Genomic DNA, 72,089 nt, shown 5'->3' with positions numbered 1-72,089 from the left:
AAAAATAAGCAATGCTAAATGCTGCAGGGAAAATAAGTGATATTAAAAACTTAGACATGTCCTTGAGGATAATTTCCATAGTCTGTCTATGGTTTTCATATATCATGTTTTCTTTTTGCTTCCTGTCTGTGCCTTTCAGTCTTCCATTGAATTAATCAAACTTTTGTTCTATTTTTTCCTCCTTTCCTTGTTTGACATTGTGGCAAAGAGAGCTGTTGTGCTGGCATTGTGCTGCAGTAACTGTTCTCTTCCATAGTAATATATCCTCCGATGTTTAGATAAGTGAACAGTCACCCAAAGACCACAGTGCAAGTCTATGTTACTGAGCCATTGGACTAAAGTCTTGCCAAGGAGACTGAAGCTAAAGCATCTTGTGTAGGCTTCCTTCAAAGGCAACTGAAGTGCCCTGTGCCCCACCTCTTTATTTTTCCTTCCCTAATTCTTGCTGGATGGACTATAGTGTACATTTGGAAGTGGACCCAATACCTGAGGCCATAGGGTGAATTGAAAATCTTGGATATGGAGGACAAGAGAGAATGAAATTAGTTCCCTGGGGAAGGAGTAGAACAGATCCATCAAAGAGCTCTGAACTGTCTAACTGTAGACATTCATATGAGAAAAAGAAACATCATCCTTGCTTAAACCATTGCTATTTTGAGTTTCTTTTACTCTCAGCCAAAACTAATCATGGTAACACATTTTAAAGAACATATGAACATTATCTCTCAAAGCAAGCCACCTCACTGTGATTTTACTTCCTTCTATCACTCCCACCCCATACTCTACGTCTAGCTACTAGATCAGTAGAAAAACATGTATTCTTTTAAATGTTTATTTGTACAAAAATGAGCTAATTTATTTGCTTAACATTATGTGTGTGTTTAGTCTATTTTCTTTCTTTGGGTTCTATCTATTCATCTTTAAGGAAGTACATTTTCTAGAGACTTTCAGGGAGAGTCTGGTGGAGTTAAATGTGTTAAGTATTTTACTGACTGTTTTATTCATCATTCAACTTGTGGGGTACAAAACAATTTGGAGGTGGAATTTACACAATCATGTTTTCCTTTAAAATTTTTTTTAGAGGGGCTCCTGGGTGGCTCAGTTGGTTGGGCGTCCGACTTCGGCTCAGTTCATGATCTCACGGTCCGTGAGTTTGAGCTCCGTGTCCGGCTCTGTGCTGACACCTCAGAGCCTGGAGCCTGTTTCGGATTCTGTGTCTCCCTCTCTCTCTGCCCCTCCCCTGCTCATGCTCTGTCTCTCTCTGTCTCAAAAATAAATAAATGTTAAAAAAATTAAAAAAAATAAAATAAAATTTTTTTAGAATCTGCTCATTGTTTTCTTAATATTGATGAAACTAATTGTGAAGTCAGTCTGATTCTTATTGCTCTGTAGGTAACTTACGTCTTCACTCTGCTATAGGATTTTCTGTCTTGAAACAAATTATCACAATGTTTCAAAATGGGCCGTTTTTTTTCTTGTAATCTGAGGATCCTTTCCTTGTTAACATTGTAGGACACTCCCAGCTTTCATGTCTTCCATACCTGCATTGTTATCTTTATATTTATTCTCTACTCCAAAATTCTGCCGGAGAGAGGTTAGCACCTCTGTATCTCGTCTTACCACTTTTCTTCTCCAATTTACTTTGCATTTTATCCCAGGATGCTACATGCTGAGGAAATTCCTCCCTCTAATTTTCCACATCATTAATTTTTGTTCAGCTATATGCATTCTACTATTTAACCCACGTATTAATTTTTTTAATTCAGTAATTATATTTTTCATTTCCAAGATCTCCAATAAATTCTTCTATTAACTGCCAATTGTTTACGTTGTAGATGCGGCACCCTAACTTAAATCTCTGAATGAATTCATCGCACATGCTTTCAATATCCATTTTTCTTTGGGCCTGAAAATTTGTTGCCTCTGATGGTCCTGGCACACACCTCAATGATTTGGTAGGTATTCGCTCAGAGCTCATTTTTGCAGTTGAGAATACCCACAAGAATGTGTGCTGTCATTCCTTGTGATTTCCACTTGGTGAACAGGAATAAATACTTCTGGTTTGTGTGTTCAGGTCTTTGAGAGTAAGAAATGGATAAGATGTCTGATAGGATTCAATCTCAAAAGCTATTCTTTGGTCTTAATATCTCACAACATTTTCAACCATGCAGGGGCACAGTTTTTTCCACAAAATTGGAAAAAAAAACACTTCTACTATTTATGGACTATTTATACTCCAAGTGCAAACAGCCCTTCTCTCAATCAAACATATCTTTTTATATATTTATAAACCACTCCTGTTGGGTAACTTTCAGAACGCTTTCACTGAGACCTCACAGAAACTCATAGACTGGATTGTGTGGAGAGTGATTAACTTTTGAAGAAGGGATGGTTAAATTTCATGACAAATTGATTTATTTTCTTATGACAATTTAGCTACTGGATGAAGTGTAATGTCTTGTCGAACACTCCACATAAAACAAAAAACAAAACAAAACAAAAACAGGCAAACTTAAAAATGTGCTAACCACCTAACTAATATTCCCCAAATGAAATCAAACTTCTACAACATTAGTACTTTAACACCCTATAAAATTTCCTCTCACATTGCAAGTTCGAGGAAATTTCAAAACACGGATGAACTAAAGATTATTCGCTAACATCAACAGCTGTTCTTAGGGAAGAACATGGATACATATATATTTTTATCAGTATACACACTGGCCTTCATGTCTCTGACATGTTTTGATGAGCAGGTAGAATTAATGCCACATACTTCTACAGTAATATTACAGTTTGTAAATAGTCCTTCCTTCCTCATTGCACATACACAGACTTGACATTTTATCTATTTATGATTTTCTGTGTTTCATCTTGCATTCTTTGTCTCCTTTTCCAGTGAGATGAAAATAATGAAGAATGAATGATGAATGAATGACATGAATAATTTCATTTTTAAATGTTTATGTATAAATTCACAGAAAGCAAAATGTACACCATATATATACACACACATATATATATATACATATATATACACACACACATATATATATACACACATATATATATATATACACACACACACATATATACACACACATATACACACACACACACACATACACACACACACACACACACACACACACAGGCTTTGATGAGTTTTGACAAGTATATAAGTCAAAGTAACCAGCACCACCTCTCCTTTACCCCAGATAGTTCTCTCATGCATCTTTTATTGTCAATGGGCTGCACCCCAATAGTCACTACTCTGATACCTACCACCTGAGTGAGTTTTATCTGCCATAGCCTTATGTAAATGGGATCACAGAGAGTGTATTTTTCTGTGCCTGGTAGTTTTGCTAAGAATACTGATTTGAGATTAATTCACATTTTTCATATAATAGTAGTTGATTCTCATTTATTGCTTAATGATATAACACAATTTTTTACTCATTCATGTATTGATGGACATTTGTTTTGCTTTGTTTTGTTTTGTTTTTTTCCCAATTTTGGGTATTACAGATATAGCCACTATGAATTTCACATAGAAGTTTTTGTGCAGATACGTGTTCCTTTCTCTTGGGTAAATATACTGGAGAATTACTGATCAAATAAGTGTATGTAACTGTATAAGAAATTGCCAAACTGCTTTCCAAAATGACTATTTTACTTGATTCTCCCTCCAGCTTAATAACATTAAACATCACTTCATGTGTTTGTGGTCCATCAGGATCTCTCCTTTCCTACATTATCTACTCAAATATTTTGCCCATGTTTATATATTATTTGTTTTACATTTTTATTATTTAATTGTAAGAATTCTTTATAGATTCTGGATTGAAATCCTTGGTCAGATATATATCTTGTGATATTTTCCCCATGTACGTGGCTTATCTCTTCATAATTCTAATGCTGCCTTTTTAAGGTATATATTTTTTTTTTAATTTTTTTTCAACGTTTATTTATTTTTGGGACAGAGAGAGACAGAGCATGAACGGGGGAGGGGCAGAGAGAGAGGGAGACACAGAGTCGGAAACAGGCTCCAGGCTCTGAGCCATCAGCCCAGAGCCCGACGCGGGGCTCGAACTCACGGACCGCGAGATCGTGACCTGGCTGAAGTCGGACGCTTAACCGACTGCGCCACCCAGGCGCCCCAAGGTATATTTTTAATAATGTCTAATTCATATTGCGTTGTTATTCTTTGCCTACTCCAAGTCTCAAAGGTTTAATCTTTTATTTTCTTCTAATTTTTTAAAATAGTTTTAACTTTTACATTCTGATCTACGATCCATTCCAAATTAATTTTTCTCTGCAGTGTAAGGAAGAGTTCATGTTTACTTTGTTTTTGATATGCATTTTCAAATGTTCCAAAATCATATGCTATAAAATCTACTATCCATTACTCATTTTCTCTATTATTCATCTACCTGTATGTGATCTCCACCTTGTTTTGACTGCTGGAGCTATACAGTTAGCTTTGAAATCAGATTAGTGCAAGTTCCCCACCCCCCCTTTTTCTTTTCAGATTGTTTTGGCTGCCAAATCACTTATTTCTGTTAGCGACTTTTCTGTAGATTCTTAGTATTATTGTCTTTTGTTTATAAAAACAATTTTACTTTCTTTTTCCTAACCTTTATGACTTTATGCTTTTTTGCTAGCCTTAGTTGTTGGTTAGGATGTCTACTACAAGACTGACTAAAAGTCAAGACATTAGACATCTCTGCCTGGCTTTGGATCTTTGGAGAATAATGGTCAATATTTCACTCTTAAATATAACGTTAGCTGTAGGTTTTTCATAGATGGCCTTTATCAGATCAACTAAGATCATTTCATTATTAATGTAATGAGACCTTGTATCATGAATTAGTGTAAACTTTGTTAAACACATTTTTCTATGCCCACTGAGATTATATCATTTTTTCCTGTTAACATATTCAATTACATTGATTTTTGAATAGGAAATAAGTCCTGTCTTGCTGAGATAAACCGCTTTGGTCATTTTAATAAATATTTTTATGTGATACATATACTTTCTCTATATATTTCTCTATATAACCTATATACTTCTCTCTGTGTGATTTCTCTCTATATGTTTTTAATACATATAATTTCTGGATTCAAGTCACTAAAATTTTGCAACTTTTTACATCAAGATTAATAAGAAAGTTTAGTCTGTGCTAGAAAAATTCATCTGTAATTAGCTGTGTTCTTTTTTTGTAATAGCCTTGTCAAGTTTTAGTATCAAAGATATGTTAGCCTCATAAATAATTTAAAAAGTGTTTTTTTTTTCTTTTCTATTCTGAAAAAAAATTATGTTAGACTGGCATTTTTTTCTCCATTAAAATTTGATAGAGTCAACTAGCAAACTTAACTTTGCATGGGATATTTTAGTGGGAAGATTTTTGATAATACATTCAGTTTTTCTAATAAGTATATGGCTATTCAAATATTCTAATTATCCCATATAAGGTTTGGCAAGTTGCACCTTTTAAGAAAGTAGTCTATTTTATATAAATAGCTATACATAATATTTTAATAATATAATATATTACATAAATAGCTATACATAATATATATATTATGTATACATAATATATAAATATATAAATGTATAAATAGCTATACATAATATATAATATAATAATAATATATTATAAAATTGCTTTACATAATATTTTATATAAATAGCTATACATAATATTTCCTTATTATGTTGCCAATATCTAAATACTTTCTCATGGTGTCCTTTCTATAATCCCTGATTTTGATAATATGTGTTAATCTATTTTATTGGTTAACATGGCTACAGATTTTTCATTTTTCTTAATCATTTTAAAGACCCACTTTTTACTTGTTTACATTATTATTTTTTTCAAATGACTTGATTTCTTCTTTTTTTAAATAAAGACTTTCATTTACTTCTGTTGGGCTTGTCATCCTTTTTTTAACTTCTTTAGGTGTAACCTCAAAACATTAACTTTTAAACAGTTCCTCTTTTCTAATATTATTATTTTATTTTTTATTTTATTTTATTTTTTTAATGTATTTATTTTTGAGACAGCGAGCATGAATGGGGGAAGGGCAGAGAGAGAGGGAGACACAGAATCGGAAACAGGCTCCAGGCTCTGAGCTGTCAGCACAGAGACCGACACGGGGCTCGAACTCACGGACCGTGAGATCATGACCTGAGCTGAAGTCGGACGCTTAACCGATGGAGCCACCCAGGCGGCCCTAATATAATTATTTAAAGACATACTCTGTTTTAGATACCTTCCACAAATTCGGGTATGTTGTGTGTTCATTGTCATGTGATTAAAACATTTTCATTTTATCTTTGCAGTTTCTACTCACACCCACAGTTTATTTAGAAATGTTTTTCTTAAAGTCAAAATATTTGGTTATTTTGACATAACTTTTGTTTCTATTTTAATTCCACTGTAGACAGAAAATGTATTCTGTATGGCTTAAATCCTTTTAAATTATTGAGATTGTTTTATGGCCTAGCACATAGTAAATACATACAGTTAGGGTTTGCCATATTTCTCTAACTCAATGGGACTTGAATTCCACAATGCATTGAAGTGAGCAGGAGCTGAGATGTCTGTTCTACTCTCTCAGCTTTGTAGTGGTTCTTTCCCTCTCTGATTCTTTGAGAACTTGCTCACCCACACACAATTCTTGGATCAGCCACAAATTTGGGAGTTTTTGTTTAAGGTTATGGAGACTGTCTTTCTGTGGTTCCCTCATTGCTGGATTATCTCTATTCAATTCTCACCAAATCAGTGCTCCTAAATGCCATTCTCTGACTCATTACACCAAAAAAAGACTCCAAATTTCTGCTTCATTTCTAGCTACTTTGTACCACAGAAACTTGGGGTGCCGTCAGAGCAAAGGTTTTGTAATCATAAATCGCCCCATGTGATACTCTCCTTTCAAGCATCTAATTACATTCTGCCTGCTTGTAATCTGTGTTCATTCTACTTAAAGCCTCTGAAAGGCTTTCAGTTTATTGTTTATAATTTGTTTGGAGTTCACAATGATTATTTGAGGTAAGATTAGTGTGGTAAATACCACTTGGCCTTTATGGAAGCCAAAACTTCCAAACTGAAAGTATCTTCTACTTGTCTAAATAATAAGGATTACAAGTTTTGAGCAATGATAACCTTCATTTTCATTCACTACAAAATGTTTTTAGGGGTGCCTGGGTGACTCAGTAGGTTAAGCATCCAACTCTTGACCTCAGCTCAGGTCTTGATCTCAGGGTTGTGAGTTCAAGCCCTGTGTTGGGCTCCATGCTGGGCATGGAGCCAACTTTAAAAAAAAAATGTTTTTAAACCTACTTGAAGATTATTTGGCCTTTACAATTCTTATAGGTTTTCCTTTATATCACTTCTCAAATGTCCTAGGTGAAATAGAAAGTCCTCTGAAATGTGTGTGTGTATGTGTGTGTGTGTGTGTGTGTGTGTGTGTGTGTGTGTGTTAATCTTTGTGATTCTCTTATTTGGTAAGTGCATTAAACCCATGTAGAAATATTAGTGTAACTGGGGAAAATCTTATCAAGCAAATACTATGAGTTAGATATCCCATGGATACGTAAGGAGTGGAAATCTGTTTGAAATCTCTATGCAGTTCTTCTGGTAGATGACAGAAAATGACAGTGTTTTGAGAAACCAACTTGCAGGTCAGGAATAATATTTTGCATTGGAAAATAACAAAATCTCACTCCTGGAACGTTAATGACACTTTCTTAGGTAAGAAATATCCAAAACAATGTCCTTAAATCAACAGTTAAAGCTTTTTTTTTTTAAAGCATAGCAAGACTACTTTCAAAATTGAAAGACTACATATATGGCAGATACTTTATTAAGTTACAGCATCCAGTTAGAGATTTAGCAAACTTGATTTATTTTTTTCAAGGTGGGGCCATCTGGTAGAATAATAAAATAATTTATTTCATGACATCCACAGAAATAAGTCTAGATTTTAGGGTTTAATTAATAAATTTAAGCTTACATGATTTCATTTTCTGTAGGTTTACCTTTTGCTGTTTTGATTATGAGGATGAACTGTTTTCTGCATGATGCAATAAAATATAGAATTCAGATGAATACTCTTTCAAAAGTATAATAAGATGTCTAAGTAATAACTAGAACATAGCAATAAAGGTCAAACATTTACTATCAAAAATGAAACTTTTACTCAAAATCTCTGTTCTTGATAATTCCTAGTCCAGGTGGGAGGTCTACGTTAATTAAAATTTTGATGTTTCATATCTCTGAATGATCACTACAATTAAAAATGCAGATAGGAAATAAAGATAGGAATAAAAATTTGAAAATGAGATGTCATCTAGACCACTAAGCAATCACAAAGACAGTTAATAATCAGTTTTCTGGAGATCAGAAACCAGTATGGTTCATGGGAAATTAAGAAACTTTTTGTTTTACATTGTCAATATGCTTGAATTTATATCCTGAAATCTAGAGCACAAACCATCCACTACTTTGTTCTAAAAGAACAATCTGACAAATTTATATTTAAAAAGTGAGACAAAAATAACTTTTGTTTTTCATTGCAACATTTAGCAATTCGGCCATAGTTCAGATCCTTACTAACACAGTATTAACTAAAAGTGGATTTACTATGAAACTAATATAGTATAAGCTTCAGTTTTTACAGGATGGGCTATTACAATGTGTTCACATGTTCATCTAATTTGCAAAACTTTCAAATGTAAGTTAATTTATTTGCAATAGATTAACACTATCGTCTTTTTCTACTTTGACCTCTCTCTTTATCAGTCATCCTCTTAGATTGGTGTTAGGCTACAGGACACTTCAGCATCAGGCTTAAAGTGATGTTGAGTAGGGGATAAATTTGATTTTAGATTACGGTGAGTATTTCCTCATACAAAAGTGAAGATAATAATGCTTTTCATTGCTACAGTATCACTCATTGGAAGAAATAATTTATATATAAATACATATATAGTATATATATATTATAATTATAATAGTATATATTTTATATTATATATTTACTATATATATAATATATATTAACATTGCATGATTGATGATTGCTATATATTCCTTTACAAACAACCAGTGAAATAAGATTATAAAATTACAAGTATTACTACAAAGAATTATATTTCTAAAACAATAATATACTATTTATTGACATGTATTCATGTATTAATTATAAAATGATGGCATTGATTTGCCTCAGCTTCAGAATGTTTTAAGGAACCAAAATGGCCAAGAAAAATCAAACCATGGACCACCTAATATTCCTTAATATAAAGCATTATCATCCTTGATATTACTGTGGTCTTCTTACCCCTCCAAATTAGCAACATGATTTATGCACTCTTTTAGATTATATTAGTTGCTACTTCCAAACTCAAAATGGAGGCTGAAGTAGTTGAAAAATAATACCAAGTACTAAAAATACTGTTTGAAAACCTGAGATTCTTTTTTTTCAAAATGGGTCAGCAAACACAATTCACCTTTTAGTACAAATGAGTGTTGGAACTGTTCCCACTTGAGTGACATTAGCATTATCTTTGACTGTGATGATAATTAGATCTGTGTTCTATCCTGAGGTCCTACATCTGGTAAATTATTTTCTTGACTGAGTTAGATTCCAGTGTCAGCAAGGACAACAGAAGGCATTCCATGCCTCAGGGAATCTCATCTGGCCACTTCTCTTTGACCTGTGAACTCCTACACAGTAGTGTCTTGTACTTGCACCAAGCTGCCCAACTGTGCTTTAGATCCATTTGTGACCTTTACTAAGTCATTGAATATGAATAAGAAGTTAACAGGGGCTCTCATATTTATAGATATGTAACCGGTTCATTGCATAAGTGACTGAGATCATTTATACAAACGTTCGTTAAACTATATTTGAGAATATCTCACTGCTTGAGATTGAGAAGGGATAAATTTAAATATTATTATTAAGAGTAAATAAAATGACAAAGATTTATCTAACTCTATATTCATATAATAGACTATTTACAGAAAATATAAGGTTTTCTATGGCTCCTCTATACCTCCAGAAGTTTGCCAATATTATAGTGAGATCCAGGGGAATTGATTATTTATCCATGATCTTGGCAACATCCTTGGGAAGGACAAATAATCAGCTCCTCTGGATCTTATTGTAATATTGACAAATGTTTGTTTTATTTTTTAATTGAAAATGAGTGGAGGATATCTTTCTATTACCTATCTATCTATCTATCCTCTATCTATTGAATATAATACAAACCATGGTTTCCAGAATTCCTCATTGGCTTTCAACACAATAATTTGTTCATAGATATGCCATGACCAGTAATATCTGAACAAAGGATTCACTTAATACAAGAGGCTGCCACTGAATGGTCCCATGATAGAGTATGAAATGGAAAATCCAACTGCTAAGTATAATGGACATTGGATTGGTTCTCTTAAAAATATTATTCAGGGGCACCTGGGTTGCTCGGTCGATTAACCATGGGATTCTGGCTCAGGTCACCATCTCACAGCTCATCGATTCAAGCCCTGTATTGGGCTCTGTGCTGACAGCTCAGAGCCTAGAGCCTGCTTCGGATTCTGTGTCTCCCTCTCTCTCTGCCCCTTCCCTGCTCACACTCTCTCTCTGTCTCTCTCTGTCAAAAATAAATAATTTTTTTTAATTTTTGCAATTTTTTTTTAAATTTTGCAAATCCTTTGCAAAAACAGACACTTTATTTGGATAGCCAACATTTCTTTCTCATGTTCAGTACCTCCTCCAGAATTAATCCACATTTTGGAGTCAGAAACAAGTTGTAGTATTTATAACACATAAAAGTCATGTCTAACTAATAGATTTGTTGAGTCATGAAGCATTTTGGGCCATTTCTATGATGAAAAGCCCGAATGAAATGTTAATTAGAAAGAGATAAAATACTTCTTTTGCTAAGACCCCCAAATACAAAGTTAGGTAAAAAATATATGACTAAAACAAAAAGAATATATTAGAAAATATAAAAATAAAACATATTGTTTTAAAAAGATACCTGTCTATGTGATTCTTCCTGCTACATTATAGAAAGCCCTCACTAGCAATGCTGTGATTAATTCAATTCACAAAATATTTTTGAACATTTTCTATCAGCAGGTAGTCTGCTAAGTAAATTTGAAGTATGATTATAAAGTAATTACTATAAATTATATCAAAAAAATCTTTAGTCAGACCCTTAACCATTTGAAGCATGGGGGCAAGTTCAGGTTAGTCATCTTGGAGACAAAGATTTTTTTAAAAAATGGGGCTAGGCGCCTGGGTGGCTCAGTCAGTTAAGCGTACGACTTCAGCTCAGGTCACGATCTCGCGGTCCATGAGTTCGAGCCCCGTGTCGGGCTCTGGGCTGATGGCTCAGAGCCTGGAGCCTGCTTCCAATTCTGTGTCTCCCTCTCTCTCTGCCCTCCCCACGTTCATGCTCTGTCTCTCTCTGTCTCAAAAATAAATAAACGTTAAAAAAATTAAAAAATGGGGCTAACAAAGGATAAAAAAAAAAGATAACAGACATCAGAATAGAAGTAAAGGCTACAATTTTGTATGTATTTTTTTCTAGTTGATAATTTTGAAACCAAAGAAAGTGCAGAGTGGCTGCTGGAAAACTTGTTTATTATTGGCCAAGCAATGTTGAAAACACATGTTTCAAATATTGCACATGTGGTTCCATAATAAAGGAACTAACCCAATTTCTGACAATTAAGAAAATTCTAATTGTATTATTCCTCCACAGAAATAATCAGGTATGATGGGAAAACAAAAATGAGAGGATGAAATAGTCTAATACAATTTAAAATGGTTTCTGTACTTTGTGGTCCATGGACAATGGATTGAAGATTTCCTGGAGGTGTTACCTTTTCTCCGCATGAACTTTGGGAATTAAGGGTGGGGGGGCTGATGAACAAAATCTTACAGATATTATTTAATGAATAATAATTTATGCTTTGTTGCATCATTTTTTTAGCAACTGAAAAATTACTTTTACCATAACAGTAGCATTAACATTAGGTAACATCCAGAAAGGATCTCATAACCATTGAAGTTCTTATTCCTCTAGATTAAATCAACAAGCAGAGTCTAAATAGTTTTGTTTCTTAGAACATTAGAAGATAAAATAATAAATATGGATGAAACATTTTTGGAAACATGACAAAACAAAGGGTTTGGTTGATTCATGTTTTAGTTGTAATCAGCAGTTGATTGGGGCAGGTTGCAAACTAGCTAAGTGGACAGATGAATTCTATCTACCTTCTACTAAGTCCTTTGTTGTCCTTGTACTTTTCATGGGCAATCACAAGCAATTTCTCCTTGAATGGTATTGTTCAAACCAGATAATAATCTCTCTAGTCTACTCCATCTGGATATCATCTTTTATTCTCTTAGAAATAGACAACACCATTTTTATTAAAATCTTCACTAAGTTTCACCAAAACAAGTCTGTCATGATATAATGCCTATGATATAGTAGAATCTAAGTTTGTCCTAATAGTACAGAAGAAATATGGGCCTTATATGCCAACTGGATGGAGACCAAGGCACCTGACAACCACTAAACATGTGTATTAAATTGACCTAAAAAAAGAGTCCAGGTCATGAGTAACTTTTGATTGGTCAATAATAGCCCTATGCAACAGTGGTAACTCCACAGCTTATATAATTATACTAATTTTGTCTTTGGGGCCCAAAGCATGACCCAAGATTGGAGCAAACTTGGAATAACAAGCTGTTTAACCAAGATGTATGATGGGACCTACAAAAGAAAACACTATATTGGGCACATAACCTATACGGTTCCTCTAGTCCACCACTACGGTATGCAATGATCAACTTCTCTGGATTAATCTTTCTTTTATAGACATATAATAAGATCCTGCTCTATATACAGAAATTTATAAAATGTCTCCTGACTTAAGGCCATAAGTTTCCAGTGAATATAGATCTACAACAACTAGGATTCTCATATAATTGCATTACTCTCTTCTCCAAGCCAATATCACAAATTCATGGAGCCTGAGGCCCCCTCATATCTGCTAGGAATAAAATATAGCCCTACCAGCTACTTATATCACATAATTATTGCTGTCCTTTTTTAACACCCAGTGCTCATCCCAAGCAGTGCCCTCCTCAATGCCCATCACCCACTTTCCCCTCTCCACCACCTGATTGCTGTCCTTTTATAACATAAGCAAGATAGGAAAAAATCTCATAAAAGTCAATAACCCTGGCAAAACTATTGACAAAGGGACAGGATATATCCTGCCCGATGACTCTCCATATGATCTCCCTACATTGAAGATCTCCCATATGTTCGAATATCCATTAGTTGATTTACTTTAATTTAGTGTACTTGTCATTTACATTATAAAGTAGTATCTAATTTTCTCCTAAAAAATAGATAATTCAAGTAGACATTCTGAAAGATAAATGAAATTTGCATTATGAGATGCTGAAAATCTAAAGCTATGTGAGAGGTAAATTACAAGCCTTAAACCTCCTTGCTATAGAAGAAAATTCTCTCAGTACAGTTAACCATAGCTTGTCATATATTTGCCCTGGAATGACCATGCTACCCTGCAGCAGAGAATGAGAACCATTATATCAAAAGAGAGGGATTATAGCAGCTGTTCTGTGACCTCCGGGATAATCAGATAAGCTGCTCCCATTTCACTCTAGGGGACAAAGGGATGAAGTGTCCTAGAATTAAACTGAAAAGAATCTTAATATCAGGCCTATCATCTAGGACGGAAGACCCACTTTGTCATATATGGTCTTCTTCGGGGGGGGGGGGCAAGGGACAAGTAACATAAAGTCACATTATTGAAATTTGTATTAAAATAAAAACAAAGGAGAAAAAGTTCAAGATGCATAGTTTAGTTTTGAATCCAAGATGCTGTTGATTATAAGAGCATTACAATTGTTGATTATAAGAGATTACAATGAGATTACCAAGATAACAAAGCAAAACCTTAAAGGTGCCTCTTAAAGGCAATGAACTATGGAAGCCAGAATGGCTGTGGCTTGCTAGAAATCTGTGGTCCGTTATAACATTCAATTAAAACTTGTGTTCATCAGGTCCCTTCTGCATTCATGAAAACAGAAGAGTGAACTGATGTTTTTTTCCTACATTAGACAAGAGAATCATGAATATAATGAAAATAGGGACCCACTCACCTGACATCATAGGTCTGACTTTTCTGAAGGAATCTGTTACCGTAATCCAGTTTGGACATCTTGCATAAATAGCAACTGACTCATATAGAAAGCATGACACTTGAACTATTTAAGAAACAATATACTATTCAATAAATGATACTTATTCAATCACAAATATTTGGAGAAAAAAAGTAGCTCTTTATACGTACAAATTAGTTAGATATTTACTATTGACATAAACGGGAATGAACATTATAAAACAAAAAATTATGACTTTTTATATTTTCTTATGGGATAAAGTATAGCACAAACTCATTTTACTGTGTTTTCTGTATTTTTCATTTTATGTTGGATAAAAACAAATGTTTCAAGAAAAGTAGCAAAATTAGTCACACTTCAGACGTCTATAGCCCCAATACAAGAGAATAATTTTTTCTTTAATCAAATAAAGAGAAGACTGTAGGAGTATATAAGAAGTTTTTTGACTTTCTACCTCTGTATAAAAAAAGATGCTTCATAGTATTTATACATCTGCAGGGGTGGTGTCTCTGAGTGAATTCCTAAGCAAAAACTAATGAGTGTTGAATTATCTGTCAGATGGAGAGAATCATACTGATTATTTCATATAACCAAAACTATCAGACTGAAGTTTTTAAAGCTGAAAATAATATAATTATATAGTTCTCTACTGAAGACTATTCAAAACTTATTTTACATTTCAATCAATTATATAGTTTAGGGAAATCTTTCACTGCTGTTTCACAACATTTTTTAACTTAAAAAATTGTATTATGTAAAAAAATGTGAAGAATGACCCACATGAATGGGTCTCTGGATTACAGTCTGTTGCTTTCTAGAGTGGTCAGGATCTCGATACATTTGCTACTTATTTTGTCTAAAAATATATGTTTCTAATTACATACTGTGGTCACTCCAATACTTGAACCATTTTCATTTTTATAATAAAAAAAGAACTTTTACAATTAAATACTTTCTAATAAAATTATAAAAGCAATTGTTTTATTGATTCATTTTTAATCTAAATAAAATATAAGATACCTAAAATATAAAAACTATATTCAAAATGATATTTAATTTTTCATATTTTCTTCTCTTGTATATTTTTCCTGAGATGAGTTATTATTTTGACTCTAGAAAGGACAAGAGAAGTCTTTGTCACCAGGATATGTCTTCTCTAAACTTAGCAGCAACCTACCTGCATTGTTGCCAAAACCATTACATATCTCAATCAAGCGTACTTCTTCTTAAAAATCATATCATTACCTGTTATTCTAGATATTAAAGTTTCTTGGAGATTTTTTTTTTTTTTTTTGGAGAAACATCACTGTCTAGACTCTACACTACCAAAGTCTGGACCTCAGCACAAACTGTATCCTGAGTCTCTGGCCAGCCATTAAAATCCATGAAATTTAAATAAAGTATATAATGTAAGCAAAGGCTTCAATAATTAAATGGAACTATGTTACAGTATGTTTTGAAAATGACAACTTATTTTACTGTTTGCCTATAGATTTAGAAATACCTGACTTCCAGTTTTAGTAAAATATAAGCAAAATGGCTGTTGAGAGCTAATACTTCTGGGTGCTTACTATGTAAATGATGGTCTTCAAAACTCCTTACCTGCCCTCCCCCCAAACACTAGGAGATGGATACCAGTATTATGCCTGTTTAATGTAACAGAAATGAAGAATGCCTCCAAGAGAGCACAGCTGATTAATTACCAGAGCCAAGGCAGTATGGCTGCACTGTAGACACCATGCTCTTAGGCAGGGTACTAGAGCTGATTTTTCAAGGAAGACAGCAAAATAATTTATGTGAAGTCCTGGAAAACTGGGCTTGTATATTCTTTTTTCTCCAGTTGTAATGATATAAAATATACAACATTAACTAGTATTTGCTAATATAGTTGTGTCACTTATGTTACTTAGTGTCACAAAATCAGATATTTATTAAAATGTGTAATGAATCTAGCTAAATGCCTTTTCAATACAAGTGCTTACCAGAGAAACATTTTGGTTGTTCAGTTCACAGGTTCCCTTCAGAATTAGACAATGTGTATTTCCCCAGATAAGAAAAGCTTTGTAATTCTCCACTTCAGTAATTTTCTCCTGAGCTGCAACTATGTCCAGTCTAAGAATAGAGTGGTTAAGCCAAATTAGTCATTCTAAGTGTGACTTTTTGTTACTAGATTCTGAAAGGTGTGTAGAATCAACTGAAAAGAGAGTAATTAGGAGAATTACCAAATTCTTCATCTGCTGTGTTCCTAATGGATTCATACATCTTCCTTCTCCAATTTTCCCTTCAACTCTTACTTTATTTTTCTATACATCAATATATAAGAACTCCCTCTCTTTAAATTGCTTGGGATATTTGCACACAGGTAAGTAATGTCCATACAGTGTTGTTTACTTTCTTGAAATTTCATCACATACTGCAGAAATGCTTCTGGCAAGGCATATTATTTCTGAAATTATTTAGAAGAAAATTGATGTGATGAATCAAATATAATAAGTGGCTTCACACTTTGTGTGATATAATTATTTCAAATTAGAAGAATTATAAGTTGGGTACATTGGTTTTCAGTTGAGCAAGAATATTCTTTTATTCTTCAATCAAGCAAGTAATATACTATAATTAAATAATGTAATAACATAAATGTTTCAATTTCCAAATAGAGAGGAAGAGAATGTAAAATTTGCCTGAAAGCTAAATGGGCATTCATATTCCAAGAAACTGTCACATACTACCCACTGTCTGAGTGGTAGGAAATAGTGTCTTGTCTCTTTCCTTCTGAGGAGTAGTTTGGATGCAAAGAACACCACCATTTTGCACATATTTCCCATCTTTCCATCTTGATTCTTTGGCTGTTTCCTGCAGGAAACCAGGGATTATATCAGTGAGGTCATCCTATTAAATCACATTAAATAGAACAGTGGTTTTACCATTAATAATGATTACTGATATGTTTGATTCCATGGACTTCATGTTCAATAAAACAATGTGTCTCCAGTTAAACTAAATGTAACAAGTGGTCATTAGCATAATTTAAAAAAATAAAAATAAAAATATATACTGTGTAATCAGAGCACCTGATATTGTCATACAGAATGCATAGGTCTGTTTCTTCTGACAAGACTGCTATCTCCTTATAAGCAGGGACCATGTTCTTGGCCACTATATATGCTCAATAAACACTTGACAAATTAATGAATTGTTATTAATAACTTTGCTCTCCTATCATTGTGTATTCTTTCTCCCAAGTCCTTTTTTCTGGACAGAATATGTATTTTTAAAGGAGGGCTCTTACTGAGTAAAAAGACAGTGCCCACAGCAGATAGAACAGTTCCTACCAATGTGCTAGTTAAACTGAACAAGTTACTAGACTAAGTCTCCCTTTTATACCTAAAAGATGGAGAAAAAAAATACTTATTAAATAGGATTACAGGGGCGCCTGGGTGGCGCAGTCGGTTAAGCGTCCGACTTCAGCCAGGTCACGATCTCGCGGTCCGCGAGTTCGAGCCCCGCATCGGGCTCTGGGCTGATGGCTCAGAGCCTGGAGCCTGTTTCCGATTCTGTGTCTCCCTCTCTCTCTGCCCCTCCCCCGTTCATGCTCTGTCTCTCTCTGTCCCAAAAATAAATAAACGTTGAAAAAAAAAAAAAAATTTTAAATAGGATTACAAATACCATTAAAATAAATAGCACTGGCAAATAGTGTGACATAATAGACATCCAGTGAATGTTAACAGTCTTCTGAAGTTTTCTTGTTTTTCCTTCATTTTAAAAAAATTGCTTAAGAGATTATTTTTCATAATACCCTGGTCACTGATAACACTCCAGACATTCTAAAAGTAAGCTCAATGTTTATAAAGTACACATGGCCTTTGTCTAGTATTATGGACAGAGTATGTGTGCTCCCAAAATTCCCACATGGAAATCCTAGCCCCAATTTGATGATATTTCGAGATGGGGCCTTGAAAGATGGTTACATCCTGAGGAGGGTGCCCTCATGAATGGGGATGAGTGTGCATATAAGAGAACCCAGAAAGTTCCCTCCCCTCTGTCATTTGGAGAGACTGAGAATAAGGCCATTTATGAACTGGGAAATGAGCCCTCACCAGACACAGAAACTGCCGGCACCTTGATCTTTGACTGCCCCGTCTCTAGAACTGTAAGAAATGTTTGTCATTAAGCCACCCAGGCCATAGCATTTTGAGTGTGTGTGTGTGTGTGTGTGTGTGTGTGTGTGTGTGTAGCAGCCCAAATATATTGATAATGTAGCTTCTGTCATGCCTTCCCAACAGCATTGTCTTTTGTTTTCAAGATAATAAGGACTTTATTTATTTTTTATTTAAATTCCAGTTAGTTAACATACTGTGTAATATCAGTTTCAGGTGTAGAATTCAGTGATTCATCACTTACATACAACATCTAGCAAACACCACTGTCTTCTTAGGAACTGTTCTTACTAAGAAACTCTAGATTGCTTTAATATTAAACACTTCCCCTTACTAGGCTTATTTATGTATACTAAATATTCCTATTACACATGCACCACGGATGTGCTGTATTCTGTAGTAAACAAACCTTATACGTGTAACAATGTATAATTTCATACTGTTTTTAACCCATTTGGTTAGGAAAGCTCACTTATAACTAAATCCAACTTTGGGGAATCTGAAGTGAATGAATGGGAATGTTGGCATGATTAGAAACTCTGGGGAAATGCTAGAAGACTTCCCTCTATTACACTGTTTTCTACATTCACAACTACTGAAAAACAAGAGTAGCTCCTGTTGGATTTCTGGGAGCTTTTGATCCCATTTTTTTGCAAAGTGATGATGATATGAAACGTTAGCAGTCCCTAAAGCTTAATCATATATTTGTGGACTTTTTTTAAATTTGGAAATAATCTCTGAAATGTCTAACTAAACCTATATCCAAAGTTACTCTGATGAATAACTTCAATTAGCTTCTGAAATAAAAATTTGTGTACTTTTATAGTGAAGCAAGTTGAGAAAACGTTATTTGGAGGGGCTTATGAGGCAATAACGTGCATCAAAAATAGCTAACAGTGTCAGCAAAAACAGTTATTTTACATTTACAGTAAAACTAGTTTTCTATATATAATATAGATGTCTTATGTTGCTACTGGGTTTTTTTTATTTTTTAAATATCAATGAAATGAATTATGAATTAGATATTCTTTCTTCCTATCTATCTATCTATCTATCTATCTATCAACAGAATAGGAGAGGCCCTGTCTAATCAGAAGTTGATACAGTGACTAAAATGCTTCATCCAACTGACAAGTGGAGCATAAAGTTAATAGAGAAGCAGTAGAAAGAACTGCTTACTTTACTCCCTCAGTCTGCTGAAGATGTGAAAGATCTTTGTCCCCAACTTCGAATTAAGCCAATCAATCCTTTCCATAGCAATGCTGGCTAATATTGGGAGTGGCGTATCTTCAATATATTCCATGTCTCTTCCAAGTAGTCTATGCATTAACAGTCCTGTACCTACACTACAGTGCAAGGTCTTCCTCTTTTATTCCATACCCTTGCCCTCTGTATTTCCACTCACTTGGTTAATGTTTCCTTAGCTATTTAAATAGTATACAGCTGTGAACCCACAAAGCCACAAGAGGAGCTAAAAATACACTTTAACTCAGAGAATGGAAATACATGGAAAAGGAAATAGCAATAATGGTATGTCACAAAATATTTGGATTTGATACTATTCACAGAGCAGAGAGAATTATTTGTCCAGTTTAAATGGAGCAATAGTTACTCTGGCTTTTTAATTGATGAATTCAAATTTTAACTGGTAAAGTAAAAAAAAAATACATATATATATATATACACACACACACACACACACACACACACACACATATATAGGCTGAAAGTCAATCCTCTCATTTCAATTAAAGATAGTTGTACACATTTTAAATGAATAAAAGTTTAATGTAAAACATTTGGAGAATCCTCTGTTAAGCAAAAAGTTGTATTAACTTAGGGAAAATTCAAAATTCCTAAAACAGTGCAAAACGCTCTCAAGTTTTTCACCACAATGTGTATTACAATACTACTAACTTTATTCTCTATGCTGTACTTTTCATCCTGTGAAGACATTCTTAATGTAGCTTTTCTAGTATAGTCGAATACATCTTTATCAAAAACAATCTCACAGTTTAGAGTCCCAATCAAGAATCTCGTTATCATGAATGCCAGAGAGCTTTAAACAAAAATGTGTCTCTTTTCAGAGGGTAGAGGACACTCCAAGACATTGCCTCAATGGCAAACAATTCCACCACCTATGGAAAAAAAATCTGAAAATGAGAAGAAGTAGCTGACTTGGAAATATTTATCTATGTTTCTAAAAACAACATAAAGAATTTTCTCTGTGAAAGTTATGTCTTTATTTGAGTGAGGGATTTTTACATAGACCCACACTCAAATTCCCAAAGTGACATTTACTACTTCCAAGACATTGAGTTGTATGACTTAATCACTATGAAATTCTTCACCATAAAATGGATAAAATAATACCTTCCTTAAAAATCAGTTGTAGGATAAAATAAGACAGTGAATTAAGTCTTTATCATAGGGTCTATCACATACTACAGTCAATGAGAGGCAGTCTACTATAATGAAAGGTCTAAAAGGAGGGGATTTTTGTTGTTGTTGTTGTTGTTGTTGTTGCTGTTGTTGTTTTTTTCCAGGAGGAGGGTTAAGGAAGAAATGATCTTCTACATAAATGTAGTTGTATTTCCTTTCCAATGATTTGAGCAGTATCTCATGTAGAAACCAGCTTAACAAACACTTTTCTTAATCAGAGAAAATACAGGAGAGAAAAAGAGAAAAAATGGGAGAGAGAAAGAACACAGAGACCAAAATAAAATTCAGTAAGCTATTAATGATAAATGGCCAACAAAAGATCTTGGCTTAAAAATAAGTTTGTGGATATTTTCCTGGAAAGACAATTTGTCTGCCAAATAATTATGAATTCATTCTCCCCTTGGATTACAAAATTTGTTAATTTTCTGCTTAAAAGAATCAGAATATTAATATGAAATGCATGCTTTGAGGATTAACTATCAAAGTCGCTACTAATTATTGAAATTAATCAATGGCTAAGGGACTATGAAGATTTCTGTTGCCAGAAAACATTAGCTTTAAAAGCATAAACTGCTAAGAAGTTTATGATGACAGTTATTTATTAAGGAGTATTTGTAGCATTGTGTAAGTTCATTTTTACTTTGATTCAAAGAGCAAAGCATTTTAACATAAAAGTTATTTCATTACCATGAACTATTGGGCCTCTGAACAATTTTTAAAACCTATTGACCTTCTGGTTATTATATATATGTTCTATGCTAATTCCATTAATATTCAAAGTAATACCTAGGCTGTCCAGTCTCTAATATTCATTGACTAGATGGTACTACTAGATATTAAGCTCATTTCTTGTCTTAGCTAAGAAAAAATTATTCCTTATTCCTGGAACAACACTTGGTTGATGATTCTTGTTTCTGTGCATAAGGAAGTTACCCATTAAAATTTGTTTCTTTATTGAAAATGTACTACAGTGCTAAACGCACAGTAAAATTCTGACTATGTAACAAAATTCATGATATAAATTTGAAACTATTAGAAGAAATTAGCTAATGTACACATGGTAATTACCTGTTTGGTTGAATTATGAGTAATAATCTTTTCTCTACTATCTAAATTATTATAGCTCTTTTTTTTTTAAAAGAGAGTGTGTATGTGACAGTGGGGGAGGGGGCAGAGGGAGAGAGAGAGACAGACAGATAGACGGAGAGAGAGAAAAAAATCCCAACATGGAACCTGATGCAGGGCTTGAGCCACCCAGGTGCCCCTAAATTATTATATTTCTAACTAAGGTCTGACATTATATTTTCTTCTGAGGATGTGATACATGAACAGCTTTGTGAAGGTGAACTTTGCAAATGAAACACCATGTCTTAAACCATGTGAGCCTATTCTCTAGACGTCAACTGTTTGGACTGGACAGGTCATCACTGGCCAATAATTTTAGTCCAGTTAACAAAGTCTCCTCAACGTCTACCTCTGAGTAGTGTCCATATTTTATATTTTATGCTGCCAATCAAAGAAATAATACACTGTGCTGGGAAGAGCTGGTTAAGGTCAAGAACTAAATTTAGAATCATCCGTATATCTTTAGGAATACTACATTTGTGATTTATAGTATATTGATGTTTTTAAGCTTTGATTTTCTGATTCCAAAATGTTAATAACAGTGATATTAACCTCACAATGTTGCTATGGTAAGTAAATAAGACCATGTAAGTTGATATGTTTCATATGAAATTAGCATTCATTACATACCATACATTTTCTTAATAAATATAATAATGCTAAAAAAGGAAACAGACACTGAGGAACAACATTTTGAGGTAGCAGGAGCAATGAGTAAGCCAAGATTTGGGCTGGAGGAAGTTGTTTCTGGAACAGAAACAGTGGAAGAGATGTGATTTGGGTGAGCTCCATAATGGTGAACTTAGAGAATCAAGAGCGACTTATCTTCTGGAAAAATGAAAACAAATTCACCATTTTGTCTGATGTACACTATGGCCTGATCTACATTCTATAGCCAAAAGAATTTGCTGTGTGTCTTTTAAAATGTATCTATTTTTCTAGTACTTTCTATGTATCCATGCAATAAATGCCCATTATGGAAGTCAATCAGTCACATCGCCTTCAAAACATAGCCCTCTGTCTCTTTAATAGTCATTTAGATATCGCTTCCTTTTGAACATTCTTACTTATATTTTATTTCAATATTTTTCAAAGTCTTATTCTAGGTAATTCTGTACCAAGGCAACTGAAATATTACTTTGAAATGAAGATTCCTGGGGTCATACCTCTGTATTAAAAAACAAACAAGGGGCACCTGGGCAGCTCAGTCAGTTAAGCTTCCAACTTTGGCTCAGGTCAGCTCAGGTCATGATCTCACAGTTCGTGAGTTCGAGCCCCGCGTCGGGCTCTGGGCTGATGGCTCGGAGCCTGGAGCCTGCTTCTGATCCTGTGTCTCCCTCTCTCTCGGCCCCTCCCCAGCTCATACTCTGTCTGTCTGTCTCAAAAATAAATAATAAACATTAAAAACACTTTAAAACAAAACACCGCCACAACAAACCTCAGGGATTGAATCTCAAAATCTGAGGCTCTACTTTCCTATCCACAAAAAACTAAATACTAAATTATATTAGATTTATAGTTTTTATTTCCTTCAACACTTAACCAGTAATTTTCAAATATCCATTTGGGGTTATTTGAACCAATTTCTATGAAATCTGCATTTGACTAATCATCCTAGGTAAAACTGAGGGAGCTTTCTATAGATCACAAATGGAAGTAATTCTTTAACATAATCGTTTTGTATATTAACCATCTGATAATATCCTAGCTTGAACTAGGATGTAAAAGCTTACTATGATTACAATTTTCACATGTTTTTTCCAACTAAAATGTAATCTCCTGGAATGCTCGGTCTATGACTTACACCTTTTTTGTACAATCTGTAGAGACCAATAAGGTACTCTTCTATACTAAGCATTGTATGAAAGTAGCCATTGATAAAATTTCTAAGATTGCTAGCCCTCCTAGAGAGTAGGAAAATACTCTGTCCCTATGACAAATTCCTGAACACTCAGCAAGTATAGTGAAACTTCTCTATGCTAAATATCCTATCTAAAATCTGCAGCAAGAATAAAAAAATTAAAAAATTAAAAATAAAACCTGCAGCAAGAGATATATAAGCATTTGTATACGTGCCCTACACATGTGGACATAATAACCAGCATGGAAAGAGACAGATATAAGACAAAAGTTATGTCAGTTGAAAGAGGAAAGGAGGAAAGGAGGAAGATGGTTTCTAGTAAGTAATCCATGGATGACCTTGATGATGTTATCGTGCATAATAAATAACATAGATATTTGCTATTCATAGACGGTGGTTTCAAGTACCCTCTCACCTGCCTCAGAGGCCTTATTCTGTTCCACTCATTTAGTGATTTATTAATGCACATCCACACATATAACAAATATCCAACCCACATATATAAAATGCAGTCTGAACATACTGAAAAGAATTTTTAGCAAATTGGAAAGTTTCCTATTTTATCACGAGTATTTAAGGTTTGTCAAGAAAAAAAATTACTCACTTGACCTTATTTCCCTGGTATTTACTTTGTTTCATTTATTTAAAACAAAATCCCTCAACCTGTTCATTCTGTTCATATGTAATACATTTTATATGTTTATTTGACTGAAATTAAAATACCACTTTTTATTGGAATGACAACTGAGTGACAAGTGTTAAGTGTCTTCAGGGGAAAATTGTTTAACAAAAACATATTTTGAAATTTCCTATTGAATCAATCATTATTTCTAACACTAAAATTTTCATAGAAATGAAAGATGGATGAGATGGTGATAAAGGCAAATAGTTTTTATGATATTACGGGGTTTTGCCTGGTTTTGTACCATGTTTGACAAACAGCGACATCTGTCTAAAATCTGTCAATATGATGGATGGGAAGCATAAATCACATTATCTTATGTCAACACTCCCCTCAGAACAATATTTTAACATAAATTCAATGCTATGTCATGAATATGACCCTTGGGAATAGAGAGAACATATAACATTCAGCTGGATCCTATTTACATAGTTATTTTCAACCTCCTTTGACTTAGGGAACTTAAACTTTCAAACAAAATCTCAAAGACATAAAATATATTCCATACAGTTTGAGAACTGCTAATATGCTCTCAAAGAGAAATTTTAAGCCTATATGCTAATATTAAGTGCTATATCGATAATGACATTTCTAGTAAAATTGTGTTCTGAAGGTAATGAAATTAAAGCATTCAATGGATAAATTTAGAGTTTTGGCTACAATTTATTTTGAATGCATTTATAAAAGTTCACGAAATTGTCATACCTCCTTGACCCCAATTTTAGAACTAATGATTTCTGGTAATTTATAAAGTATTCCAAAACATCACAAACCTCCTGACCCTGGAAGCATCACTTCACATGATCCAATATCTTCTCTCTTTTTTTTTTTTTGTTTTTAAAATTTTCTTTTTAACGTTTATTTATTTTTGACACAGAGAGAGACAGAGCATGAACGGGGGAGGGTCAGAGAGAGGGAGACACAGAATTGAAACAGGCTCCAGGCTCTGAGCTGTCAGCACAGAGCCCGACGCGGGGCTCGAACTCACAGACCGCGAGATCATGACCTGAGCCGAAGTCAGCCGCTTAACCGACTGAGCCACCCAGGCACCCCTCCAATATCTTCTCTTATTTTGAACTCTTAAAGAGAAATTTACCAAGGTGTGTAATTATATTAATTGTGCCCTAGATGTGTTTGGGAAAAACATTTTCTCATTCTTCACTAGAACAGTCTTTTCTAAATGGGTGAGACAACCAGATTTTTATTTGTTTATACAATGTTTTTAAAGATTTAAACATTGACAATTAAACCTTAATAAAGTTATCCAGAATTTTGATTGAATTTTTTGCTTTGTCATTCTGTGCTACGATGAGATGGTCCTCTCCTATCCATGTGCTTAAAAGAGTCAGTCCTAGACTACTTTTGTGTTAGAGGTAACACAGCCCCTTCATGCTCCTACTGAACTCAAGTTTTTCACTACATTGAATAAATCAATTGAATTGTCTTTCCCCCCACAAGTAACCATCTTATCTAATGAAGTTTCTTTCTATTGCTTTTTTAAGTCTCTTCCGGTTATCCTGAAGCAGAGATTAGCATGGCATGCGTCTCTAATTGTTGTTCTGTCTAAAGGAAATTACACTCAATTGTCATGACACAAAATTAAGGAATATTATGGTAGTTTCAACCACAATATGATGAGTGGAACTACCACAAATATATGCGCCAAAGCATTACTATTGTTATTTTTTGTCCTTTTATTTTGTTTGTTCATTACTAAATCTTCAGACTTAAATTGCATTTGCCAGAAAGAAAAAACAAAAGTCCACTTCATTTAGCACAGAAGAGTTTTAATGTCATTCTGCCTAATCATTCATGCAAAGAAGAAAACTTTGTTGTCAGTGGCTGTGATCACAGCAAATAATTTAGACCCTCAAACTCTGTTTTACCTCACGATACTTGTCTATTTAACCTTGATAATCATTCAAAATTTATACTTAAATTGGCTCCTTCTGAAGAAAATAATAATTTGATTAAATTCAATAATATGGTAAGTTATCTACAACAAAAATGAAGTTTTGATTCACTTAATTTAACCTTTATTTTACTTTTTTGCTTCTCTAATAGATATTTAATATTTGTGGTCACGATTTTCATCTCTAAAATCACAACACAGGGAAGATCATAACGATTAGGTAAAAATTAATTGTATGTCTTATATATCATTATATAGATGATAAGTCTATCAGTCCTCACAGCTTTGCCTAAGAATGGTGAGTGACTCCGACAAACTACCAGACCAATCTGAAATTCCCAGGACAAGACATACATTAGGTCAGGCAGGACTAGCCTCTATGATGGATCGTCTATTACTCCAAGATGAATGCAACTATGGTTTCAAGTGAGTCTAGATGTTCCCTTGATGTCCTTATTGAAATTCCCAATAAGGCTACAGTCACTTACTGAACCATAAAGGTGGCAATAACCTTGTATATAAAAAAATAAGATATTGGAGACATAATAATATAAAAGGGACAATCTGTATATCTTTGTTGAAATGATTTCTTCTCATTTCTTCCCAAGATAAGTAAAAATCAATAAACAAATTTGGATATAATTTATAGAAATATAAAACCAACACGTTCTTTTAAAATAGTATCCTTGAGTCTTTTTTCTAATAAAACATTTATTGCTTTATAATTGACATACAATACTATATTAGTTTCAGATATACAAGATATTGCTTTGATATTTTTATACATTAAGAAATGATCAGCTCCATAGGTCTAGTTACCATCTGTCAGAAATGTGACAATATTATTGACTGTATTGCTTATGCTATCTATGTATTACATTCCCATGACTTTAGTTTGTAACTAGTATATAACTCTTAACCCCCTCATAAATATAGAGTATAGGAAATATAAGTGAACAGGGAAATACTATTTAGTAATAACTATGAATAGCATCAAATAGCCCATTTTTTACTATGTAGAAAGCAATTCAAAAGGAAAGGTAAATTATTTTTAAATGAAGGAAATGTAAATGCTATATATCCTTGACCTCTACCCCCAATTCCTCATTGTGCCCTACCCGCTCCATGTCTGAAGAACATGCATTACAGGAAAGTTACAAGAGGAATTATATCATTATTTATGTGGAAATGAAGTCAGAAAAAATAGAAATCCAACAAAATGTTTACAAAGTAACTCATTTGTGTTAAGGGTGATATTAGAGGAAGCTATATTTTGAGCTACTTGATAGGGTGAATAGGTTTGTCCAATGTGTTCTTCCCCTCCCTAGGCATAATTTCTGGGTGACTTATTATCATAAGTAACTACCTGTCTTAACGACCACTGAATAAGCAGTGTAAGGAGCTCATTCAGTAGCTAGAAGGTTGAGCCAAAATAATGACATATTCTAAATGAATTCCAATACATCTTTTGATTTCAACTGTTAGTAAAGTACAACAGCAATATGTTTCTCATCTATCTAGATGGTTTCAAACAATGTCTCTAGGTTGAATTAATGCAGAATTAGAAAGGAAGTCATTCCTTTTCTTTTATTTCTTGGTGACCAAGGGGGGAAAAACAGTTAATATTTGACTTTATTGCCAATATTCTAATGTTCTAATCTGTTGGTAGTATTCATTGTATTTCATGGTGTGTTAGTGACAGTATGTCTAGCATAAACCCTCAGGTTGTAATATATAATTTGATTCATTGCCATCAGCTGCAATATCCCTGAGAGAATTTTCATTGTCCTAAAATTCAAAGAACAAAAATCTCAGGAGAATGTTCTATTTCCTTTATGCATTCAGGATTGAGGGAAGGATAAAAATTTTGAGAGAAAGTTATCAGTTCTTTCCTTTAAACATGGCGGGGAGGAGGCACTGCTTGGATAAAAGCTGATGATTCTATGAACACTATTTATCAAAATCAAGTAATTGTGGACAGCTCATTGCTGACTTCCACAGCATATCTGGATTTAGAGTAAAGATAAGCCCTATTAGGGAGAACAGCATTTAAAGAGATAACATTTCTTACAATTCTGCTTAACAGAAAAAACAGGATGTCAGGTGAAGTAAATGTAAAGTATTCCCCTCAGCATAAAAGCTGAAATAACAAATAAATCACTTTCGGACTATGATTCTTATGATCAGTATCACTAGAAGCCATTTTATCACCCTCTGAGTGCCAAGATCATTGTTACTCTTATCAACTGCTCACAGAGTTTACATGAACAATTTATTAAAACACGAGCAATTTGAAAGTCTTAAATTCTTGGCCAAAGGGTGAGGACATTGTCATGTTAGGGCACTGATGTAAACCAACTGCACCTCAAGGAAGGAATCAAGAAAAAAAGCATTGTACTTCTGTGGAGATGGGAGGGGAGAACAGGCACATGTGCTCTACTCTGAGCTCTTCCAGGAAGGAGTGGGAGTACTGAACAGACTATACCACCACAGAGTAGCATCACATTCATCTCCAAGATGAAGGCTTAATCAGAAGCACAGCACAGAGCCAACAGCTAAGAAAGTAGGAATAAAAGAGAAAAGAAGGAAAAAAAAAAAACAGAAAGAATAGAGGAAAAGAGTGGAGAGAAGATAAAAGAGAAGAGAAAAAAGAATCTTGGCAAACATCCTCACCCAAAATGCATTATCACTGATCAACTTGACTGTAGAGAACTTAGAGTAACTATATCAACCATAAATCTCAAACCCAGCCCAAGTTTTAATTAGATTAACTTTCCTCTCCTCACATATTAAAAGCCTAGTCAGAAAGCAGGTCCAGTCCTAGGCATAAAACTGTTTAATTGCATCATCAAAATTCCCTCATCTTGGTCCTATAAGGTGATATAATCACAGGAATGAAATCCCATAATATTCACAGACTCAACACTCAAAGAGAGAATCAAAGAGAGAAAATTATGCAAAGATGTGAGGCATTCCTGGACCATGTAGAATTCCACTGGTCACAGTATGCAAATCACCTGCATCAAAGTCCAATGTGCAATAGACACACTATTAACTGGTTTCCATTCCTGTTAATGACAGAACATAGTAAGGGTAACTGGACTCCTCCTTTACATACTAAAAATATTGTGGTCAAGCCAAATTTTGACCCAAAATAATAATCCTTGACTCTTGTGTAATTCCCTGGATTTACTAAATTAGGAATTAGGATTCCCTAAATCCAAAAAGAATTTCATGAAAGATAAGGAATCATAGTCATTTTTGTTTTACTAATTGAACGGCAATCAGGTGATTCCTATCATTCAAGAATGGAGTAGTTATTAAGCATTGCAAAATTAAAGATTAATCATCAGTCCAATTAACATCCAAACTCTTAGTCTTAGTTGAAATAATTTCATTGCACATTTTGAATTTGAAGCCACGGCTACTGCATACGGCATTTGCAAGCTATTACTTTGTCTATATAACTGCTAATATTTAAGATCTTTTTATGGTGAAAAGCAATTTAGAAGCACTCTTCCACAAGAATGTTCATTCACATTTTATTGATAAAGGTAGATAGTATGCTGAAGGGAAATTACTATATCAGCTGATGAAGGTACATGATAGGCATAGAGTCAGGGTTTTAAATCTAATTTTATATATAAGTATTATATGAATTTTTAGATGTAAAATATCATAAACAAAAATAAAAAAATATTCAATCTATGTTCAGAGAATAAAGGGGCATCTTTCAATTGGAAGGATCACAGAAGGCCTCACGGAAGAGGTGGCTTTAGTAGAAATTTTATATAGTGTGATTTGTATAATCAGACAAAGAAAAAGAAAATTCCATCTAAAGGGCACAATGTGGACAATCCAATAAAGAAGGAGGGCATAAATTATAATTGGAAAATAGCAATTTGACTGGGAGTAGTAATAGGGGATTATTACTATGGTTTATGTGGAAGACAATTTAACCACTACTTTCCCAAGGAAAGATCTAATGGAAAAGACAATAAATGAAAGTTGTAGATATTGGTAAGGTACAGAAAGTATAGTTTGAGAATACTCATTATTCTTTGTAATAACAGGCTCATTTTTTTTTGTAAAGCAAAATTCAGTAATTTTTACACAGAGTTAGGAAAGAGGATGGATTTTTGAGATAGAGGACAGGGTGAAATTTATGAAGTAACTATTTTTGGAATGTCAGCCATCATTTTGCAGTTAACAAAGGGATTTCTGAAAGGCAACAAGAGCCAAAATATGATGAGAGAATATATTTTTCATTGTATCTAATAGAGATGCTTTACTTTTGCTCCCTCCAAAGTCCAGTCATCTAAGATACAGTGAAATAAAGCAGTAGGGTTTTACCCAAAGGAAGTGATTAGCTCTTTCAAAAGTAAAAACCCTCTGAAAGGCATATTGAGTGGGAAATCATAATCAAGTTCATTAATAATTGAGTCTAATGGAAGGAGGTGGCTTGATAATATCAAAATAATTTTAAATAGTGCCATAAAAATTGTTGCTGTGAACTTCAAAAGAAAGGGTGTTTAAATACTAAGAGGGTTAATGGTAATTCCAAAGAATGAATGGGAGACATAGAATGTATCAACTCTTATATTTTATCTTAAGAAATGGTGATGAAGCAGGAAAAAACAGAATATTTAATCATGTGTGCTGCATGAACCACAGAATCAGTATGATAGGAATTAAATGATGAAACAATTAGCAAAGCATGGTTCTTGCCCTTTAGTAGTTAAAGACAATGAGGATTCTCTAATCACAGTTTAGATGGGAAAGGTCATGGCTTGTATATGACAAATATTTAAAGGAAAGTTTAAGTGAAAAGATACAGAATAATATAACAAGGAGTTCAGAGAAAGATGCTTCTTAAGCAAGATAAAAAAGTAATTTGAGAGAAAGCGAGCAAAGCCCACTTTCAAAATAATCAGCCTAGAGTTGCTGATAGCAGACTGGACATAGTATCTTATACACTTACCGTCCAAATGCTGAATTCATTGAAAAATCTCTATATGCAAATTTTATAGTATGTTTGCCATTGAATATCACCTGGCCTTAGAAGATCCAACAAACTCTTTGAGAAGATTCAAATAATAGTACAATGAACTGCAGAGAGCAGATAAAATTTACTACTTTTTCTAAGCAAATTTCCTATTTTAAAATCATCCCTACAATCTGGAACTGGTGATATCTTAGATGGAATTACCATGCAGAATGGGAAAGATTATATTGCACTATGTAAAGAAAGGATGACTGTTGGAAAAGGGATAAATAAAGGTAAAATATATTCCTTTATATTTCTTATTTAAAAAAATTTTTTTTTAACGTTTATTTATTTTTGAGACAGAGAGAGACAGAGCATGAACAGGGGAGGGGCAGAGAGAGAGGGAGACACAGAATCTGAAACAGGCTCCAGGCTCTGAGCTGTCAGCACAGAGCCCGACGTGGGGCTGGAAGTCACTGGCTGCGAGATCGTGACCTGAGCCGAAGTCCGACGCTTAACTGACTGAGCCACCCAGGCGCCCCTATATTTCTTATTTTTAATTGATGTAAAAGATATTTTTGTGTAAAGCAATAATAGTAACAATGTTTACTGTTTATAGTACATGTAAAAGTTAAACGATGTCACAAGGGGAAGGAGGAAGAAATTATGAATATTCTGTCATAAAACAAATCTGTACTACTGGAGTGATTCACTTTTTTTTTTAATTAATTAATTTATTTTTGAGAGACAGAGAGAGACTGAGCACAAGTAGGGGAGGGGCAGAGAGAGAAGGAGACACAGAATCCGAAGCAGGCTCCAGGCTCTGAGCTGTCAGCATAGAGCCTGACGCGGGGCTCAAACTCACAAACTGTGAGATCTACCTGAGCCAAAGTCAGAGGCTGAACCAACTGAGCCACCCAGGCACCCCAAGTGATTCACTTTTAAAGCCCTTGTAAACACACATTTAAAGACTAGTCTGTATCAACTATAGAATGCCATGTAAAAATAGTTAAACCCATAAATTTCATCTTTACCATTGAAAGAGCAATACAATAGAAGAGCTCCTTTTTCAGGGTTCACATGGATCCAAATTCTAATATAAATTTGACTTTTAAAATATAATTTCTGTAGTTGCATTTTATATGACAAAAATGCTAATATATTTTATGTTATATAGTCGTTATGATCATTTCTTACACTGTATTTTTAGAGGTTTACTTTTCTACTTCTCATAAAATTTTATGTACATGGAACCATGTCAATATAGAGAGAACAGTCTAAAAGCAGTTCTTATTTGAGAGAATTTTGTCATCAAATTGCAACCTTTTAAACTATAAATATCTAATTTGAGAGCACATTTTGTAAGATACTACCAATAAAAGTCATCTATCTGTAGTATTAATAAGTGCTATACTTTATAATAAATTACACAGAAAGTATGAGTAAAGAGCTGTAGAACTAAATGCCAATGTGTTCTTAGATAAAATTCATGATATATGTAATTACAGAAAAGTAAACATCAAAGATAAAGTATCATCACTGTTTTAATTACCATAAATATGTTTGTAATTATTGGAATTTCTGAAATATTTTGTACAGAGAAAGGATTATTTTTAAAAGACATTTGAAGGAATATATAGAATGTCACAACTTCTTAAAATTACTTAAAATTCGGTGAAAATTTTTATCCCTTTAGAGATATATAAAATAAGTTATATTATGATGTAATATACAGCAGTATAATATACTAGTACATAAAAAAATAATATAATTCATAGCCTTAAAATGAAAATTTTATCATTGATTCTCTCAAAATCATTTTTAAAAACTGACTGCACCTGAGGTATTACTTAAGAAAAAACAATTAGTGTTCATATGCACATTGTATGTATGCATAACACATACATTTATTATAGATTATATAGCGTTTTCTCCATTATGAAATGCAAATCCATTGGTTATAGATTATACTGCATTATAGAATCTGTTGAGGCAACACAAGTGAAGATGATAAAGATTTGATCTTAGGACTAATCTTTGAGGACAAAGAATTTCTTAGCTACTGGGGAAGATACAACCCTTTAGGATCACCAACAAATATTGTTTTCCACAATTCTTCAAGAAAACTGATAGTATTTCTAACTTCATAAAAATTTTGTTCTATTTCATTAATAGATAATTATATTTAGTGAGGAGACTTGAACACCATTCCTTCAATTATATCTGTGCAATCTCTGATAAATAACCACCAGGCTTGTTTTTTTTCAAATGAATGAACATCACTATTTTTGCTTTTTTAATGAAGAAATATGAAACTTTACCCAGAGGGATTCAAACACAAATGTGTATCAGAATTTGTAGGTTTTCTTTTAAATTATACCATCCAGAAATATGAAATTATACTTTATGGAAAAATTATAAAAGATGATTATTCTTATTTTCCACAGCTAACTGAAAATGTAGAAAACAGAGTAGATAAAAAAATTGGTCTTTTAACCAGTGTGCATTATTCAAAGATAAAAGAACCAATAAAACTCAAGTAGGCAGTTTAGCATAATTTTTTTGCAAAATTAATGCAGTAATAATATGAAGAAATAAAAACAAATCATGGGTTAAAAAAATAAATATATAAATCAAGGGCAATAGTCATATAAGGTAAATGGTAATTTTATATGTTCTTTGACACTGATATAGAAGAATGTAGAAATGTCAAATTAGAATCACAAGAAACAGATTTTACCCAGTACAAAGTTGACTAATAATTTCAGAAGCAGTTCACTGTGCTATTTGAGCCATCACCCAGTCATATTTAATATATTTAATTTTTTCATATATTTGAATATATGTATATATATATGACTAGTACATATGACTAGTACATTCATATATTTGAATATATGTATATATATGACTAGTACATAGAATGTATAATGCTAGTTATTTTCACTTGTTAAATAATTATTTTAATTAGTATATCATATAATTTAAAAATCAATACTTAAATCAATAATTAAATCAATACTTATATCAATAATTAAAAAATCAATAGCACTTCATAATCATTAATTTTTTTTAACATTTTGTTGAGTGAATTAGGTTAGCTTTTTGAACTCTTTACACAATGGGCGTCTGCCTCAGTTGGTTAAGTGTCCAGCTTTGGCTCAGGTTATGATCTCACAGTTCATGAGTTTGAGCCCTGCATCAGGCTCTGTGCTGACAGCTCAGAGCCTGGAGACTGCTTCAGATTCTGTCTCCCTCACTCTCTGCCCCTCGCTCTCTCTCTTTCAAAACTAAATAAACATTAAAAACTAAAAAAATAAAAAAGAACTCTAAGCAATCAATATACTTTATTTTGCTTATGTTTGCACACTTTTAAAAAATGTCATTTTGTTACAAATACAATATTCATTTCTCTGAATTTGAAATACAGACTTTAACAAACATCTATCAGTATAGTTCCATTGTATTGATTCTGATATTTTATATTTTCTAGAAATATATAATGAAATTTTTGTTTCTGGCTTCTTGTAAACCTTTAGATATACATCTAATTGTATTTTAGTTCCTATTGCTTAAACTTCTTTTTATTCTTCCTTTTCACTTATAAAAAGTCCCTTTTATATTTAAAAAAAAAAAAAACTTTTTTTTTAACCTGAGTTAAGTTGGCCTTATTTTACTAATTTGGGTCATTGCATCCATTTCTGTCAGTTCAAATAGACCTTTTCTTTCCCAGGTGAAGTGGCACTGAGCAGACATCAGCTAATATGGACATTTTTTCAGGTCAGTCTTTTCTCTGAGACCAACTCTATAAAATGTCCTCAAAATTCATTGATGCTTTAAAGAGTCTGTACATTGTCTGTGACAACATTCTATAAAAAATAGTCCACTTTTACATCCGTGTTATTTTATCCAAAATTAAATCAACATGTTAAGTTAATTCCTCCAAAAAATATCTAAAACAAAAAATATATTAGAGGTATTATTACCAAGTAAAATCACTTTTTCTTCCCTTCACTTGCTTATTCAACAAGTATGTACTTAATCTTTTCTGGACTTCGAGTTACATATATGCACAAAAAGATGAACATGTGAAATGTGCTCTCTGGGATCTTGGTCTAACAGCTAGGATTAAATATATTCACAAGCATATATACAGCAGGTTATAAAACATAAGAGAACAATATATATTACCTGTGGGAACTGATCCACAAATGACAGGGATCGATACATTTTCTGTATCTTTCAGATTTTCAGTGTATGGCTCAAGTCCCTATATATACTTTCAGCAGGCAATCATGTATATCCCCATTACAGAACTCCTTTGACATAAATAAAGAGACTGAAGTCATGATTTGGTATGACAATACTTTGGGATTCCCAAAGTTAATTTATAAATTATAACCGAAGTATTATTTTGCAACAAATATTGGTCATAACTAAGTGGCAATACCATGGGGATTTTAAGGAATGTGCAGTAAAATGAGGCAAAAAGTCCTGGCAGTAACAGTGATTAATTAACAGCCTTAAGAGCATATGGCCAAAAGTTCTAGTCATACACACTTCTTATATTGTTCTCTCAGTGCATAATCTCTTTTGCAGATTGCTTTTTCCTATCAATCCTCCTTAAATGTTATTGTTCTCAGCCTTCTCCCCTAACTCCCTTCTTTTGGACTCTGCTCTCTGTCCCTTAGGGAACTTGCCCACACAGATACTGTGGTAAGTAGAATAAAAAAATGGCCCCCAAGATTCCTGCCTCCTGGTGTGGGCCAGACCCTTCCCCTTGAGTGTGGGCCAGACCTGTAAGTAACAGGACTTCACTCCTCTGAGTAGATTATATAGCCAAGGGGATTTTGAAGACATATTTAAGGCCTCTCATCAGTTGACTTCAAGATGAAAGAGATTCTCCTGCTGGCCTTGTAAAAAGAAACTAAGCTGCTAGAGACAGGACCATGTAGAAGGAAATGGAGGATGGCCTCCTGGAACAGACAGCAGGCCCACTGACAGCTGGGAAGATAGTTTACAATTCAGTCCTGCAACCTTCAGAGACTAAATTATGCCAACAACCAGGGAGATTAGCAGAGAACCCTGACACTTAGGTGTGACTATAGCCTTGGTAACCAACAACTTCTTTCAGCCTGGATAGAGCCTTGATAGAAACCCTGACAGAGAACTCAGCTGAGGGCTGCACAAATTCTAACATACAGAACTATGAGATAATAAATGTAGTTTTTAAGCAGGTACATTTTTGAGAATGTGTTTTGCAACATAGGAAACTAATACATGTAGCTTTAATTGTAGGCCCAAACCTAATGAATACCCAAACTAAGAGGCCAAAGATCTCTTCAGAGCTCCAGAATAAAATTCAATATTTTTATATCATCTCCACTTGGATGCACCAAAGGTGGTCAAAAACTAAATGTCAAGCAGAGGTCTGTCTCATCTCCAACTGAAGTCCGCACCCTGTTTCTCTACTCCAAATAGTTCCACCATCTACCATCAAGCCAGAAATATAACAAGGGAGACATTTATCATGACACTCTTCCTCATACCTTATGCCTGTTTAAACATGGACTCCTATGCATTGTCCTATTTTAACATTTTTTTTAAATCTAACCACATCTTTCTATCCTGCTGTTATATCTTGTTCAGGCTGATATCAGGGCTCACCTTGTAGTCTTGCTATATAGACTCCTATCTGGTTTTCCTGACCATTTCCTGTGCCTTGTCTTATGCTTTCTACAAACTGCCACTAGTGTGATATTTCTATGATGTAAACATGAATCCCTATTTAAAACATGACGCTTCCCCAATATCTTCAGGAAAAAATACAAATACCTTAATATAGTTATAAGTTCCTTTTTTATTTTTATTAACTTGTTTTATTTTTGTTTAATTTACATCCAAATTAGTTAGCAGATAGTGCAAGAATGATTTCAGGAGTTATAAGTTCCTTTGTGATCTTGCTGCTATATTTCTTAGTCTTCATATTTTGGCAATATGTTTCCCCATCCTCTTTATCCATACTTTTTAAAATGCTATGTCTTTTTGCTTTCAGAAGTTAACCATGCCAATTCATTTTCTGTACTTCGAGGACTACATTCGAATGTATATATCTTACTTCATAACAAAGCAGAGTATTTCTTAAATTACATTGTTATTAACTCATTCTATTTTATTATAAGAGTTTCTATAAAGTAGCACCACACTGACAAGTCTCCGAAAACACTGACCATGCTGATTCCAATTTGCAGGACTACCTTGGTAGTCTTTCCTTCTCTTTCAGAGTTCTTCTCTAATACTGGCTGACCCCTCCGTCCCTTTCCCTTGGGGTACAGTCTATTATCTGGTGGAGGTCTTCAATACAGGCGACTCTATGATCCAGCGCTATCCCACAGTAAACCACACTTGCCAACATCAAGCTCATCTAAAAGGCTTGCTCTCAGAATGCTGTATTCTAGAAAACTACTTTCTAAATGTGTCATCATAGGGTATCAGTTATATACCGCAATGCCCTAAAGCTCTCAGTGGCATTTGGTTGTAAATTGAAATGCTAATTTACAGTTGTTAAAACTAACAAAAAAAGCATAAAAAGAAATTGATCAACTGCTTTAACCCATATATGAGAAGCTGTCAAAAAAAAATTAGTAGAAAGAGGCCTGGTCACAAACTGGATGAATTTGGTTAGCTCTTGTAGTTACTGATTCCTATAATTATTCTTACTCTGTACAATTTATTAATGTGTAATGCTAGCTTCAGAGTAAATAATCTCTATATAGCTTTAGATGTGCTATTTATCTTTACAACAATGGGCCTAACAAAAAGCCTAAGCCTGAGAGATGTTTTGATCATGGAGCCTTCCTGACAAACCACAATTCATCTCATTCCAGCCACCTACTGTGGTTACCCCAAGTTCATATATGATTTGTTATTTACTCCATGTTAAAAATGACATCTGCTGAAAATACCAAACTAGACAAAAGGAAAACACCTATTAAATCGACCACTTCAGTTATTTGATTCATTATACTAGATAGAAATAGAAGTCTCATGTGATCTAGGACATATTTCCTTCCCTTTAGACTTAAAAAAAAATTACGAAACCTTCTTCCACCACAGAAAAATTGCCCCTCAGAATAGAAAGTAGCACAAAGTGATATACTCTGGTGATCAGAAAAGGAGAATATATTTCATGCATTTTCTCACTGTATTAACTCCAATCAGCTCTTCACAGTCACATTCAGTCAATAATCATGGGATGTTTACCATTTCTATGGCCAATTCTGTGAAAGGTGCTGAAGCCAGGAGGCACCTGTACATAGCAGTGAGTAATGGATAGCAATGAGAGGCTGCTCGGGGGTAACATGGGAGAAAAGAAGTACATATTTTTATAGAAAAAAAAAATTCTACCCAAAATGATTAATTCTCAAGCTTCCAAGAAATTTTATTTGGTACTAAGCTCTATAAATCATGAATTCCTCCCAAGAAAAGTTTTCATCATTCAGTTAAATCACAGTTGAGAGATTTGCTTAGAATTTATCATTTAGATCACATCTGAAAAAGTAAATAGATTTAAATCCTTTGAATCTGAGTGGAACTGCATATGCAAGAGTTCTTTTCTTGACGTCCTGTTTGCATTGAGTGTGTAGAAATGATTTGTTATCATGTGCTCACAGTCAGATAGCTGCAAACACAGGTTCCTAACCAGAGGCCACAATAAATACCACGTGGGGACTTATATAAAAAGTAATCACTAGGATGAACCTGACACCAATGGGTATTTTTAATGGTTGTTAACTGTATGTATACAATTTTGATTTGGTTTACCATTAACATCTTTATAAGAAGAATTTTCAGTTATATGAATTAAAACTTCCTGGGAATGTTTTCTGTTCTCTTATGCAATACTGAATTATTCTGTTTTGCACAGATTACGTCCTCATGACTCTAGTGGTCTCCACCAAATGACATATACTAAATGTAATCAGTTATATATCCCTTATGCAAAAGCTCATCTACTCTCATGGAATCCATTCCAAGCACAGTTAGAACAAAAAAAATCTGCAAGAGATATAAAGTGTTCTGCATATATTCTGTTCTTAATCAACAAGAATGTCTTTAAAATGAAGAAAATATTTACACTTCATTAGTACTTTCATTACCAGGGTATGAATGAATTTTTAATACTGGTGGCAACAGATTCTCTGGCATCTCCATATACATTACTTTTGAATTATACAATTATAGAATTTGTTTAGTCAAAAAACACTTCAATATACATTTATAGCTATCTAAACAATTAATCTATGATTACAGAAATAATAAGTCTACTGTATGACTATTTCGGCATTAAAAGTATAGGAGAATATTTTTATAATCTTTAGTGGTAAAAGGATAAAGGTAAAAGATTGATGCATTTGACTCCATGTAAATAAGAAAGTAGTTTTTGAAAATAAAAGTGTTATAAACTTAAAAGACAGAATTTATTTTTTTGGCTCCTGGTAATCTATTATAAATTAACAATGCAAAATTAGTAACAACATTATTTGTCTGTTCTGTATAAACTTCAACCCACTATAAATTTTCACAGAACAAATTTAAAGTTTTACTTCTCTTTCTACTTTTTTTTTTTTTGCCAATGAAGAGAAAATTATACACAAATGTTTTACAAATTGTTTTAATTTTGCAGTTCATGATGCCAGGCACATATAACTCTGGAACAGATGGGGGCCTCGTTGCTTTTGACTTCTCCCTTAGGGGGTCTCTGGGGTCTGTAATGTCTGTGAATTTGCATATTTGTATACGCTGTGAAACTAACACTATGAATTCTCAAGTCATAGGTATAGGATAAGAGATTCAAATAAGTGTATATTAGACTTATAATATGACAAGTTTGAAAATATTTCAAGTTATTTTTATATAATGGACTTATTACATAGTAAATTTGTTTGTACACAGTGCTCATATTACTGAAGAAAAATGAAATTAAAGATCAAGATGCTCCGCAGTGGTTATTGGTTTCCACAAAACTAAAATTTACTGAACAATAATTTAATTCTCTATGTTGTGTCACCCATGGATCTACATACAGAATAACAAAAATAATAATGTCAGTGGGTTGATTATGTGGAAATTCGTGATCAAAGACGGTTTACACATTCAAGTCACATTATTTTTTGCAATATTCTAAATAAAATTATTAATTGCAAGGATTTTACTTCTGCGTTCTTTCTAGCCACATGATATATACCGTGTCCAAAGTTACTTAAGGTATTTAAATGTGTGTGTATGTGCCAAAATTTTAAGAGTAAATATTTGTCTACAATAACATTTTGAAAATATTAACATATGTAAAAACCAACTGGTCATTCCATAAATGATGGAATACAAAGCATGCGTCAACTCTTTTGCTGAGAACTATCAGAAGAGTTGGACTTCAGCTTAAAAAGTATATTTATCCCAGCGCATGAGAAGGTTGCCACATCCTGTAGAAGAATAATGCAGGAAAGTAAGTACAGCATGCGGAACTGCTGGACAATCATTGGGCACCTTCTCATTCTAAAGGCATGACCGAGAGGCTGAGAAGTGAGCAATCTTTTCAGTAAACTCACCATACCAACAAGACAAAATGCAGGGCCCAGGAAGGAAAATGGTACCTGGCAAACACCCAAGATCTAAATGATACTTGGAATAAGGAACTGCCTCCCATTTTCCCATGATCTAAATCCTAGATTAGTTTATCATGATGCAAAAGTGTTTATGCCTCTAGCCTAGCTACCTGTTAGAAACCAAGTAAATACTTTTTGGAATAAATATTATCAAAAGCCACAAATTATCAAAACAATTTCTCAGACAAAATGAGAAACACACAGAAAGACTAGAACAAAGAAAATGACTAGAAGCCAAGAAAACAGAAAAAACATATTTAAAAAATTATCTAAGCCTCTAGGTAATGATGATATTAGACACAGACTTTAAAGGATCATGCTTATATAACTAAAAGCTTTATTTATTTTTTTAAAAAATCAATGGAATTCATACACTGAAAAAAATAGGTTAAACATTTAATACTTAGAATCAGCACCCTTGAAGAAAGAATTTAATCATCTTGAATATAGACCAGAAGAAAAAGAATAGATTTAAGCATGAAGAGAAAAAAGTAAAACCATAGTGAGTATTATATGTAAACAATATGTGAAAGGAAACTGTTTCCAGTAATTATAAGGAACTGGAATCTTAGAAAAAGAGGAGAAAGTAAGGATATACAGTATCTTAAGAGAATGGATGACGGTTTTCCAAAAGGGATGAAAAACATCCATCTTTGACTTCAACGTGTATTCCTAGCCCAAAGCTTCATAAATATAAATAAAGCCACACTAAGGAACATCATTATAGAACTGCTGAACACACAAGCTAAACAGAGAAGGAAATATCTTTAAGCCGGCAAGAGGATATAATCCTGAAAATTATAATAAAGGAATAAAATGATATTGAATACCTATGGCAATAGTGTAATAGCATATTCTATTCCATCCTTAGTGCAATTTATATCATATTTTACATACATATTCGTTGTAAGTCTCACATACAACTTATAATTTGGATGTAAACAGTAAATTGTCATTTAAAGAAATTAAACTTTAAAAATAGTTCTCTATATTTTCTTACACATTTATATTTTCCAGGGATCTTCATTACTTTCTAAATCTGGGTAAATCTGGGTTTAGACCAGGAATGATTTCAGCTTGAAGAACTACATTTTGTATTCCTTGTAATGCAATTCTGTTTGGCGCCATACTGGTTTTCTATTGCTACTATACAAATGACCACAAACTCAGTTGCTTCAAACACTCATTTATTTTTCTTATTTTTTAATCTTTTATTTTTTTTTTGTTTTTAATGTTTATTTATTTTTATATTAAATATAATTTATTTTCAAATTCGTTTGCATACAATACCCAGTGCTCATCCCAACAGGTGCCCTCCTCAATGCCCATCACCCACTTTCCCCTCTCCCCCACCCCCCATCAACTCTCAGTTTGTTCTCCATATTTAAGAGTCTCTTATGGTTTGCCTCCCTCCCTCTCTGTAACTTCCCCCCCCTTCCCCTCCCCCATGGTCTTCTGTTAAGTTTCTCAGGATCCACATATGAGTGAAAACGTATATCTTTCTCTCCCTGACTTATTTCACTTAGCACAATACCCTCTAGTTCCATCCACGTTGCTACAAATGGCCAGATTCCATTCTTTCTCATTGCCAAGTAGTATTCCATCGTATATATAAACCACATCTTCTTTGTCCATTTATCAGTTGATGGACATTTAGGCTCTTTCCATAATTTGGCTGTTGTTGAAAGTGCTGCTATAAACATTGGATTACAAGTGCCCCTATGTATCAGCACTCCTGTATCCCTTGGGTAAATTCCTACCATCAAACACTCATTTGTTATCTCACACTTCTGGCTTCAGAAGGCCAAGCTGGCTTCCCTGCAATCTCTGCTAGAGTTGCACAAGGCTAAAAGCCAGGTGTCAGGCAAGCTGTCCTGTTCTCTGGAGACTCAATGGAAGAATCTACTTCCAGACTCATGCAGAGTCCAGTTCCCTGAGGCTGACATCTTCGTTCACCCTCAGCTACTAGAGGTGTCTCTCTGGTTCTCGCTTGAGACCTTCTTCATCATTAAAGAAGCAATCATATATTGAATCCTTCTCTTTTTTGAATCTCTCCAACTTCTCCTTCTGCCTCCTTCTGTTGCTTTTAAAAACACATGCGATTGCATCAGGTACACCCATAAAATCCGAGATAATATCCTGAGTATAAAATCAGCAAAAATCCCTTTTTCCATGTAAGGTAATATAGTTAAACTTCATGATTAGGGCATGGAAACACAATTCTGCCAACCATAGAGTTGAAATCTGTCGTTAAAAAACAAGTTATCTGAACATGTGTTTATGTTGCCTTCATTTTTTGAATGAATTTTCACTGGATGTTGATAAAGTTTGTAAAATTGTTGTTGGTACTTTAAAGATATCATTCCACTCTTTTCTAGCCTTCATTATGATGCAACTTAAGAAACCATGTGTATCAATGTTTCCCTAAATGGAAATTTTGTTTTCTTTGGATGTATTCAATATTCTCTGTTTCTTTGCCTTTTACCAATTTTACTATGATGCCCCTTGGCATCTTTGTATCTATGCTATTTTGAGTTTGGTGAGATTCATGCTTCTATATGTTTTCGTACTTTATTATATGTAGTAAATTGAGGTGATTATTTCTATAAAACCGTTTTCCACCTTCTTGTCTTTCTTCTCAATACTGCCCTTCACTGATGCTCTATTCCTTTTCTTTTTAATTATTTTTTATTCAGTGTTCTGCAGATTGAAGAATATCTATTGGTCTGCCTTCACATTTACTGAAGCTTTTTTCCAATATCATCAATCTGCTATTAAGATCATTATAGGTACATCTCATTTCCCATATTATACTTTCCAGTTCTTAAGTTTATATTTTTACCTAATAATCCTCATATAATAATCTGTCCTTATTTTTCCTTGAAGTGTTCACATACATTTAACATAGCTGTTTTAAGGCTTTGTCTGCTAATCCAAAATCTGGCTCATCTCAGCATTTGTTGTTTTAAATCATGGCACATCTTAATCTGTATTTTTTTTTAAGTTTGGTAACTTTTAATCGTATGTTCAATATTAGGGATGGAATGTTTTGTGCAAATGGTGGTGGAAAAAACCCTGAATAAATGTGTAGAAAAACATGAACCTTTACACCTACTTTGGATGATATATAAAAATGTGTAATAGATCAGAGACCTAAATGTAAATGTCAAACTGAAAAGCTTCAAAGAGCAAGCTTAAAGAAAACGTCTTCACAATCTTCACATAGGCAAATCAGTAAGAAGACAAATAATGGGCAAATACTTGAACAAGCACTTCATAAAAGAAGCTACGCAAGGGCCTATGTTAAATGCTCCTTTAACATCATTTTTTTTTTTTTTTTAAATTTTTTTTTTCAACGTTTTTTATTTATTTTGGGACAGAGAGAGACAGAGCATGAACGGGGGAGGGGCAGAGAGAGGGAGACACAGAATCGGAAACAGGCTCCAGGCTCCGAGCCATCAGCCCAGAGCCTGACGCGGGGCTCGAACTCACGGACCGCGAGATCGTGACCTGGCTGAAGTCGGACGCTTAACCGACTGCGCCACCCAGGCGCCCCTCCTTTAACATCATTAAATCAGAGAAATGTAATGGAAAATGCAGAGATAACATTACAAGCAGGAGGATGCCTAAATTTCAAAAGCTGTGATACTACATGTTGGTAAGAAAGTGGACCAACTTGATTCTTACTTTGCTGGTGAAAATGTAAACGTGTTTATTTATAAAAGCTGTTTGACATCTTATAAAAATGAATACGTGCAAGGGCTCCTGAGTGGCTCAGTCGGTTAAGTGGTCTGACTTCAGCGCAGGCTTGTGGGTTCGAGCCTGGTGTCGGGCTCTGAGCTGACAGTTCAGAGCCTGGAGCCTGCTTCAGATGCTGTGTCTCCTCTTTCTCTGCCCCTCCGCCGCTTGACTCTATCTCTCTATCTCAAAGTAAATAAACATAATAAAAAAATTTTTAAACTGAACACATGCCTACTCTCTGACCCATGAATTCCACTTCTAGGCATATAATTTATTTTCTTACTTTAAGTCATAAATATGAGTGACACATCTAGTAACAAAACTCCATACTTCCTGAAGCTACTTTCTAGACTTTCTACTATATCATTTTATTTTTATTTAGTTTTTATTTATTTTAGAAAGAGAGAGAATATGTGAGTGGGGGAGAGGAAGAGAGTGGGTGGGGGTGAGGCGGGGAGGGGGGGCGGAGAAGGAAAGAAAGAATCCTAAGCAGGCTCCATATTCAGCATGGAGTCCAACACCAGGATTGATCACACAATCCTGGGATCATGACCTGAGGCGAAATTAAGAGTCAGATGTTCAATCAACTGAGCTACCCAGGTGCCCCTGCTATATCATTTTAATTTACAGACTCAGGAGTATAAATTTTAAGACTTGCCTTTGATCTGAAGTACACAACTTTTGTAGACGTAACATCTATCGATATTTATTGTCTTTACTAATCAATACTATTTAAAAAAAAAACTTAGGATGATAATCAAATTGAAGGCATATTTTGTAGAGCTTCAATGAAACAAAATAACAGCTCAATAAAATTTTTACATAATTTTTAAGTCTCTAGGGCAATAAGGAAATATTTATTTCAACTATAAAACACAGCCAAATACAAATCATAGCTGATCTCCTTACAATATTCTTTCTAACCTATTTTCTTACTCTCCCACACCACAGCTGCCCATTATTTTTCTCCTTTTCTAAATCCTGAAAAGTATTTCAATCTATTAAGCCAAAATAGAATTCCAGTTCCTTCTCTTTGTCTTTGTCTCTGTCTGTCTCTCTTTCTCTCTCTTTCTTCCAGCATTCTCCCTATGTATGATTTTAATCCTCCTGACTTTGGGTCTCTGTGCATTTTCACTCACCTACTCTTTCACTTAATGATGGGCATAATGTGAACCATGGAAGTTTTCATGGTATCCATTTTTTCTCTAGTAATTAATGGAACCCAATAAGCATAATTCAAGATCTAATGACAAAGACTGAATTAGCAATGTACTTGTAAGCCAAGTCTTAACACAGATAGTAGGAGTTTCTGGGTGCTTCCAGGAAAAGTTTCCCATCTTCTCAAAAGAGATCCAAGAAAGAGAAGGGCATTCTATGTCTGGGCATACACTTGCAAATGCTGCAGCCATGTTTCCTCAATATGGGGGAAAAGGAAACAGGTGAGGATAGTAAGCAGAAGTCTGAGTAAATCAGTCCTAACATCTGCCTGCCAATGGACCACCAATTCCTATGTTAATTAAGAAACAAACAAAACAAACAAACAAAAAACAAACAAAAACTATTGTTCAAGCTAAAATAATTGAAGGTTATTGTTTGTAATAAAATGCTTCTTAGTGGAAATAAGAGATCTTTACAACAGCTTAAGCATCATTGAGCAGCAGGATATATTTCTACTAGCCTTTGATTTGAAGTACACAACTTTTATTTATTTTATTTTAGAGAGTGTGTGTGTGTGTGTGTGTGTGTGTGAGTTGGGGGAAGGGAGAGAGAGTGTATATGGGGTAAGACCATAAGATTCAAGGAAAGACAAGGGGGAATGATAAATTCTTTCATGAAAGACTGGAGGAGTGGGGAGGGAGAGACAGTAAAAGGTCCTGCATGATTCTGTGTTTCAAATACGATAAAAGTGATTAGTTCATTTAATTAAATAAATGATAAAAGTTTGTTTTCTTAATCATCAAATGAATATCAGAATTATATATTAAATTAATATAAAAACTGTACTCTTCAAACATTTGACAGTTTTTAAACAAATTTTAGCTTCATTTTATATAATCTAAATATTCATTTGTAGTTTTACTCTTTTCTCCCCAAATTGATAGACATCTAAAAAGACTCAGTAACAAGTCTTTAATTTATCACAATTATGTATTAATGAAGAAAAATTAACCTATCTAAATTAACCCATCTTTATTATTCAGTGGCTAGTGTGCAGTTTAGATGTTTCAAAACATTGTGGTCTCCTAGAACAAGATAAAACTAATTATACTTGTGTGTTAATGGGCAAATTAATTTTATGTGGTCAATATTGTTTTAAACCTCACACTTAATTATTTTACAGGCACCAGAGTTTTCTAAAGGGTGTGACATGCTATATCTTATTTGACTTATGAAATTTTGGAATTATTGAATTCTCAAGTGAACCTTTTAAGAAAATACATTTTGTTTAATTTTGCTGCATTTTTGTTATAATTGGATTGTGTCTATACAAGAAGAAAATGGCAAGTTGGAGTATGTAGTTGCTATGGAAGAAATCAAACCTTTGGCTGCATGCACTTCACTATTTTCTAATTGCCTGAGACCGACTTACATATTTAGAATAACAGAGTCAACCATGCATTTCACAAGCATTGTTTACATTAGTATGTTTGTATTTATCTAGTAGGCGAAATATTCAGATGCATAGATATCCTAATTTTAAAATGGGTGTTTGATCTCAAGAACATGTAACATCAATTTATTTCCTGGAATTTATCATGATCATGTATTATATTCATGGGTTTTATTATTTTGAAACTAAAAAAAAGACTGAGATTATTAAATTATGATAGTAACTCAAAATGTTTGTTTACCTTTCCTCCCTCTCATCTTGGCAATGATGGAGTAAGATGGACTGAATTTGGCCTTCTGTCTTAAAATGTACTTAACTGGGGCGCCTGGGTGGCGCAGTCGGTTAAGCGTCCGACTTCAGCCAGGTCACGATCTCGCGGTCCGTGAGTTCGAGCCCCGCGTCAGGCTCTGGGCTGATGGCTCGGAGCCTGGAGCCTGTTTCCGATTCTGTGTCTCCCTCTCTGCCCCTCCCCCCGTTCATGCTCTGTCTCTCTCTGTCCCAAAAATAAATAAAAAACGTTGAAAAAAAAATTAAAAAAAAAAAAAAAGTACTTAACTGTGTTCAGACAATAGACAACAGGGAGCACAGGGCTGTAGTACTGAGAAAAGGAAAAATGAGGTGAACCTAAGATTGTCCAGGCTTCATGCCAGGAGGCATATTCTGAATCACAGGGCAGGAAAGAAGATCAATAGAGTGTGGCAGTCTTACTAAATTGAGGAGACACAGATCAGGGTTCATAGATGTAGCCGCAGGTGGTGGGATAGAGATCTAAAGAGAGGGGAAATAGTCAAGAAAAGAACTTCAAAAGTCTGCATTCCCTTGAATCTTTATTGAATATTAAGATATTCATATATAGGATCCAACTCCACAGGGTGATGCAATAGAGTGACTAGCTGGGAGCTGACTTGTTCCCAGAAGTCACCTAAGAGCTGGGAATTATTTCTGCCCCCATCAGATCACAAAGGCTTCAGTAATCAAATACAACATTTACTAGAAACTCCAGAGGGTCATGCCTAAGTAATGAAGATAAATTACTCAGAGAGTAAATGTTATTTTAGACAATCTTAATAAAACATTAAAATAAGCCTCAAAATGATCATACAGAACTAAAAGTAACTTAACAGCGAACCAGAAAAAAAGGACAAAACGTGTATTAAGGAAAGTCTAAGAAGTTCAAAAGATGTTCAACAACAATAAGTTACTAGACACGCTTGGAAATGGGAATATGTGAAAAATCACGAGAATAGAAAGAAGTCCAAAGACAGAGATGGTAGAATAAGCTAACACAATAAAAAAGCTATTAAAAGTAAAATCAAGATAGAAAAAATACATGAAGATAATGAGGAGGGAAATGTAACATAAAAAAGATCCAGAGGCGCCTAGGTGGCTAAGTTGGTTGAGTGCCCAACTCTTGATTTTGGCTCAGGTCATGATCTCACGATTCAGTTCATGAGTTTGAGCCCCGTGTGGAGTTCTGCACTGACAGCATGGAGCCTGCTTGGGATTCTCTGTCTGTCTGTCTGTTTCTCTCTCACACACACTCACACACACACACACACACACACACACACACACACACACCACATTAAAAAAAAAACTTTTAAAAAAGGATCTAATTCACTATCTAAAATAAAAAAATATTTTTTTAATTTAATGTAGCCCCACTTGCTATATTTGCTTTTTTCCCCATGCTTATAGTGTCATATCCAAGAAACCATTGCTAAGAACAATGTCAACAAGTTCTCCCCTATGTTTTCTTCTAGGAAATTTACAGTTTCAGGTTGAAAGTTTCAGTCTTTATTTTATGTTTATTTTTGCATATAGTATAAGGATTCAATTTTACTTTTTTGCATATGCATATCTAGTTTTTCCAATGTCATTTGTTGAAAAGACCATCCTTTCCACATGTGTGTTCTTGGCAACTTTGTCAAAGATCAGTTGACCATATATGCAGGGGTTTATTTCTGAGCTCTATATTTTTTCCAGTGGTCTGTATGTCTGTCTTAATGCCAGTACCATATTATTTTCATTGTTGTAGCTTTACCAACCTAAGCATCCATTGACAGATGCATATATAAAGAAAATGTGTATATACATATATATACACACACATATAATATATATGTGTATATGTAAATATTATATATAAATGTGTGTATATATCTATATCTATATCTATATCTATATCTATCTATCTACCTATATATATATATATATACACATATATTTCAGCTTTTTAAAAAAGATGGAAATTCTGTCATTTACAACAACATAGATGAACCTGGAGAACATCCTACTAAGTTAAATAAATTCCATCACAGAAGGACAAATACTGCAGGATTCCACTTATATGAGTTATATAAAGTAGTCAAACTCAGAAGCACAGAATACATTAGTGGTTGTCAGAGCTGGAAGCTGACAAAATGGGGAATTGTTGTTCAGTGGCTATGAAGTTTCAGTTATGCTAAATGAATAAGTTCTACTGTTCTACTGTTCAACATAGTATCTATAGTTAAGAATGCCACATTGTGCACTTTAGAATTTGTTAATAAGGTGGATAGATCTCTGGGGTGCCTGGGTGGCTCAGATGGTTAAGTGTCTGGCTTCAGCTCAGGTCATGATTTCATGGCTTGACTCGTAAGTTTGAGTTCCACACTGGGCTCTGTGCTGAGAGCTCAGAGCCTGGAACCTGCTTCAGTTTGTGTGTCTCCCTCTCTCTCTGCCCCTCGCCTGCTGGTGCTCACCCTCTCTCTATCTTCAAAAATAAATAAGCAACAAAAATAAAGAAGGTGGATAGATCTTATATTAAGTGTTTTTATACACACACATGCGTACACACACACACACACACACCCACACACACACACAAAATCCAAAATGAAAAGCAACAACTAATGGAAAGAAGGAATTTCTTAAAGTGAGATATACCTGTTATCTTAATTGTGGTGATGGTGTCATGGGTGTTTGCATGTCCAGATTCAGCAAATTTCACACATTACATATATGCAGTTCTTTTTATGTCAATTATAACTCAGTAAAGCTATTAAAATTAAATGAATAGACCAAAAAGTCCACTGAGTATGATTAATAGCATAGTAGACTCTGAAGAATACATTATTAATAAACTTGAAAGGCAATGGAAATTATTCACATGGAGCATAAACAGAATGAAAAGAATGAAAAGTCTGAGTAATCTGTGGGGCAACAACATGTGGTTGTACATATGTGTAACTGAAGTCCAAGAAAACAAAGGTAGAAAGATAACCTTTCCCAAATTTGAATCATAATCAAAACCATAAAATCTATTCATCAAAGAAATTCAACAATATGAAAACAAAATAAACAAAATAACAAACATAAAAATTAACATAAGTTTCTGATGAGAAATAGAAACTACCCACTCCAGAAGGGATGGCAATATTATCTTTAGGGATAAAATTAAGAATTTGTCGATATAATGCATTTGTTGTTCTTATAGATATCAATTTGTTTTATGTCCAATTAAAATATATTTTTAAATGAAGAGAAAAAGGCTTGTTCTGGATGATCAGTGCTAAGGAAACTTGTTGCCAGCAGACTTCCACTATAAGAAATGTTAAAGGAACTTTGACAAGAAATGTTAAAGACAAAAAAAAAAATGATAGCAGAAAAAAAAAACATGAAATTATGCAAAGAGAATACGATAAGTAGTAAATGTTTGGGTAAATACACGCAAAAGTATTATTTCACTTCTTAATGTTTAAAAGATAATTACATTTTAGCAAACTTTTAACAAATAATCCAATTAAAATGGGCAGAGGACCTGAATACACAGACATTTTTTCAAAGAAATGTACAGATGGCCAGCAGACACATGAGAGGATGTACAACATCAGTAATCATCAGGGAAATGCAAATCAAACCCACAGTGAGATATGACCTTGCACCTGTCAAAATGGCTAGAATCAAAAAGACAAGAAATAACAAGTGTTGGCAAACATGTGGAGAAAAAGGAACTGTTGTGCATTGTTGGTGGGAATGCAAACTGGTACAGCCACTAGGGAAAAAAATATGGAGTTCCTCAAAAAAAATTGAAAATGGAATTACCATATGGCCCAGTAATCCCATCTACTTGGGTAGATTCTATCTACCCAAGGAAAACAACAATGCTAATTTGAAGATATATGCACCTTTATGTTCATTATGACATCATTTACAATAGCCAAGATATGGAGCAACCTGAGTGTCCATTGATAGATAAATGGATAAATAAAATGGATAAAGAATACACACACACACACTATATCACATTTTCTTATTTTCACATACACACACACATACATACATATACACATACATACATGCATACATATGGTGGAATAATAGTCATAAAAAGAATGAGACATTGCTATTTGCAACAACAAAGATGGACCTAGAGGGTGTAATGCTAAATGAAATAGGTTAGATACAAAAAGGCAAATACCATATGATTTCGTTCATATGTGGAATTTAAGAAACAAAACAAAAAAATGAAGAACAAAAAGGATAAATAAAAAACAGACTCTTAAATACAGAGAACAAACTGGTAGCTTCCCGAGGAGACGTGGTATAGGGATGGATGATACAGATAAACGTTACAAAAAAAGAAGAAATAAATATAATTGTTTTCTTGTAATAAATTTTAAAATAGCAGTGTGTTATAGAAGATGTATCATATGCAGAACTAAAACTAATCTCTCTTAAACAAAGAGCACAAGGAAAGGAGGAGGAAATATATTGATATAAATACTTTACATTCAACATAAAGTGGTATAATATTATTTGAAGGACTACTGTGATAAGTTAAAGATGCATAGTTTAAAGATTAGACTAACCACTAAAGAAATACAACTATATGGGGCGCCTGGGTGGCGCAGTCGGTTAAGCGTCCGACTTCAGCCAGGTCACGATCTCGCGGTCCGTGAGTTCGAGCCCCGCGTCAGGCTCCGGGCTGATGGCTCGGAGCCTGGAGCCTGTTTCCGATTCTGTGTCTCCCTCTCACTCTGCCCCTCCCCCGTTCATGCTCTGTCTCTCTCTGTCCCAAAAATAAATAAACATTGAAGAAATACAACTATGATAATCAATACACTATAGCTAACAAGCCTCTAGTGAAAATAAAATATTCAAAACACTCTATTAATTAAAAAAAGCCCAGTTAATTCAAAATATTTAATTTAAAGTAAGGCAGAAAAAGGAGAAATAAAAAAAGGATAGAGCAAATGGAAAATAAATGGTTAGAATGGTGGCATTCAGGCTAACCATATTGATAATCTCACTAAATAAAAATGGCCTAAAAATTCTCATTAAAAAGTACGCGTTGTCTTACTGTATGAAAGAATTCATTATACCTTTTCTGTAAGAAAATAACATTTAATATAATAAATAAAATAGATTAAATGAATAATGGAAAAAAGTAACACACAAACCCTAATTACAGGAAATTTAAAGTGGCTGCCCAGTACCATTCAAAGTAGACTTCACGAGAAAAAATATTACCAAACTGTGGGGGTGGTCACTGAAAAAAATGTGACTAACAGTTGAGCTGGACCCAGGTGACTGGAGCCTCCTCACCAACTCCCCTGTCCTCGGAATGTGGGTTCCATTTGCCTTTCCTGTTCCTGGGTACTGCTGTAAGGACATAACACCTTGAGATAGTGATGTGGTGTTGAGAACACCTGCACGGTTTAGGGGACTTAACCCAGATAAGGCCTCTTCAGAAACTTTTCAGATTTGGCAGGCAGATGCAGGGGTACATTCATCAAGCTGCTGCCCAAGACAACCCTCACATGTAGGTTCCCTTTGCTTATGCAAACTGCCAGCTACCAACCTGGAATGGCCTTCCTCTTTCTTTGTTCTCTCCCTGCCCTTTGCATACGGAAGCCAGTTTCAGATTATACCAGGGAAGCTCCTGAGAGGGTTTCAAACCAATACAGGCATAAAGTGGAATATTTCACAATGATTAAAGGGCCAATTCAATAAGAAACTATAACAGTTCCAAATATATACATCCCTAACAACTGAACTTCTACATACATAAAAGCAAAAACTCAGAGAAGTAAAAGGAGAAATAGACAAATTTACAAGTATATTTGGAGCTGCCAACACATATCTCTTAGCATCCTATTGATATGAAACTTACTCACAAAATCAATCTAAATATAAAAGATTTGAATAACAATATCAAACAGCTTAATGCATTAATATTTATAGAAAATTCCACCATACAACTAACATGAAGAGAATCCACATTCTTTTCAAGGGTACATGGAACACTCAACAAGCTAGAACATATGATTGGTAATGAAACAAATCTCAATAAATTTTAAAAGATTAGTATAGAGTTAATATGTGACCGATGAGAAAAAATAAATTAAGAAAAGAAAAAACCGAGACTCAACAAATGCTTAATATCTAAACAAAACAGTTATAAAATAATGTGCGGACAAGACATCTACATTTTAAACAGAGTAGTAGCCAAAAATGGACAAAAACAATGAAATGGAAATTAAATGTACTAACTACAGTAGCACCTAGCCAATGTATATTCTGTCATGTGTTATTAAATCTCTCAGGAAAAATTAACTAATATTTATTTCAATCTTTGTAGAGATAATTTACAGAAAAATTGAAAATCATTTAATTTATTTCTAAATCTACCATCTGTTTTGTAACAACCCAATTACTTATGCATACACACAGGTAAAATTAAAAGCTTTTCCCATTTATAAATATTAATGAATAATTCCCAATAGAATAGTAACAGCTTTAATCTAACACTATATATTTCTAAATGTACCATACAGGATTTATGCTAGAAATGTAAGTCTGGTCAAAGAAGGATAGATTCAAATGTCTCTTCAATGAATTATTTCTTAAGAGTAAAAAAGAACCATCTGAAGCAAATACATCATCATAACTTGGAAATAATAAACATATTAAGACTTGATAAATTTATTTTATTTTATTTTTTAATATGAAATTTATTGCCAAATTGGTTTCCAAAAGACTTGATAAATTTAAATGAAGGTTGTATATGTGTAAGGTACATTAGCACACATACTGTCCTGTATATTTGAAATAATATAAAATATGAATTTGACCAATCAGTACATTTAAAAATCTATTGACATTAGTGGTTCTCTTTCTGGCAACAACGTAGATGCTTCTAATGGATATTGGCAAAGCTATAAATTATGGATAAAACCAAAACCAAAGAACTACCTGAAGCTACTAGAAAATTAACAAAAGTGGGCAGAATATTGAGATGGTTTCACACTTGAAAGAAAGGAACGACACTTCATGGATCACAGCACTTGGCCTGAAAGCAGGCTGTAGTCAGCAACATAGAGGGCAGAGAGAGTTTTACAGAAACCTGCAGTTTTACTGGCTTGAAGAACCAGAGTGCAGGGTTTGGAGTAAAAATCAAGGGTAGAAAACCCAGAAAGAATAAAACCTGTAAAAGTGTTGGTTATCTACTGCCAAACTATAAATATAACACTTAATATCTAAAATAACAATAATCAATAAAATTGTCCTTCACAGTTGTAGGGGTTGAATAGGCATCGTTAAACAACTCTCCCTGGATGTTTCTCATACACTTGCAGTTAGATGGTGACTGGGGTTAATGTCATCTTAAAGACTGTCACTTACACAACTGTTGGTTGATGTTAACTACAAATGGAGATCTCAGGACTGCTGTCCAAAACAAACAAACAAACAAAAGTTGTGAAGGCTGTATTGACCTTTATTATCTGCTCTTAGAAGTTGCATAGCATTACTTCTGTATTAGGATTGCTCAGGAGAAAGAGAATAAAATACATATGTATGAGGAGATTTTAATATAAGAATTGGCTCACCCAACTGTGGAGGTCCAGAAGTTCCAAGATCTGCTGTCAGAAAGCTGGAGAACCAGGAAAGCCAATGGTGCAATTCAATTTGAGCCCAAAGCCGGGAGAATCAGGACCACTACTGTCTGAAGGCAGGATAAGATGGATGTTCCAGCTGATAGAGCATATTCACCCTGCCTCTACATTTTTGTTCTATCAGGTTCTCAGTAGATAGGGTGATGCCCACCTGCATTGGTGAGAGTGATTTTCTATACCCCACTGATTCAAATGTTAATCTCTTCCCAGAGACACACTCACAGCTACACCCAGAAATAATGTTTGCCAGCTTTTTTTTTGGCATCCCTTAGTCCATCAAGTTAACACATAAAATTAACCATCACAGTTAGAGGCCTGTCCAAATTTAAGGAGACCCCACACTCCTGATAAGGGTGTTTCTACATCATCTTGTCATAAATGCATATGGGATATTGTGGTGTAGTAGGCAGAATAATGATCCCTTTACAAAATGTCTACATCCAAGTCCCTGGAACCTGTGAATAGGTTACCTTATGTAGCAAAATGGACTTATAGATATAATTAAGATTAAGAACTTTGAGATGGAAGATTATCCTGGATTAGCCAGAAGGGCCCAAACTAGTCACATGAGTCATTCAAAATGGACAGACTTACCTAGTGATGGTCAGAGAGATATGACTACAGAGGAAGGGTCAGAAATATGTAACAACACTGACTTTGAAAATGGAGGAAGGGAGGGCATAGGTGACAGAGTGTGGACAAAACTCTAGAAAGTGGACCAAAAAAAAAAGTGATTCTCCTCTTAGAGACTCTGGAAAGGAACTCAGTCATGCCAACATTTTTATTTTACCCAATGATACCTTTATTGGATTTCTGACCTAAGAACGGTAAGATAATAAATTTGTATTGTTTTAAGCAACTAAAATTTGTGGTGATTTGTTACAGCAGCAAGAGAAAACTAAAGATATTTCAAAAGATCAATTTAGCACAGAGGAAAGTTAAATTAAATACCTTGAACTTACCTTCCTCCTTTCCTCAGGTCTCCTGCTGGTTCTTTGGTTGACCAAAAAAGTAAAGAAGGCTGTGGATATTATCCATGCACATCACACTTGCAGGCACAGATCTAAGAGAAAAGTGAGAAGCAGATCTATATTGTGAGAAAACACCATAGATAGAAAAACTCTTCCTCTCTCTTAAAACTTAAGTAGGCTTTCCATGGAAAAGAACAGAGAACCTATAAATGGACCCACAAGTGTATGACCAACTAATCTTCAACAAAGCAGGAAAAAGTATCCAATGGAAAAAAGACAATCTCTTCAGCAAATCGTCCTAGGAAAACTGAACAGCGACATGCAGAACAATGAACCTGGACCACTTTCTTACACCATACACAAAAATAAATTCAAAATGGATGAAAGACCTAAATGTGAGATAGGAAACCATCAAAATCCTAGAGGAGAAAACAGGCATCAACCTCTTTGACCTCGGCTGCAGCAACTTCTTACTAGACATGTCTCCAGCGGCAAGGAAAATAAAAGCAAAATAAAATAAAAAGCAAAAAATAAAAAGAACTATTTGGACCCCATCAAGATAAAAACCTTCTGCACAGTGAAGGAAACAATCAACCTAGGCAACCTACAGAATGGGAGAAGATATTTGCAAATGACACATCTGATAAAGGGTTAGTATCCAAAATCTAACCCAACACCCAACACCCAAAACTCAACACCCAAAAAACAAATAATCCAGTGAAGAAATGGGCAGAACACATGAATAGACACTTTTCCAAAAAAAGACATTCAGATTGCTAACAGACACATGAAAAGATGCTCACCATCACTCATCATCAGAGAAAGACAAATCAAAACGACAATGAGGTACCACCTCACACCTGTCAGGATGGCTGGTCAGATTTAGTGAGGATGCAGAGAAAGGGGATCACTTTTGCACTGTTGGTGGGAAGGCAAACTGGTACAACAACTGTGGAAAACAGTATGGAGATTCCTCAAAAATTAAAAATAGAACTAGCTTATGACCCAGCAATTACACTACTAGCTATTTATCCAAAGAATACAAAAATGCTGATTCAAAGGGCCACATGCACCCCAATGTTTATACCACTGCTATCAACAATAGCCAAAGTATAGAAAGAACCCAAATATCCATTGACTGATAAATGGATAAAGAAGATGTGGGGTGTGTGTGTGTGTGTGTGTGTGTATGAATATTACTCAGCAATTAAAAAGAATGAAATCTTGCCATTTGCAACAACATGGATGGAACTAGAGTATATCATGCTAAGTGAAATAAATGATTCAGAGAAAGATAAACATAATGTGATTTCACTCAAATGATTTCACCAGATGAACATAGGGGAAGGGAAGGAAAAATAATATAAAAACAGAGACAGGCAAACCGTAAGAGACTTTTAAACAGAGAACAAACTAAGGGTTGCGGGAGGAGAGGTGGGTAGCAAAATGGGCTAAGTGGGTGATAGGCATTAAGGAGGGCACTTGTTGGGATGAGCACTGGGTGTTCTATGGAAGCGATGAATCACTGGGGTCTACTCTTAAAACCAATACCACACTGTATGCTAACTAACCTTAACTTAAATTAATTAATTAAAAAATACTTAAGCAGGAATAATCTTCTTAATATACTAGAAATAATATCTCTATAGAGAATCTTTCTTTTCATGCATTTTGACATCTTTCAAATAATATTAACTTGTCTATTGACAAAATGAATCTATTTAGGAAAAATATCATGCGTACATAATTTTACATGCCATACTTTGTATCACATAGCTATATGTCTATATGGTATTAAAAATGACAGTCTTCCATGATGATTTCTGAAATTTGTAATGTAAAAATCATTGAAACTTTATAACAGGTTTAAATGATTTATGTCACACATTTCATCACATATGTCAAAGACTTTTGACTGTGGATTTAATATTTATGGTATTATATGTTATATCATACTATATCATATCATGTTATATAAATTATATTAAAATTTTGCTTGTCTTTATAAATTTGTTTCCTGGGTTTTCATTTCTTCCCAAGTCTTTTTTATCCATTGATTTTTTTTTTCTAATTTGCATCTTCTGAACAGACCATATGTCTTTTGTAGTTGATGTTTTCATTTATGTTAAAACAATTTTTTTGGTGCATAATCCTTTCAAGTCTGTCATATGCCTTTGAAAGCTTCATTAATTCTTTTAGGCCACTAGCAAATTACTACTTCAGTGCACCAAATGGTCCCCTTGTCCCCTAAAATAGTTTATGCAGCTTCAAAAATAGTCCAACTTGCTCTCAAAAAAATAGCTTACTGCGGAAAGGCTGATGGTGAGAAAGTAAAGCGCAATTGATAGAACGTTATTGCTTGCCAGTGATTCAGTCCTCTCCCTCATAGGTGGGAGCTGAGGAAACTCATGGTAGGATCCATGGAAGTCTCCGTGTAAACAGTGAATACACATATTTGCCAAAGAAAGCAGAATGCCATTTACTTTCATAAAAATAGATGTGCAGGTGTCTGTATAGAACTAAGGACAGAAATCATATGGAGGTTTCCCTAGGCTATGCAATGACTTGCATACCGTTACACACAGCAACAGATGCTTTTCAAAAAATGATAAAAATGAAAGGTATTTACATTCAATAGGGTTGAGGTAGCTCCAACGAGTCAATTTTGAAGGAGTCCCCTGTGATGAAGTGGAGCAATAAATAGAATAAATTATGTTTCAACAACATAAGCAACACAATTTATTTTAAACAGTTGAATAAATAAGTTTGTTGTGTTTTTACATTAGGGAAGAGATTCTAAAATATGAACTAATAGTTGATCACTCAGAGATATTTGTCCTTCAATTGCAAAGGGCATTATTTTTTAAATTTTTTTTAAGTTTTATTTATTTATTTTGAGAGAAAGAGAGAGAGAGAGTGAGCGAGCGAGCATGAGCAGGGAAAGGGCAAAAAGAAGACAGAGAATCCCAAGCAGTCTCCGTGCTGTCAGTGTGGAGCCCTACACAGGGTTCAAACTCACAAACCATGAGATCATGACCTGGGCCGAAATCAAGAGTCAGACACTTAAATAACAGCCACCCAGGCATCCTAACAAAGGCCATTAGTTTTAATCATCAAAATATTCTTTCTCCAAGTATTTATTGAGAGTCAATAGTATTCAAGTTGATATAACTGCAAACAAAACAAATGCATGTATCTGCCCTAAAGAATCATCCTGTCTAGGAGAGAACATAAACTTTTTATATTATAAATATAATTTGAGATAAAAATGCTAAATACTGTTATGCTATTCTCTAGATGTATGATATATCTGTTGGGCCCACGTGGGTTATCCTATACTTTTAGTCTACTGTTTTCAAAATAACATTTATTTTGTTACAAAAAATTACTGACAACTTTGATTTGTAATAATAAGAAAAACTCTTTGGGTGAATAAGAAAAAAAAAGTTTCGTAGAAGTTTCCACCACTGATTAACAGAAATTATATGTGCTGAGTTGCAATAAGACAGATACCATATATGAGTGTTTGACATAAAGACTAATTACACTTTCCAATTCCTACAACTATGTCTCTACAATCTAATGAAACAATTTGTAAATTATGCATAGCTCAAGGTTTTCCTCTTCAGTTATGTTATCTTTCATTGTATGTTTGTCAGTCTGTCTGCCCATCTATCTACCTATCTTTTACATATTTATGGATAAAATGGATTAAACTTAGCATACTATATTATAATTTTTGGCAGGATATAAGAGAAAGTTGAAACATATGATGAAAACTCAGATTTGAATAGTATCATGACATCCTTGAAGAGGTGCCACATAATTACATAAAAGTGACCAAATGCTTCATACTAAATTGTGCCTTTTGTTTTTTTCACTGAATTATATATATATATATATATATATATATATATATATATATGCTTTTATTTATTCTTGAGAGAGAAAGCACATGAGTGCATGAGCAACGGAAGGGCAGAGAAAGAGGGGGAGAGAAAATATCAAGCAGACTCTGCACTATCAGCTCAGAGCCCAATGTGGGGCTCAATCCTTTGAACCATGAGATAATAATCTGAGCTGAAATCAAGGGTCAGATGCTTAACTGACTGTGCTACCCAGGTGCCCCTGAATTATATATTTTACATATTTTTCCTAACAGCTCTTACTGACCTACCTCATTTGTACTGAAAGTAGCAGAATAAGGATGTACCATAATTTACTTAACTAATTACACTAGATAGGTGGTTTTGTTATATCAAATTTTTACTATTGTTTTGCATTTAAGCAATATTAGTAATAAGTATGCTTGCACATGCATTCAGCAAATGTTTATGGGTATATTTTATAAGTAAATTCAATGTGGCTGTTTTATTAAAAGGTAGAGGTAGGTAAATTTTTTGATTTTAGTAAATAATGATAAATTACTCTCAATAAACTTTACACCATTTCACATATATTTTGGCATTATATAAAAATCCCTGCTTCCCCAAGACCTTGGTAATTTGACAATCACCAAAATTAATTTAGTTTGATTATGAAAATTCCTGAGCCCATGGTTATTTTCTTCTTCCCCAAGAAACTTCTGATATTATGTCAGAAATATGCTACCAGATAAACTTTATGTTTAAATCTTTTATCTTTATTAAAAAGTGGTAACAAAAAATTGAAGAAAAAAAGGAACCCAATTAAAAGCCACACGAGCAATGAAATGCACAAATATCAAAAGCCACCTGTAATCCCAGCCAGATTACTTCATCGTGAGTTGGAGTTTGTAGAGTAGGTACTGGTGATTCAGTCAGCATGAAGCTCAAAGTAAGCTCTAGTGTGGAGAGTACACATATTGGGGGACCAGACGTTGGAATGGCTGTGATTTATATGTCAACGCTGACAAGAAAAGGATAAGGTGTCTTCCTCTCAATGACCACTCTTCCTTTCTTCCTTCTTTCATTTTTTTAAATATATTTTCTGGCTTCACACCAAATACATATTTTTTATACATCATCTGTCTTTCATCTCCTTTTCATTTCAAGCTTATTTCATTCTACTTTGATAGTATTATCCACACAACCACCCCCTCTATACTCTTGCAGAAAAGTAGATTATTGAAAGATTAGTCCCATGACATTTCAACTGATTCCACGAATCGTTTCTTTAAAAGAAAATAATGACAACAAATAATAGTTGTCTTTTGCTCACTACTGCCTCAGAATAGCTCTTTTTGGTGAGGGTGAGTTATATATTCAATACACACTTAATTTGACAAGATCAGAACTAAATTGCTTTTCTGAGTAGTCCTGATTACAGCATATTGTGCTAAACTATTATGTCTAACTGTGTAATCAAATACACTATAAACTGTCTTTTCTCTGAAGCATGCCAATGCCATACAAAAAGGAAGTGGATAAGAAATACGCAGGTACAAATGCAAGCAGTTTACTTGGGAAACACACACGTGATGTTATACAAGGCATTTCTTCCAGAATCTGATCAAATAAAGCTTTAAACACAGAGCTGGGCAGACAAAGCAGTGCATTACATTAGCACAGTATAACGAAACACCACAAAGACAAATAGAGAAGTCATCTCAAAACCTAGCAATTTATGCAATGTGTGTGCAGCTAGATAATGTAAAGTACAAGTTTTTGACAACAGATCTAATGGAGTAATATTACAGGCATCCACAGCACATTCTACTGTGTCAATTCTCCAGAACTAAATCAGGACCTCTTTTGAATGAGAATAGTAGGTACTTCTGTATTCACTGAGAAGCAGTCTAAGACTTCAATATTTTGGTTGAAGTACATTCTGAGTGCCTTTATCTCATCAAATGCCCCCATGAATTAATTTGGTTTAAGCAATCTGTACAGAATAATGACAGCCCTCCAAGCCAAGCTTAATATATGGCAGTGTCCTCATGAATTGTTTTCATACATGTTAAGAAGAGCAACCATTTGTGATCTCCAAAGATACTAAAATAAAAAGTGTATAATTACAGTGTCTACTTATTACTTCTTCTTGATTAAATGAATATACCTTTGTTTTTAAACTATATATGCAAATGTAAATCATGGCCTCTCTGGGACAAGGTCACTGGGGGTAAAAATTGCACCCAGAAATCATGTAGAAAGTATAACGATTATTTTACAGAGACTTTCCAGTGGCCTACAATGATGCTACATCATCTCCAAGCATAGGGACAAGAAAGTATGAAAAGTTTGAGAGTACCACTGCATTGTTGAAAGAGAATGGTATAGAGGTAAATAAAACTGATATCTATTCTATTCTATTTTATGGTACAAAAATCACTCCACATTTCTAGATCTCAGTTGTAGTCTTCTAAATACCAATCATTTCTTAAGGTTTTTTTCCCCCTATATCTATGATAATTTAATTTTATACCTAACTCCAAGAATGTGGACATTTGGATAAGCATCCCTTTTTATTTCTTTTTAATGTTTTATTTATTTTTGAGACAGAGAGAGACAGAGCATGAGCAGGGGAGGGGCAGAGAGAGAGGGAGACACAGAATCTGAAGCAGGCTCCAGGCTCCCAGCTGTCAGCACAGAGCCCGATGCGGGGCTCGAACTCACAAACCATGAGATCATGACCTGAGCGGAAGACGGACACTTAACTGACTGAGCCACCCAGGTGCCCCAGCATCCCTTCTTATTATCTCAAATAATGACAAAGACCACACTAGGAGTAAATTTTATAAAAATCCTTTAAAGTATTTAATGTTCGAGACTTCACTATCATGCATTAATTTATTAAATAACCTATTTTTAATAGCCTACACTGTCACAAGACAAAACTGAAGTCGACCTTTTCACTGTACATTAAGTAGATTTAACTTTTCACAAAAAAAAATTGTAAATACAAAGATTTCAACAGATGCAGAACTGATAAAAGTGTGGGTTCAAGACATAAAAGAAAACTGCCAGTCTAAATTATTTAGACCTAGTAAAGAAACAGGCATGCCTTTCTTAATCTTCAGGCTGTTAAGACTAAATCAATGCATATCTTATAAAGATGAAAGGCCTAATTAAAAATAGGTACATTTCATTTGTAAACAAAAGAAAACAAAATAACTACTTAGATATAAGTCTAACAAAACATGTACAAGATTTACATGAGGAAAACTACAAACCCTGATTTAAAAAAAAAATACAAAGATCTAAATAGATATTTCATGTTCATGGATAGGAAGATTCAATATTACTTGAGATGACAGTTCTTCCCAAGTTGATGTATATGTTCAACACAATCCAAATCAAAATCTCAACAAGATGTTTCTTGATATTGGCAAACTGATTCCTAAGATATATGGAAATTCAAAAGATGTAGAGTAGCCAGTCATATCAAAGAAATGAAAAAAAAATCTAAGGACTGTCACTACTCAACCTCCAAACTTACTATAAAGCTACAATAAGCAAGACAAAGTGGCATTGGTGAAAGAATGGACAAATAAATTAGTGGGACAGAATAGAGAGCCCAGAGAAAAAGACTTACACACATTTAGTCAACTGATCTCTGGTAAAGGAGAGGAGACAATTCAATGAAGAAAGGACGGGCTTTTCAACATATTGTGCTGGAGCAGGTAGACATCCACATGCCAACCATCACCACCACCACCATCATCATCATCTAGACCCAGACTTTACTTTTTTTTTTTTTTTACAAAATTTAACTCAAAATGGGTTTGTAGACCCATTACTGTAAATGCAAAACTATACAAATTCTACAAAAGAAGGAAAACTAGGTGGCCTTGAGTTTGGTGATGATTTTTTTTTTTAGATATACGGTGGTGATTCATAAAAGAAAAAATTGTTAAGTGGGACTGTGTTAAAATAAAAACTTGTCCTGCAAATGACAAAATGACACTATTAAGAAAATGAAAGGACAGGGGCGCCTGGGTGGCGCAGTCGGTTACGCGTCCGACTTCAGCCAGGTCACGATCTCGCGGTCCGTGAGTTCGAGCCCCGCGTCGGGCTCTGGGCTGATGGCTCAGAGTCTGGAGCCTGTTTCCGATTCTGTGTCTCCCTCTCTCTCTGCCCCTCCCCCGTTCATGCTCTGTCTCTCTCTGTCCCAAAAATAAATAAGAAACGTTGAAAAAAAAAAATTAAAAAAATAAAAAAAAAAGAAAATGAAAGGACAAATCACAGATTAGAAGAAAAAAATTGCAAAATATATTTGAAATAGGGGCGCCTGGGTGGCTTAGTAAGTTAAGTGTCCAACTTCGGCTCAGGTCATGATCTCGCAGTTAGTGAGTTTAAACCCCACATCAGGCTCTGTGCTGACAGCATGGAGCCTGGAGCCTGCTTCGGATTCTGTGTCTCCCTCTGTCTCTGCCCGTACCCCACTCATGGTGTGTCTGTCTGTCTCTCTCAAAAATAAATAAAAACATTAAAAAATTAAAATATATATAAATTTGAAATAAAATCCAAAACAGTGAGAACACCAAATGTTGGCCAGGGTATAGAGAAATAAAAACCCTCATTCATTTTGTCGGGAGTACAAAACGGCATAGCCACTTTTAGAAGACAGTTTGACAATTTATTAGAAAGCCAAACATATAGTCTTATCAAACAATTCACCAACAGTGGTCCAAGGTATTTACCCAAGTGAGTTGTAAACTTATGTCTACACAAACACCTACATGCAGATTGTATATAGCAGGTTAATTTATCATTGCTACCAAGATGTAGGTGACTAATTAAACAAACGTATATATGGTACATCCATACAATGGAATATTATTCAGAGATATAATGAGCTATCAAGATATGAAAAGACATGGAGGCACCTTAGATAAATATCGTTAAATGAAAGAAGCCAGTGTGAAATGGCTATACACTGTGATTCCAACTATGTGACTTTTTAGAAAAAGGCAAAACTACAGATACAGTGAAAAGACCAGCAGTTGTCAAGTTTTGGGGCAAGGGAAGGAGGCATGAATAAGTAAGAGAACAAAGGAGTATTAGGGCAGTGAAACTACTCTATATAATAATGTAATGGTGCATACATGACACTATGCATTTGGCAAAATTCATAGAACTGTACAATACAAAGAGCAAATCCTCAAACTATAGACTTTTGTTCATAATAATGTATCAATATTGGTTCATCAGTTGCCAAAAAAAAAAAAAGTATCACACTAATACAAAATGCCAATAGCAAAGGAAACTTTCTATGTGGGGAAAGAGGGATTATGGGAACTCTCTGAACTTTCTGCTCAATTGTTCTGTAAACCTGAAACTTATGTAAAACATAAAATCTATTTTTAAAAATATGTGTGTCCTATTAAGAATTTTAGTAGGAAAATTAGCTCAAAGCACAACATATAAGAATCAGCAACTATCTAAGGAGTATGTATCTAGTTTTTAAAAATCTAAAACAGGAAAATCAGAGAAACTCTAGGAATATTTACTAGACTATAGGCTTTTGGAATACAAGTGATGTATAACTCAGGCTTTTCCATTTAGAGTATTTTCTGTGTGAATATACAGAAGAATATCGCAAAGGGAAAGAAGGGATTTATACTCAGAGAACAAAGCCTTGAGAGTTCATCACCTTCGTGTATATCTTCTAACATTCGAAGAAACTAAATATGTCATGGATTATTCAGATCAACACTTTGAAAATCAATGTACTCCCAAAGCTTATGTCCCTCTTCTGAGTTTCCCTAGGGTCTGTACCAAAGTAACATTTGATCTCTTGAATAAACAGATAGTCTTTGTTTGTGACTCCAGATCAAAGCTAGTACACAGATGGGGAATCTCATGGGAAAGGAAGTAGAAAGAATCTGTGGCTCATACTAAGCTGGCTATATTTTCTGACTTCCTAAGTGTCTATAAAAAGCTACTAAATCACCTGGTTATCGACATGACTGTGAGAAAAATACTTTAGATATTTTTCACTGCATTTTGCTCTTGGAAAAAAAATTTAAAAATGTTTATGTTTTATGTTTTCATAAAAAAATCTTCTTTCTTGCTATCCTCAATAAGCATAATCCTTGTTTTTTTTTTTTTTTCATGTTACCTTGCCTACAGGGAGGTTACATTGGTGTATGTTATGCTGATTGAAAGCACATCCTAATGTCCCTAAAAGTGTGCCATTGACTTATCGATGACAATTCTGAGTCTGCCTTTATCCAAAATTGGTAAAAGACAACCCATTCTCTGCGTGTGTGTGCATGCATGCACATCAATGGGTTTATATTGCTCAGTTGATTGCATTCTAGCTAGCTCCATGCCTGCTTGTCATCACCAAGCATAACACAAAATAAAAGGCACTTCCTAAACACCACAAAATACAATCAGGTGGCTACAAGAAGAAAACCACATAAATAAGACACCGTGGGCTTCCTTGAGAAGTGTTGCTATGGGAAAATGTGTTTTGTGCTCTTGAAAGCACACGGACAAAATGAACTTTTAGAATACAAGTCATTCAGGGGAAGGGACCGCCTGGAGGTAAAATTCTTCTAGCATGGTGAGAGGAAAAGATTACTCTTAAATCCCAAAGCTAGTTACTGGTTATGTCTGGTGTCTAGGTCACCTGCCCTCTAGTTCACTGCTCTTTCTACTACATTTTACTGCTTTTGTTCTTGGCTTCTCAACTACCAAATCAAATTTGACAAGTCCCACTTAAGGTTGCCATCGCAGATCACTAGCGTTCATTTCCCTAGCACCTTGAATCCAAAGGAAAATAGAATAAGGAAAGTAGAGAAAAAAATAAATCCTTGGGTTCAAAAGAAAGTGCAGAAGGCCATGCCTTTCCCAGGGCTACAGATATCATTAATGTATACACACAGTTCTGGAAAAAATAAGCACCCTGTGCTACTGATGTTACTAGTTTTCTGCTCAAATTGTGTGTGTTGATGTAACACTGCTGGTCATGCCTTTGTCTTCTGATGTGCTGTTTCATTTTTAGATTACCAAGGTTTTAAAGTACTTTGGTGGCAAATTAAGAAACAATTTTGAGTATGTGCTCTTTTTTTCCATATAGAAAAGAGCCTTGAGTCAGTAAGAAGACTTACTGTGACTCACCTTGCTGTCTCTAAGAAGTTTTTACTTTCTTTTCCATTCAATTTGGTACTATTTCTGCCCCCACCATTTGATTTATGGAGCCTTAAATCCCAATAAAGGGTCTATCAATTCTGTCTCATTTTTGCATCATCCTTAATTCACACAAAGGAGAAAAATTATTTTAAAATAAAGAACTTCTATGTTGTTTGGCGTAAGTGCTTATGGAGGTTGATATTGTTGCTTAAATCCTTATACAAGGCAATCTACATCTACCCTGTACGTGAAAAGGGGGTATGATCAACTCATTTTAATTAAATTGTTACCTTTTGTAAATCAGGAATAATAAATTTTATTAAGGAGCAGATAATGTTGAACAGTGTCGGCTACATAATAAGTGCAAAGTGAGTACAACCATTGCTGTTTTGTTGTTGTTGTTCTTATCAATCTGGCCATTCACCATCTGCCCCCCCAGATTCATCGTATACCCTTCTCTGCTCTGTTTCATGCTCTGGGAGGTTGCTCTTGTGGAATGCCTCCTCTGGGCACCCACTTTCTGGCTTTCTGTTGGTTGCTGCCCATGGAGGCACTGCAGGATGTTAGAGGACAGAAGGAGAGAGCTATTGAGGAATTTATTGCCTCCACTTCTGAGCTGCCCTATGAAGTGGCTGATGACAGTTATCTTGAGTTGTGGCCCCTCTAGGTGGTTCATCATCTATGGTTACAACTCTTACTCAGTTCTCTTACCTCCTTGGCTCCAGGTCAAGGATGCTTCCAGTGTTACTAGCCTCTTCATTATCCCTTGCTGGTTCCATTTCTTCTTTCAATGACTCTATAAATAATCCTTCATTAGACTTTCTTCAGTCACATCTTCTAAGTGTGTTATGTGTTCTCAGCTAGGAAAGTGGATCCTAAAATAGTAATACCAATTACCACCTCTGCCATCACATCACCAACATCACTACGAGAACATTACTAGGGATATGAATAAAACTAGTAGTACTGTTCCTATTGCAATTACTATTATTACTATTATTACTCCTGCTGCTGCTGCTGCTGCTGTTACTATTACAGGAAGTAGAATAATACCAGCAATGATATTAATGTCACCATGCTGCGGATGAGGTGATAGCACAAATTATACTTATTTACTTCTCTGAAGTAAAGAATTCCAGCATCACACCTTTCAAATTTAGGGCATTCTTCTCTTAGTTCCTTTTATTCTTCTATACTGCCCAAAGACAATTTCCATTTACTTTCTTCTTTAATAACTGCCTAACTTTGACCTTTTAAATCTCTATCCCCAGAACCATAGCTCATTCCACAGAAGAAAGAAATCATCCGACACATTAGTTTCATACTCTTATTTACATGACAAACCGATCAAACAAGTTAGGTGGTAATATAACTGTATACAGAAAATCATCATAGGCAAGAGAATAACAAAGATATCAGGCATTCTCAATGGCAATAAAGTGTGACAGGTGTAACAGACATCACACCCATCACATATTCTTTCTGATCAATTTACTGTGGTTTCATCAGGACCTGTCTTATTTCATAAAAATAAGGCCAATTTAAGAACTGAATCAAACACTTCTATAATTGAAGTCATGAAATAAAAAAAAATTAAAAAAGCAGAATCAGACCTATAAATACAGAGAACAAACTGATGGTTGCCAGAGAGGAGGGGGTGGAATTATGGGCAAAATGTGTGAAGGGGAGTGGGAGATACAGGCTTCCAGTTATGAAATAAGTCAGCAATAAAAGGCACAGCACAGGGAATATAGTCAATGATATTGCAATGTGTTATATGGTGACATATGGTAGTAGTTACACTTGCGTTGAACAGAACATAATGTATAGAGAAGTTGACTCACTATGTTGTACACCTGAAACTAATGTAACATTGTGTGTCAACTATACTCAAATAATTTTTTTTGAAAAAAGATATTAGCTTTACAGATAGCAAAAAAGAAAGAAAGAAGAAAACAGTCATGAGAAGACTACATTGTGTAAGTTATCACTGCCACAGGCCCTACCTCTGTGTATTTGCCAAGAATCTTGTAGACGGCTGAGTGCTGGTAAATATCACTAGCTGGGCTAATGCTGTGGGAATTTTGATCTCTTGAGACACTGGCTGACATTTTATCATACCGTGAACATTCTCTTTATTTAAAAATAAAACACATTGTGTTCTTCAATGGCGTGAATTCTTCATACTATATTCATATTTTCTTTATTTTAAAATTGTTTCAAAATAGATCCCATCCAAAAACATCCAATTTAGAAGCAAAATGCCTTATTTACACATATCTCTTGAGCTAGTGATATTGAATTATCTTATAACTCCGTTGTCATTTCCACTAACTTTTAAAATTCCTATACTGTGTTAGTTCTAAGAGGCACTGACACATATCCCTTAACAACAAACTGACTCATGTTCAAAACTCATTACCTCCTAATGCCTAATAAAAATGAGCACTATACGCACACAAAAAAAGAAATTTTTAATATTAAAAATCCTCAGTCCCACAGACTCCGCAGTTTGACCTTCAAAACCAAGGTAGTCATTGATACAGAAAAAAAAAAATCACAGGAAGCAGTGTTTCGATTGTCATGCCTGCCTCATTCTATTTGGCAAGTTTAAGTATTTTATTATGCTATACGTGCTTCTTTTTATATGGTCGTAATTGTGAGAGGCATGTAAATGACAGTCTCAAAATGAGTCTTATTTTGGAGTCTTGTTAGTTTGAAGCAGCTGTCAAAATCTCCCTTCTCCAAAATTATGAATTCCATCTTAAAACCTCGCCTGCACATTTTTTGGCAAATTGTGTTTCCCCTCACTTTTATTTATGGGCCCTCGTGTTATACTTCCTCATTAATTAATTTGTCTGGCCCTATCCCAATATTCTCACAGAAATGCTGTCAAAAGGAAAAGACAAGCCTTCTTATCTCAAAGTAGGTGATCCTATTGTCGTGCAAAAAGACATTTACATAGACCAGCCCCTTTTTTATTTTACTCTACATCCTTTCTAGTATCACCCCCCTCTCTCCAGCACCTCAAAATGTTCTTTTCTGAACCAATAATAGATTGATCATCAAAACTAGACATAGCCCCTTCATTCAAGGAATTCAGCGTTTAAGGTAGGTAAATCATCAATCACATAATCTCCCAAATACATACAAAATCATAACTAGAGCAAATGTAATAAAAAATAAGTATCATATAACAGAATGCAACAGGGTAAACTGAGCTTATCCCAAAGTTCACGCTAGACAAATGCAGACAACATAGAAAGCTCTGTAAGCCACAAAGACAATGTGACTCTCTTTTGCCAAGAGCATTGGCAATGCAATAAAATGTGTTAAACAAGGTAGCAATGTGATCAGACTTGTCATTTTACACTTTGACTCTGGTTTCCATTCAGAGAAATGCCCTAGAATGGCAAACGTGGAAGTAGAACACTTAAGTGACCATTCTTAGAAGCTAGGTGTTTTGTGTGTCTGTTGCTTAATTACAAACCACCTCAAAATTCAGAGCAACCATTTTGTTAAGCTCACAAACTCTGTGGGTCAGGAATTTGGATGGAGCACAGGGAGTAAATACAGCTAAGGGTGACTCCTGAATTGAAAACTGAACTCATTGGAGGCTTCTTCACTCACATCTGGCATGGGATTACTTGAAGGCTGGGCACACCGTGGATGTTGGCCAGAGCAAGTACACACGGCCTTTCTATCTGGGTTTGACTTCCTTATAGGACAGCAGACTCTTATCAGTTGGACATCTTACATGGGGGCTCAGAACTCCAAGTGTGACTGTTCTCAGCAAACAAGAAGGAAGCTGCAAGGCCTTTTATGACCTGCCCTTGGAAGTAACATGGCATCACTTCTGCCCTAATCCGTCAAAGTGTTCACAAACTCAGCCAAATTGAAAGGAAAAGGACAAAAATCTGCATATCTTAATGAAATGAGTGTCAAAGAATTTGCAGCCCTGTTTTAAAACTTGTGCAAAAGTAATAGTGTGATGCTGAGATTTAAGAAGTTAATATGATGAGAGGCAGCTGGGTGGCTCCGTAGGTTAAGCATCTGACTTCAGCTCAGGTCATGATCTTGCAGTTTGTGAGTTGGGGCTCCATGTAGGGCTCTGTGCTGATAGCTCAAAGCCCGGAGCCTGCTTCACATTCAGTGTCCCCCTCTGTCTCTCTTTCTGCCCCTTCCCCACTCATGCTTGCGCGCACGCTCTCTTTCTCTCTCTCTCTCTCTCAAAAATAAATAAGCATTAAAAATGTAAGAAGTTAATATGATGAGAATAGGGTATATTTGAAAATATTAGAATGCTTCTATGATGTAGTGATGTTCCTGAGTCAATCCTGGCATAGATGTTTTATCTCTTTTTCTTATGCAGCCATCTTAAAAGTTTAGAATTGAATCACTCCTTTCAAAGAATCAACTTCATATTTGTTAGCTTTTTCGATTTTACGTTTGTTTTCTCTTACAGTTATTGTTATCCTCGTTATTTCTTCTTCTTATAATTTTCAGTTTGTTTTCTAACTCACTTAAAGTAGATGCACAGAAATCTGACTTTAAGCATTTCTTCATAATTAAAATATGTTTTGAGCTCTGTATTTCTCCTTAAGCACTGTTGCAATGACATCCTTTAAGTTATGATATCTAGTATGCCATTTTCCATTCATTTAAAATATTGTATCATTTCCATTGATCTT

Source organism: Lynx canadensis, chromosome A1 (assembly GCF_007474595.2).
Source record: "Lynx canadensis isolate LIC74 chromosome A1, mLynCan4.pri.v2, whole genome shotgun sequence".
Lineage (NCBI taxonomy): Eukaryota > Metazoa > Chordata > Mammalia > Carnivora > Felidae > Lynx > Lynx canadensis.
This window is presented reverse-complemented; position numbering follows the sequence as displayed.